The sequence below is a fragment of the Brachyhypopomus gauderio genome, chromosome 6 (assembly GCF_052324685.1).
Source record: "Brachyhypopomus gauderio isolate BG-103 chromosome 6, BGAUD_0.2, whole genome shotgun sequence".
NCBI classification, from domain to species: Eukaryota; Metazoa; Chordata; class Actinopteri; order Gymnotiformes; family Hypopomidae; genus Brachyhypopomus; species Brachyhypopomus gauderio.
This window is the reverse complement of record NC_135216.1, coordinates 27373740-27445828: the sequence shown is the minus strand read 5'-3', so window position 1 is coordinate 27445828 and position 72089 is coordinate 27373740. Positions and strand designations below refer to the sequence as shown.

Sequence of the window (72089 nt, the reverse complement as noted above, 5' to 3'; positions counted from 1 at the left end):
CCTCAGAATGGCATCTTTTATTTTATCATAGTCACCTATGTCATCACTGTCCATGGCTACGTACGCTGCTCTTGCCTTACCTTCTAAAAGAGAGCCTAGGTGTATGGCCCACTCTTCTCTAGGCCAGTTGACGACTTGTGCCATTCTTTCGAACATGGTGAAATGCTCGATATCATCGGCTTCTTTAAGTTGGGGCAACTTGGGTACCGGGTCTGATACAAACTGTGATGTATGTGTGCGTTGGCTATCCCGCCTCTGTGTAGGTCTCAATATCTGAGCTTGTGGCCTCTCCAGCTCCTCATTTTCCCACTGCGATCGTTCTCCTCGTTTGTTCTGCATTTCTTCTTGGAGGAGTCCGAATTGGTGCTGTAAAACTCTCCACCTTTGTTCCTGTTTAGACGCATCTTTCTGCAATCGTTCGTCTTTCTCATGCTGCGACTTTATAAAACTCTGGAACATTTCGTTCAGATTCTCAATACTCACTGCGCTGCTTATCGGAGCCGGCGCACTTGCTTGGTTTTGCAGATCCTCGCCCTCGTTTTCTCGCTCTTCAGCTAGTTGTGTACATTGTGGTGCTGGAGGTTTTTTTGGAGCCATCTCTTTTCCTCCGAATTTACTTTTCACTCACCTTCGTGTTTGAGTGATTTTATTCCGTATGTGTTTGCCGCTGCCACCATTTGTGGTAGAGTGAGCCAATAGTGGTATGGAGGCACTTGGGAATAAAGTTTCAGAGGTCTCAGGACTCCGTTTCTTTCTTTTCTCACACTTTGTTTTCTTTATAAACAACTGCAAAGTCAACAGCGTCAGGCCCGACGCAACGCCATAGCCAGGGTGCTCCCCCCTTGCGGGTTCTCTTGCACGCCTTTTAAATCATAGGCCCCTCCCCCAGCAGGTGCGGGTCACGCCTCCTCTCTCCAGACTCCGGTAATCTAAAATCACAGCACCTTCACACAACAATCAAACATACGCTCCACACATTAGACGGCCGTCATCATACATTCAATACCCATGCATATCAAAATGTAGTCCATAATAATATAAAAGATTATCATTACTTGTCTCTGGGTTGGTACCCTGCGGTTGGTGATGAGTCGGATCTTCCGACCGCATCACAAACAGAACTTAAAATTGCTCACCTTACTATGATTTTTAGTTTAGCTGAGCCAAAAATAATTAATTGCACCATAAACTATAACAAAGTAATTGGATCAGCTTACTTTATTGAGTTTCTTGTTAAAAGTTGATCTGACTTTACAACCTGCATTGTCAAAACATACAAATTGTAGTTGAACCCTAGTTAAGGCCAGGCCAACTCCTCTGCGCATGCTCAATTTGACTCCTTAGTTGAGAACTTAGTTGAGAACCGATTTGCATAATCGGTTATTTGCATCAATATAGCTGCAATCGAGGCTGTAGGAGAGACGAAAACATTTTTGGAGTGGCAAAAAGTGAAGAAAAAACACCCCAAATATGTTTTGAACTACAAATGTGACTAAACCCGCGAGTTTTCAATTGTTAATTTTTTAAAAGCATTCATGTGCCGCGCCAAACAGAATTCTGTCACTAGCCTCGCGAGAACTGCTATCTGCAGTAGTCTGGGTAGCAGTTCTCGCAAGGCTAGTGACAGAATTCTGTTTGGAGCAGCACATGAATGCTTTAAAAAAAATTACAATTGAAAACTGAAAATACGGGAAAATACTGGAAAATAAAAATACGGGATGACGCCGGGACAGAGCGGTAAAATACGGGACTTTCCTGGCCAAAACGGGACACTTGACAGGTATGGAAGTATACATTATCTGAACAAGATATTGTAGCGTCGGGATGACGTCATTACCCATGAGCCCTTGCGGCTCCGGCCCTGTTATGCGTATTATGTGGTGTTTATGTCTGTATAGTGTTATTAATGATTATTAATTGTGTGTTATTAGGTAAGTCACCCCGGTCCATTTTTTAATGTACATGTGTATTATCCAAGTTTCCCCTCCATGTATGTGTAACGTTGTCATCTTCATGACCACCCCCTGTGTTTCATGTTTAAGGCCAAGTTAGTTAAGGCCTCGAGTTTGACCTAATTGTGCCTGTGAGTGCTAAATTTCTTGCGAGGTGAGAATAAAACCTTTGTTCTTGATAAAAAATGGGCTTGTCTGTGGCCTTTTTCTCCCACACCACGCCACAATATAAAAAGTTGGCACAACTTTAAAAAACTTGGAAAAAACTTTTAAAAAGTTGGCTCAACTGAGTTAATTTCTTAAAAACTTAAGAGTTTGAGTTGGGATCAAACTCAAAAATCGAGTGCAGTAAGTTGCCTTGAAATTTTGAGTTTTCTCAACTTTTTCTTTTTTACAGTGTAGTGGTAATTATAGCACACTGTTTTAGATTTGTTTATATTTTTCTTGATATCATTAATTAATACATGTGAAAATTTGTAATATCACAAATTCAGTTTTTACTAGTAAAAACATTTTTGTGATTTAGAACATTTCATTGTTAATAGCGGAAACAGCTATTAATATAAAAATGATAAGAATAAAAATTGTACTATTAATATTATATTTTCTATTAGTAAATATTACTGTCACGGTACGGCGGCCCCCTACTGGTCGCCCCCGTCTACAGCAGCAGCTGGTCCTGTGGGTGTGGTGTTGTGTTCGTCCCTCAGGTGGGCGGAGCCCGCGATTCGTCTCACCTGAGGGTCGTTTGTTCGTCTATATATGTCTTGTCTTTGTACCAGTTGACTGCTGGTTATTATATCCTTAATTCGGATCAGTTCACGGGTTTTGGTTTGCGCACTTTTCATATTAAACCATCCTATTTCCCTGAGACTTGGCGTGATCGCTTCCATTTATTTTCGCTCACCCTGCCCGTCACAAAATAACCAGCCACTTTCGGAAGCCGCCAGTCTCCTTTACTTTTTCCTTCGTTCGTGGTCATGTCTCGTGGTAAATGTTTGTCTGCGTGGTGTTGTATGTTTCGTATGAGAGTGAGCTGGGTTGGTCTCCACTTGTCCCGCCATGTTTAAATGTTCGTTTGTCTAGTGTATTGTTTGAAACACGGCGAGTACTCGAGTCCGTTACCCCTGTAAAGCTCCTCATTTATGGATGTGCGTTTCGTTTTTTTTGTCGTAATGTGTGTGTGGACAGCGGGACCGAAGCGTGCTGCACGCACACGTTTGAATGTTGTGCGTGTGAGACGCGAGTGCCTCTCGGCATTGTCGCCTCGCTCTCTGTGTTGTGTTTGTATGTTGTGAGCGGCTGCGAGCTGGGGAGGCGCATCCCTGTGAACCGTGACGCGAGTATCACTCGCTTTTGTCGCCTTGCTCCCCATGTGTTCCGTGTGGGAATTGGGGAGCGACTGCGAGCCGGAGTGGTTGGTCCTGTCCATTTGTCTTTTGTCTTTTCGTGTTTGTTTTGTTTTAGCGTGCTTGTGAACTGTTGTGTGTAATTCCACACATGCTCCTCCCCTTGAATGTGTGTTGGGGGTGGACCAGTGGTGGTCCCGTGCCACAGAATATGGCACGGAGGGCGTAGCTCCTAAGGGAGGCCCTGACCAGGGATTCGAGGGTGTTCTCCGGAGCCGGTAGGGGCCCCTCTCCTGATGCATCAGGTGAGTTGTTTGGTGTTCCCTCCTGCTGAGATGGAGACCCCTCCCCCCGGATGCGGGGTGCCGAGATGGTCAGGGTAAGTGCGCGTCTGTTTTGTGTTGGTGTGTGTGGGTGTGTGTGTGTGCTTTTTGTGTTTTATGTGCAGGTGCTTCTCCCTGGCGGTGGATCGTGGCAGTCCTGGACCTTGTGGGGGTCTCCAGCTGGCAGGAGCCCCCTTATGTTGTGGGGTGACCGGAGCCCGGTCGGAAAGAGCCCCTCCCTAGAGGGCTGGGGCCCCCGGATGTTTGGGGACGATAGGGCTCTGGTCCGAAGAGCTCCTGCTGAAGATGGAGATCCTCCCTCCTGCTCGGGGTGACCAGGAGGCCCTTGGGGGCTGTTCCCCAGCCCGCGAAAAGGGTGCTCTGGGCCTCAGTCTCTGGCGCTCCTGGGTTTGGTGGAGGAGTCCACCTCGTAAAGTCAGGCTCCGGCTGGGGCTGACTCCCCAGGAGGCTGGGGTGGCCCCTAGCAGAAGGCAGGGGCCAGCTCCGGGAGGAGGTAGGTCCAGGAGGTGACTTAGCCACGCCCCAGGGAGGTAACCTGCACACATACACCCCGGACGGACACGGAGCCGTGGCCCGCCGTCCTCGCACCTGTGGGGCTATGCGGCTTAAGGCCGGTTAGGGCGTGAGGGCCCTGTGACCGACTGGGGCGTGGTTTTGTCTTGTTGACGGCCCAGTCGGTCCAGGGTCCCGCCCAGGTAGGTGAGCTAACCTGTGTTTTGTGTTTCAGCTCCGGGACTACAGGGGGTGTGTCCCTTGTCCCTGCCTGCCTGCCCCTTTGTTTTGTGTGCTGCTGCTGTAGGCCGCACAGCCGGTGGAGGGGAGTGCGGCTTGGAGGGGGGATCTGTCACGGTACGGCGGCCCCCTACTGGTCGCCCCCGTCTACAGCAGCAGCTGGTCCTGTGGGTGTGGTGTTGTGTTCGTCCCTCAGGTGGGCGGAGCCCGCGATCCGTCTCACCTGAGGGTCGTTTGTTCGTCTATATATGTCTTGTCTTTGTACCAGTTGACTGCTGGTTATTATATCCTTAATTCTGATCAGTTCACGGGTTTTGGTTTGCGCACTTTTCATATTAAACCATCCTATTTCCCTGAGACTTGGCGTGATCGCTTCCATTTATTTTCGCTCACCCTGCCCGTCACAATTACATTTACTATCATCTTTATAGTATAATATTTTATATTTATTATATTTCTATAAGCGGGATACCGCTCACACCACTTAACCTATTATATGAGTGAGCAGGAATTATGGGGTGGACACAACCCCCCTGAACACCCCCCCCCACACACACACACCCTCCCCCCATCTGCGCCTATATGGTTCATAAAGTTATTTGAGAATCTGACTGCTTTTCAGTCCTCCATATCTGCTGATGTGCTAACTGCTTCATCCTCGGTTCAGCGTAGAAGCAGTGTAACTTTAGGCACCATTTAGGACTTCCATATAAATTTTGGGCATTGTGCTGTTTGCACTGACTACTGCATAATTCTCTCAGTTGTCACGTAGGGCAACGCCCCTCTCGTAGCTGCCACTCTGGGTTCCCTTATGTCCGTGTTCCCTGCCTGTTCATCCCGCCCAGCTCGTTTGTCTTCGTGATTCCTCGTGTGTTACCACGCCCCTGTATAATCGTTCACACCTGTCCCTCGTTTTCTGTCCCATGTATATAAGCCCCTGAGTCTCCCTTGTCCCTTGTCGAGTATTTTGATTCTTTGTTTGATTGGTTTGACTAGTTCTTGTTCAGCGTCGTACCCGACCGTTTTTGTGTTCCTGTCTTTTGATTCCTCGCCTGTTACTCGTGTTCCCCTGTGTTGTGATGCCCGTGTTTGCATGTTTTTCGGACTGCCCTCCTGTGATCGACCCTGCCTGGCTTTCTGACGATGAGTATGGTATTCCCCTTAATAAATCTCGCTCTTCTCAGCGATTGTGTCCGTCTCCTCGCTCCGTGGCGCGAGCCACGTTACATAATACTCGACCTTTCAAGGACACAGCGAGAGAGCGAGACTCTGGTGAGTTCAAACACTGTGAATGGATGTCGGCTGGTTTAATCCAGTTCGACTCTCCGGTATTTCAGTGCGAACAAACCAGAGACAGGAATACCCCTGACGCTGCGGGTACAAGGAAGTCTCGTCGCCGACCAAAGAAAGCGCAGTCTCTTTCTACTGGCTTTCGCGACGAGACTCCATCTGAGCGCTGTGTGTCTGCCCGGTTTTGCGAACACGACAGGGAAAAACCTCCTGTAGTGCGAGCAGCGGGCAGACGGTCTGAGCGCACAGACAAGTTTTCGCTTAACCCTCGGTTGACTCTCTCTGACCACCGTGAGCTCCCGGCGCCTCAAGGGAGGCGGAGCCGCAGCAGAGAGAGCAACCGAGGAGCTTGTGTGTCTGTGTGTTCTGCCAGGCTCACCCAGGACCCTGAGGAGGAGGACCCACCGCCTCTGATCCTGCCGGCTACTCCACATGACAACCCCAAGTATTTTTTGGGGGGGAGTACGAGCGACGTCAGTATGGCGGTCCCGCCCCCCGATGACGTCAGTAGGGCGGTCACGCCCCCTGAGGACGTCAGTATGGCGGTCACGCCCCCTGAGGACGTCAGTATGGCGGTCACGCCCCCTGAGGACGTCAGTATGGCGGTCACGCCCCCTGAGGACATCAGCCCGGTGGTTCCGCCCCCTGAGGACGTCAGTATGGCGGTCACGCCCCCTGAGGACGTCAGCCCGGTGGTTCCGCCCCCTGAGGACGTCAGCCCGGTGGTTCCGCCCCCTGAGGACGTCAGTCCGGTGGTTCCGCCCCCCGAGGGTGTCTCATCCACGCCGGTTCCTGTCCCCGCGACCCTGGAGAGGTCGTCCACGCGGGTTCCTGTCCCCGCGACCCTGGAGGGGTCGTCCACGCCAGTTCCTGTCCCCGCTGCCCGTCAGCAGTCCACGCCGGTTCCTGTCCCCGCGACCCTGGAGAGGTCGTCCACGCCGGTTCCTGTCCCCGCGACCCTGGAGAGGTCGTCCACGCCGGCTCCCGTTCCCGCTGCCCGCCAGCGGACCCTGCCTGTCCCCGCTGCCCGCCAGCGGACCCTGCCTGTCCCCGCTGCCCGCCAGCGGACCCTGCCTGTCCCCGCTGCCCGCCAGCGGACCCTGCCTGTCCCCGCTGCCTGTCTGCCGGCTCCAATTCCCGCTGCCTGTCTGCCGGCTCCTGTTCCCGCTGCCTGCCGCCCGGCCGCACCTGTCGCCCCAGAGACTGTGCTGCCCCCTGTTGGGCATGGACTTGGTGTTCCCCCTGCTCCGCCCTTTGCCTCCTATGTTCCGTTGCCCGTGTTCCCCTTGCTCCCTGGTCCCATCCCTGGTTTTGTTTTGGTCCCTGTCCCCGTGGTTGTGTCTGTCAAGGTCTGTGTTCCTGTTCCCGTGTCTGTTTCCTGTGGTGTCGTCTCTGTCCCCGTCCCCATGTCTGTTCCCCAAGTTGTCACCCACCTTGTGCCTGTGCCCGTCTCTGTTGTTCATGCTGCCTTTGCCTCCGTGTTCTCCTCTGCCCTGTCCCCTGGCCCGACTCCCGTGTCTGTGTCCAGTCCTGCTCCTGTGCCTCGCCCTGGCCCTGTCCTGCCCCCCTGCGTCCCGTGTCATGCCGTGTCCCGGCCCAGCTCCTGGCCAGTCTCCATGTCCCCTGTCTTTGTCCCTGCCATGCCCCAGGTCCCATGTCCTGTTCTGCCCGGTCCTGTCCCTCTGGTCTGTCCTGTGTCTTCTGTTCCTGTCCCTCGCCGTGTGCCATAGTTCCCTGTCCTGTCCTAGTCGGTGTCCCTGTCCTGTCTACCCTTGCGTGCCCCGGAGTGGCACGCTTTGAGGGGGGGTTATGTCACGTAGGGCAACGCCCCTCTCGTAGCTGCCACTCTGGGTTCCCTTATGTCCGTGTTCCCTGCCTGTTCATCCCGCCCAGCTCGTTTGTCTTCGTGATTCCTCGTGTGTTACCACGCCCCTGTATAATCGTTCACACCTGTCCCTCGTTTTCTGTCCCATGTATATAAGCCCCTGAGTCTCCCTTGTCCCTTGTCGAGTATTTTGATTCTTTGTTTGATTGGTTTGACTAGTTCTTGTTCAGCGTCGTACCCGACCGTTTTTGTGTTCCTGTCTTTTGATTCCTCGCCTGTTACTCGTGTTCCCCTGTGTTGTGATGCCCGTGTTTGCATGTTTTTCGGACTGCCCTCCTGTGATCGACCCTGCCTGGCTTTCTGACGATGAGTATGGTATTCCCCTTAATAAATCTCGCTCTTCTCAGCGATTGTGTCCGTCTCCTCGCTCCGTGGCGCGAGCCACGTTACATCAGTGGTTCAAAGGTCTGTATTTTACATTTAAAAAAATTATTTTTCTTAAAGTTGCACAACTCCTTCTGCAACGTGCTGCTAGAATCTGTGACGGGTGAGGAAAGTGTGGGAAAAAATATGAACAACCATGCCAGTCTCGATGGGAAGTAAACAATAAAAAGGTGCACTTAACACAAAAATGCAGTCAAAATGCGAAACAATAACCAGTGGTCAACTGGTACAAAGACAAGACGCTCCCTAATGACTACAGCTCCCCATGAGGGACGTACACGTAACACCACAACACAGGACAACATTTACATTTACGGCATTAAGCAGATGCTCTTATCCAGAGCGACTTACAAAGTGCTTTGCATCTGATCACAGAATTCATCCTAGGTTATAGTACGGATAGGCCAGAATTCAAGATACCATTGAGTCAGACTACTACTAAACTACAGGAGTCAATGTCATTACCTAGTGTTTTGCAAGTGTTGTATGTAGCTTCATTTATTCTACGCAGCCTGTTTATTTGAGTTCGTTTGTCACGTAGGGCTACGCCCCCTCTCCTCGCTGTCACTCCGGTGTCTCTGTTCCTCGTGTCTCTGTTGTTCCTTGCCTGTTAGCCCCGCCTTGCTTGTCTGTTGCCCTGGTTTCCCTATCTGCCACGCCCTTGTCATTTATTGTCCTCACCTGTGTCTTGTTTAAGTGCCATGTATATATAGACCCGGTGTGTTCCTAACCCTTTGTCGGTTATTCGTTCTCTGGTCGTTTTGAGATTCTGCTTCTCCGTTGTTCTACCGTGTTTGGTTCATTGTGATTCGGTGTTCTGTTGTGTTCTTTTGATTCTCCGTGATCTGCTCTTTGTTCTGTGTGCCCTGCTCTATTTCGTGTCTGTCTTTATCATGCCCCTGTACGTGTCTAACCTGGATGGCTCTCCCATTTTGACCCCTGCCTGTGACTACGACTTCGAATATGGAATGCCCTATAATAAATCTCGCACTTCTCAGCATTTGTGCTCCCTGCTCCGCAGCGCGAGCTCCATTACACCTTTGTCTTATTAGTTTCATAATTTTCATAATTAAGTGATCAATTCCATTCTTATATTTGTAATTTCATAATTACTGAGAAGTTACTACTTATATACACAGTATATACACAAGCACGTTGCTTGCACAGCTGGTGAAGGACCTCTGCCCAAAACGTACTCCTGTTTTTTTAAGAACCTGCTCTGTGTGTGGTGGGGGTGAGTGTGAGTGTGTGTGTGGTGGGAGTGAGTGTGTATGTGAGTGTGTGTGTGGTGGGGGTGAGTGTGAGTGTGAGTGCGTGTGTGGTGGGGGTGAGTGTGAGTGTGTGTGTGGTGGGGGTGAGTGTGAGTGTGTGTGTGTGGTGGGGGTGAGTCTGAATGTGTGTGTGTGGTGGGGGTGAGTGTGAGTGTGTGTGTGTGCGTGTGTGTCTTCCTTTGTCATTTTGACACTACACAACTAGTAAACTAAAACCCTGTGCTTTAATTTACAGATGTCTGCCTCTGAGGTCATGGAATTGGTTGGTCTCGGAAGGCCGTTCCAGTTGGGAATGTTGTATGATTGTCGTAGAGATGCACTTATCCCAGGTACAGAAACATTTCATAACAAATATCTTTGAAAAGTTTTTGTTCTTTTGCAACAAAAACAATAGAAAATGCAAAACAGACTATCATTAAAACTAATCTTTTTGTTCCTTAAAATCAAACAGAAAGTTTAAGTAAAATCAAATGCCTAAAATTCTGTAATTTTATATAATTGGTGCATGTTATGAATATAGATTACATACAAAGAAATAATATGTAAAAGTTTATAACTGTATAATATCATTTTACTATACTTTAATAGTGTATTAGCATAATTGTAATGTCCGTACTTGTCTTACGAGACATAAGAAGACGACGACTCCGTATTGGCTTTTACACCGCGCATTTCTAACACGCAAGATTATAGATTAAGTTTAGCAACTGGCTTGCTCACTCTGCCAGAACGAGTGACCTTAGACCCCGGCGCAAGAGTCTCATGTGTGATATAAAGCGGTGTCGCAGTTTCCTTGGTCAACTCAATGTCCATGTCCAATACTGGAGTGGCTGCCTCCGAACCTCCCCTGCCTGGGGAGAGATGGCTGGGATTCACCAGCAGGTGGCGCCTGTTTCTTCTAAAGCGGTCTCCTCGTGCTGTCTCCACTATGTAAGATCTAGGAGTGGAGCATGTGCCTTGGACAACAGCAGGAGTTTTCCATTGTTTCTGTCCATCCAGTTTCATAAGCACTGAGTCCCCCGAGTTCAGTAATGGCAAGCTTCTTACTCCATTGCGCCGGTTGTAGTAGTATGCTTGCCTTTGTTTGGCCGAGTCATCGGCTTGTTGGATTTTGTCCATGTTGGGCCAGTCCGGTTTCAGATTATCCTGCAGGGTGGGCAAAGTCGTCCTGATCTTCCTGCCCATTAACAGTTCGGCTGGACTAACTCCCGTAGAAGAGTTGGGTGTGGCCCTGTATGTCATCAGAGCAAGGAGGGGATCGTCCTGACGTAGGATGGGCTTTGCGATCTGAACAGCTCTCTCTGCATGGCCATTGCTTTGAGGGAAATAGGGACTTGAAGTGATGTGAGCAAAGTCATAGTCCTTACAAAACTTCCTCATCTCAGCAGAGACCAGCTGTGGACCATTATCACTCACTAACACCTCTGGAATTCCATAGCGTGCGAAGGTTGTCTTTAACCTGGAGACAACCTGGCTGCTAGTAACAGTGGGTAAATGTCAGACCTCTAAGAATCTAGAAAAGTAATCAGAAATAACCAGGTAATTCTGCTTCTTAAACTCACATAGGTCTACTGCTACTTTTTGCCATGGCCTCGATGGTAGCTCAGTTGGAAGTAAAGGCTCCTTCTTGTGCATGTTCCTATTTTCTACACAAAACGAGGACTGCTGCACTTTGTTAATGATGTCCTGTCTCATGTTTGGCCACCAAACTGACTGTAGTGCTCTCTCTCTACATTTGGTTAGACCTTGGTGCCCATCATGGATTCTCTCCAGTATCTCTTTTCTCATTCCTTCAGGAATAACTATACGGCACCCTCTTACCACTAAGCCATAGTTCTCCTCTGACCTGGTAAAAATCCCTTGCCGACTCTGGGACTTTGTCTATGTACTCAGGCCACCCTGACCTAATAAAGCTGCAAACGATCTGGAGCTGTGGATCAGTAGCTGTGCTGAGCTTTATCTCTCTGATCCTCTGTGGTGTGGCCGGCACCTGACTTAGAACAGTATCTATGTGTGCAGCTACCTCATCTTGAAAAGTTCTGTCGTCATAAGCCTGTTCTGGGCCTCTGGACAGAGCATCTGCCACTGCTAGGGTTTTGCCTGGTGCAAACTCAGCTACTCCACTAAACCGCATGAGCCTCATTAACAGTCTCTGACACCTAACAGGAACGTCGTCCAAGTCTTTACTGTTAATAAGAGGAACTAGGGGCTTGTGGTCGGTTATCAGTCTGAAGTTGTCAAGTCCAAACAGGTATTTTTCAAATCTTTCGCACGCCCAGACGCTGGCCAGGCACTCTTTTTCGATTTGAGCATACCTGGTTTCTGCGTCGTTCAGTCGCCTCGACGCGTAGCCTACAGGTTTCCACGGTTCCCCGTGCTGCTGGAGAAGGACAGCTCCCAACCCGTAGCTGCTGGCATCGGCTGACACGGCAGTGGGTTTTTCCACGTCGTAGAACGCCAGAATCGGGGCTGTGGCCATCAGGGTTTTGAGCTGTTGAAAAGCCATCTGTTGTGCGGGTTCCCACAGCCACTCCACCCTGCCTTTTAGAAGTGCATAGAGTGGCTCACCCACCGTGGACAGCTCAGGGACATACTTAGCCAGATAGTTCACCATCCCCAAGAACCTTTTCAGTTCAGTGACGTTTTGTGGCTGCGGAAAGTTCTCTATCCCTGCTACCTTGTCTGGGTCAGGCCGGACGCCTTCCTTGTCGATGATGTGGCCCAGGAACCGGACCTGGTTCTGCCTAAATTTGCACTTGTTTTCGTTCAACTTGAGCCCTGCTGCCTCGATGACTTTCAGGGCCTTTGTTAGGCGCTCGTCGTGAATTCCCTCGTTTCATCCATGAACAGCTCTACCCCTTCCAATCCCGCTAGAGTCTCAACCATTTTTCTTTGGAAAATCTCAGGCGCACTTGTGATCCCGAATGGAAGGCGTACCTTCCAAACGGGGTGATAAAGGTGGTGAGCTTTTTACTGTCCTCATGTAAGGGTATCTGGTAAAAACCACTAGCTGCATCCAGTGTAGTGAATACAGTTGACCCTGTGAGTCTAGGCAGTATTTCCTCAACAGTAGGCAGCACATACTTTTCACGTTTCACTGCTCGATTAAGCCTTCGGAGATCTGCACAGCAGCGAACCTCCTGTCTGTTGGGTTTCAGCACCGGCACCATGGCTGCGCACCATTCCGCAGTCACCTTTTCGATGATGCCTTCGCTTTCCATTCGGTGTAGCTCTTTCTTTACGAGTGGGACCAGTGGCAGAGGTATTCTCCTCGCTGTATGTACAGAATATGGCTTGGCGTCTTCCCGTAGGACAATTTCCACTGGCTCTGTATTCAGCAGTCCGCCTGACTTGAAAACGGCACTGACCTCATTTACCCTTTTCACGAGGCCCATGTCTACGGCTTCGGGAAGGCCTAGGAGACAGCTGACTCTTCCTCTCATGACATAAGCTTTGAAGGAGTATTGCTTCTCTTTGTACTTAGTAAAAGCTCGGAACAGCCCCATACAGCTGAGATGACCTCCTGGGCTAATAAAGCTGGTGTCGGGCGGGCTAAGATTTATTTTAGGCGTCAGCCTTTTAAAAGTGTTAAGGTTGATGACTGTGGCATCTGCCCCTGTGTCTATTTTAAAGGTGATTGGAACCTTGTTCACCACTAGGTTAACTGTCCAGTCCTCCCGACTGCAGGTCTTTCTACTTATTTCCCCTAGGAAGTATGGCTGTTCCACCTCCTCCGTGACTTCTCTCACTTGTTTTGAGCGACATGCACGCTCCCAATGTCCTTGCTTGTGACACTTATTACACTTGCTCTTGAGTGCAGGACATCTTTTCATATCCGTGTGTCCAGGCTTACCACATCTCCCACAGGCTTCAGCTTTATAGCTCCCCTGGCGGCTGCTACCAACCTGCCGCTGCCCTTGCCTCTCTCTTCTGTCTGATGGCGGGCTTCTGCGATGACGCATGTTGAGGCTCTGGCGGGTTAGACTGAAGACTAACCTGATTAGTAATCTCCTCCACCTGTCGCACTTGATCGATAACTTCGGCCAATGTCAAGTCTGCTTTGAGTTGAAACTTACGAGACAGGTCTTTATCCAGGATGCCCACGACCAGGCGGTCTCTGATATGCTCGTCGCGCTTGTCCCCAAACTCGCAGTGTTCAGCCAGCTCGTACAGCGCGCGTATATACTGCTCCGCGGTCTCCCCGAGCAGTTGGCCGCGTTGGTAAAAACATGCTCAATCGTGTATAACATTACGGCGGGGAATAAAGTAATCGTCAAACTTTTTGAGAACTTACTTTTTTGAGTTAAAGTTCTTCTCTTCCTCTTCACTAGCAAAATCGAACGAGCTGAATATCTTTTCGGCTTCGCTCCCCATGGAGTAAATGAGAGAACTTACTTGTATTTCTCCATTGTCCTTATTTAGCTTAGTTGCTAACCGATAGCGCGAAAATCTCTGTTTCCACTCCGGCCAATCCGCAGGCCGATCAAACTTGAATTCGCTCGGTGGATTAAACTTCGCCATGACGTAACTTTCCTTTATACTCGAACAACTTTAACTTCTGACACCATGTAATGTCCGTACTTGTCTTACGAGACATAAGAAGACGACGACTCCGTATTGGCTTTTACACCGCGCGCTTTATTACTACAGACTCCCTTACAGTACAGCGTTTTCCCCAGAACCCCTTGCAGCGCTCCCATCTCTTAAAGTAACAGTATTCCAGTCTACTGTATGCCATACATTACAATAATCATTAAAATTATATTAACATAATTAATATCATGAATTTCATAGAAATGTATTAGTACCACAAATTAAATACATTGATTGGGATTGTCATGGTTATTTTATCAATTTCAAATGCTTAATAGACTATAATATATAGGATCAGGGACGTAGCAGCAAATTCTGGGCCCTGTACACTTTCAATGTCAGTGGGCCCCTATAAATGCCAGTAAACGAGATACATGAGCAAAATGTATCTATTCCCTACTCGGGCCCTGGGGAGTCAGGTCCACTTTTCCCCCCACTTCCACGCCCATGGCCAGGATGAGCGTAGATATATTGCGATTTTATTAATAATAAAATGTTTTTATGTTTTATAGTTATATTAATTTATATTATATCTCATTCATCACATACATGATGTCAGTAAACATATGTAGATAGGTAATTGGTAATAACACCTGTGACAATGAGCTGCATATAAATTCAAGTTGCTTAGTCAGTATGAAAGGGTCAGCAGAGTTCTTAAATAACAAGAAAAAATCTACGCACCATTTTCAAGTCACCTTGCAGTACAAAACCATCACACGTTTCGAGCAGCTAACGATGGACCATCTCGGAACTGGGAACATTAAACACTGTAATGTGTTTGAGGAGGGCTCTGCCACTCATGTGGTTACTTTCAATTCTGTATGGTGCTCAGGCATTTTTTGTTTTTGAGAAGGAGGTTTCCTCAAATGAAAACAGGATATACAAGGAAATCTACATGCATGCATCAAAAATATTCCTCAAATATCAATTGAAGGAGATGCATCTTTGAAAATGACTGAGGCTGAAAAGCAAGAGAGCAACAAATTCAACTGTACCTTCCATGGAGACTTTGCTCTGGACAACAACCCGGTGTCCTTCCTTGAAGCCATGAAGGTTTACTCAGAACTTCCAAAGCTTCTTGGGGTAAATGGAGAACGGGCTATACCTATGAGTGTGTGGCTCTATCCCCTGAAAAAGCTGGACTCAGCAGCTGCTACACTGGTTAGGGAAATTAGTGTCAATCTGGTGCAACGTGCCCGCCATGTCATTGATTCTCTGGATGATACTGACATGCAGTGCCAGGAACTGATGAAAGATGGTATGGCTGATGAGTTCACTGAAATCAAAGCCAAGCTCAGAAAATTCAAAGACATGTGTTCAGAGTATAAACTGGTGTTCCAAAAACAGCTCTGTAAGCTTCTTCCGTCTATAAGAGGAGGAGGAACAGAAGAACAAGAACTTGTGACTCTACTGACCAGTGTGGAAAGGTCTCCTTTTCAGGGGGCTCTCATATCTGCCTATTTGAAGGACAGAGAAAATGAGATGAATGTCCTCAGGTCATACCTGAACAGAATGAAAGACGTCCCTGTGTTTTCCTCCAGTAATGACTTGATCAAAGAGGTTCTTAACTCAGCTAATGAGTATTTGGTAGTTTTTGTGTTTACATCTCTAAAAGAGCAAGAGTCAAATATTTCTGACATGGAGAAATATCTTAAAGAAACATCAGAAAACCGTGACAGAATAATCTCATATGAGCCCAGTTCTCCAAAGGCACAGCAGTGGTTCTGTAGTGATATGACTACAAAAACCTTGCAGAGTGTACGACTGTTCGTAGAGTTCAGGGAGGCCAACCGTGGAAGAGAAAATGTTGCATTCGGAATTGCATCAATCCCAAACAAAGACAGCGTAGCCTCGTCAATCCATGTTTATGAGAAGGGTGCACTGCTGAGTTCGCAGTATGAACTTCCTTCAAAGCCACCTGTGCCAACCATCATGAATGCAGAATATGACCGTATTCATCTGGAAATCAACAAACCAGCACATGGTATCAATAATGTGGAGTCCTACATAATCTTGTATCAAACAGTCCAAAGTTCAGAATGGGTTAAAGTGAACACTGAGAGTAATTCCACTCAGGTCACTATCAAGAACTTAGAACCAAATAAAGAATATCGCTTTAGTTGCCAGGCTGTGTGCTGCCCAGGGGTCAGTCTCACTAGTGAAGCAACAACATTTTTCAAGACCCGCCCATGTAGCCCTCCTGGACCTCCCAAAATGAAATGTGCAGATTCAGGTGCAGAAACAATAATTTGGGACATTCCCACATCCATCGGGGAGCAAACTGAAGTAATTGATTATCTCATAGAGTACACACAGGATAAGAAAGGTAAACCATGGGTATCTGTGAACTCCCCAAAGAGAGAATGCACAGTGAAGAGCCTAAAAAATGACACTCTTTATATAATAAGAGTTTCACCTAACTGTGGTAATGCAGGAATGAGTCTCCCTGGTGTGGAGACTACTTTAATTCCTTCTGAAATGCCTAAGACATCATTCTTGGAGCAATCTTCTGTTATTGAAGAAGGCAATCCAACTGTTCGTGCTCTACACCTCCAAAGCAGGTATAGTCAGAATGAAGGTGTCAACTACTGTGTCTTTGGACAAAAGGTGGAAACAGCAAAAAACAAAGTGGTTCTTTTACTTGGTGCTACTGGTTCAGGAAAAACAACCCTCATCAATGCAATGGTCAATTACATTCTAGGTGTGAAGTGGGGAGAAAATTATCGTTTCAGACTGATCAATGAAGTAGCCCATCGATCACAGGCAGAAAGTCAAACAAGTGAAGTCACATCTTATGAGCTGTATAATCAACCAGGTTTTCAGGTCCCCTACTCACTGACCATTGTGGACACTCCAGGGTTTGGAGATACCCGTGGGATTGAACATGACAAACAGATCACAGAGCAGATTAAGAACTTCCTTTGTAATCCTTTGGGGATTGAGCATATTGATGCTGTCTGCTTTGTTATTCAAGCTTCTCTTGCCCGCCTCAGTCCCACTCAGAAATACATATTTGACTCAAGCCTTTCAATCTTTGGAAAAGATATAGCGGAGAATATAATGATTATGGTGACATTTGCACATGGCGCAGACATCCCAGCTCTAGAGGCCATCAGAGCAGCTGAGGTTCCCTGTCAAACAAATAAAAATGGTCTCCCCACTTACTTCAGTTTCAACAACTCGGCTTTGTATGCTCAGAATGTGGCAGAAGATGATTCTGATGATGAAGATAACTACAGTGATACTACCAAACAGAATGAGATGACCTGGGGCTCTAACTTTAGAAAAATGTGGGCATTTTTTAGAGCACTTGAGGACATAGAAAGCAGAGATCTCAAAATGACTATACAAGTCTTGGAAGAGCGTGAACGACTTGCAAAAGTCATGGAGGCCCTGGCACCTCAGGTCAAGCCTGTTCTCTCAAAGTGTGCAGAGATTGAAAGCAAAAAATGCTTGTTGAAAAATGAGCATGAGAAGATGAAGGAAAATGAGAACTTTGAACAAGAGTTTGAAGATGTCATCCTAATTAGAACAGCAGTTAAGTGCTGTGTCGTGAACTGCAACACATGTTTTTTCACTTGCCTCATCCCCTGCTTAGTTCCTGAAGATGCCATCAGCACTTGTGCTGTGTTTGATGATGGGGGCAAATGTTTAAATTGCCCTGGAAACTGCCATTATTCCAACCATTTGCAGGAGAAAGCTATTTGGACATATGAAACAGAAAAAAAAAAGAATCATCAAGGAGTTAATGGATAACTTCAAGAAGGCACAAAGCGAATTTATGTCCACCCATGACATGTTGGATAAACTAGAGGAAGATTACAAAAATATTTATTCCAAGTTGAAGGACTTGGTTAAATTGTATTTTGGGTGTCTTAAGAGGCTGGATGAGATTGCCCTGAAACCCAGGTCCCTGTCTGCAAAAGAGTACTTTGAGCTACTGATTATGACAGAGGAGGATGAGAAGAAGCCTGGCTTTGAGGAACGCATTGTTAAACTGAAACAAATGAAAGAAGACTTTGAAAACCTGGATAAAATAGCAGAAGGAGAGCACGTCTTACACTGAGAGCGTACTGACGAAAACTGTCAAGAAGATGTAACCACTATGGCAGGCATTGTTGATTTATATCAAAACTCCAATGAAACAGAATTATAAAATCAATAGGTTCATAAAACCTACTATGAAAAAGAAACTACTATGACATTACCCTGGTCCCTCCTCCCAGATCCTTCAGCCTCCAACTTCCAGTCTTTTCCTCCATTACAACTGGACTAATTTTATAATGTCCAATTATTCATATTTCCAACATGAACTTTTAAACCTAATGTTACAATGAATCATATATAAAAAATATAAAAAAAATAAGTGGGAAAGGATTTTATAGACCTACAGATCAATGGTTTTGTTTTAATTTTTTTAAATGGATTATAGCGTATATATGGTTATAGAGTGTGTTTAGGAGTCCATGTTGTTTGACAGCATGACAGATACTGTTATACTGTCTATGTATCATTTATTGCTGTCTGTGCACGGTAACAGCACTGAGTTTTCTCCTGTAACTCTTCTTAAGAATAAGGGATCTATACAGGATCCCTCTGGATTATGCAGATCTAAGTCAGCACTTGTGAATTCTCTGGAACACATTTACAGAAAAGTAATAAACTTCATACAGCATTTCTGCAGTTACACTTTGCTGAATCAGAAATCTACTGTGTTGTGGTATAGTAGTGTGTTTTGAGTTCATACAGAAATGACAAATTCAGTAATTACAAGCTATGAAAACCTTTGTGTAAACAGATCATGAATAAACCTGAATTGTTCATTTGCAGAATTGGTGTTTTCATTTTGTTAACACAAGTCCAACTTAATTTTAAACACAAATAAAATTTCACCTTCTCTTGCTATTCCCCGTCACTAACCTACACTACTGCAACAATCTAGCACACTGTACAACACATTGCATCAGGTGCAGTGTCTAAAAGTTAGCTAAGTACAACCTCAGGATTTCCCACAGGAAATACAGGAAGAGCGTAGATCTGCGTAACAAAGTCATGACCTAACATGCATGTTGCACGAACTGCACTGTAGACTACAATTGAAGGAGTCTGTGGAACTGTCCAGCATATTATTTCCGAAAGAGCTGAACACCTTCTACGCCCTATTTGAACCTATATGAATACCACCTACGATGGGATGATTCACAGTGTGGTATAGCAACTGCACCACTCAGAGCCGGAAATCACTAGAGGGGGTGGTACAAATGGCAGAGGACATCACAGGTGGCAGTGTGACTTGACCGGTATCAATGTGACATCATCCTATTTTGTTTTTGCAATACTTTTCCTCTTTTGTTTGCACGTCACACTTCTTTTCTTTGCGTCTTGCATTTTACGTTCATAATTTTTTTTGCGCTTCTCTCTTTTCTTTGCTCTGGTTTTAGAGCTGCCACAACTATTTTTGTAGTCGTCTAATCACCGATTAATTTGACCATTAGTCGACTAATCAGATCATGTGTTAATTGAATATAAAACACAGCTTATCGCACTAGAATGCCGCTGCTATTATATAACCATCATTAGATTTCAGCTATATGCTAACTAAAAATAAAAACCTGCTTCAGGTGGTCGTACACAGGACTGGCCCTTCCATTAGGCAATATAGACAAATGCTAGGGGCACCGTCTGTCCAGGGGGGCGCTTGCGTGCATGCTTTTTTTTTTCCCCACAAATGAACAATTAAATAAATGTGAAAACAAGCAATGTCCATGTTATCATAATTTCATTGTTTAATAATATTAGTCAAATTAATAATTATTATAATAACAACACACGACACCTATCACCCATGTGCTCCCCCCCCGCCCCCGCGTGCTCTGCGCACCTCGTTACTGTTTCTCTGTGGGGCAAAAAGATAATGCCACAGAGTGAGTGACATCTCCTCGTAAAGATGTTAAAAAGACAGAAGTCTTCTGGTGCCAAGGGTGGAATGGGATAAGACAAATGAGAAAAGTGGAGGAAGAAATGCGGAAAAAAACAGAGGTAATATAATGGTAATATGTGGTGAATTAACACTATACCAGTGGCAAACCGTCAGGGCCTTCAAGGCCTTCTCCTTCTCAAGGCCTCTCTTTATCTATTATATGTAATATATGTCTGTGAGGCTCGTGGGTCGGCGAAGGATGAGACACAGAATCCTCCTTTTCCACGTCACTTTTATTTTACAAAGATTGCGCAATAGCGCACGAGCAACATATACTGCACACGGAACATGTAAACATTAGACAACGACGAGCACAGGACACTGCGCGAGCGCACATTAAATAGACAAACCACATTAGCCCCACGTGATTACGAGACGAGTCACAGTTGAGACGAATTATCACAAGACATAACCACAACCACGTAGTTCCACAGACGCAAACGATGCACGTGGACAACGTAAACACACGCCAAAAAGGGAGGGGCCAGGGTCCTCAACGTGACAATGTCGGCTTATAAATCGGCTTATAAATGGGCTTTCAAATCCACTTTTCGTGCTTGTGCTGAAAAAAAAAACTTAGTGCTGAAATAAAAAATCAACCAATCAGAATATTTCACATCGTTGTTTCCAGTGTAATGAATTACATGTAACGACGTTACGTAATTTAATTAAGTGTAACTGTAATACGTTACAGTTACAATGAGAAAATATGTAATTGAGTTACTGTCACGGTGAGGTCCCCGGCCCCTCCCTTTTGGGCGTGTGTTAACGTTGTCTGCGTCTACTCGTCTGCATCTGTGTATCTCCGTGGGTGCGGTTACGTCTTGTGATAATCCGTCTCACCTGTGGCTCGTCTTGTCATCACGTGGGGATTATGTGGTTTGTCTATTTAATGTGCGTTCGCGCAGTGTCCTGTACTCATCGTTGTTTGAGTCTGCACGTTTTGTGTACAAGTGTCAGTGTTTGTCCGTGGGCATGCTGCGCATTTTTGTTACGTAAATAAAAGTGATTGTGAGTAACCAGCGGACTCGTGTCTCTTCCGTCAGCCGCCTCCAGCGTCACAGTTACAGTTACTTCTGGAAATATTAAGAATTACAATTTTACTTACATTCAAAAAATATAAACAAAAACCTTTGCAAAATATTTAATGATATTTTTTTATGCTTTGTGCCCTATATCGCTGTTTCCCAATTGTTTCTGTGCTGGAGCAACAAGTGCACAGTTCAGTTTCAGCTCAAGCAACAATAATGACAGATGCCTTCAAGCACTGGATATTTAAGGAGTGTTAAGTCATGAATTGTGTTGAGTGTTGTAACGATCTCTTACAGGAGCACCTGTGGGTGATTATGGCGTCATGTGTCCTGGGTGGTGTCGGACTGAAGTTCACGGCTACAAAAGGCTACCTGAAAGTGTGAACGGGAGGAGAGAGTGGCAGGCTCTCCTTGTTTGTTCTTCCATTTGGGTGATTTCATTGTGTATCAGCAATCCATTAGAACGCATGGTTAAACTGCTCTTGCTCCCGGGTGTGGTGATTGTTTATTTTTGCTTGGTTATATGTTGGTTCATTAGTATTTTGATTATCATGGATTTGTTGTTAAAGTTATAATTTTATTAAGTTGGTTAGCACCTGGTAGGGTAGGCTGCTGATTATTTTGTCGTTTTAGTTTTCTTTTCCCTTTTTCAGTGTGGAACTGTACGTTCTTCCCAACCGTCAAAGCAGTACGTTATTTAAGTACGCGATTGGTCAGTATGCATCCAACTTCGGACATACTACGTCCTCCATCTTACCTGTCACATGACCTATGACGTTACGCTACTAAATTAAAAGCCCCATTTGACAGTTTTCTACCCAGATAGCAGAATAGTCTGGGCCGGATCCGGGTTTTCGCTGCCAAATCTGGGCAAAAGTCACATCTGTTTAGCAGATTTGGCCCAGCTCCACACCGGATTTTGGTTATGGTTCTGACTAACATTTCTGCTGCTGATCCTCTATACGGCTCCGGGACAGAGTCAGATACCGCATGTGGGTTAGTGCTGTTAGACGGGTCTGGCACGGAGCTGCGGAGCAGCACAGGACCAGCAGGAGTTCAAATTCAAACGGAGGACTGACCAACCGACATTCACCAACCGACATTAGCCTGGTGAGTACACTGCTAGATTTATGGACTTTCCGTATAAAAAGCATTTTACTCAGGTTGTAGCACACACTCAATAGATGGACCAAAACAGAACCAAACATAATAACTAAATAGATATGTACTGGTTTGGTAGCTGTTCTGTGATAAAGATAACTCTTGGAAAAACGTAACGATAAGCTAACTAGCCGCTAGCTAGCCTTAGCTAGCACAGGTTAAAATTGTAACCTATAAGTTAGCTAGACCTAGGCTAGCTTATCCCGCTAGCTAGCGTAAACTAGCTTATATCGGACAGAAAAGGTGGTGGGACTTCGTGTACAAATGTATAATATTATAACGTTTGATAAATACTACTTCAGGACAGTTTGCTGTTGACAACTCTTCTCTTTTATTTTAACGTTAATACAAGTGTACTCACTCAAAGAATAGCTGAATCCTCTCTCTCTCACTCCTCCCCCGCTCCCCACTCACACAACTTAACTTAAAGAATCAGTAACCCAATAATCCCTTAAGGATCATTACAATATACATAAATAAATATTAGTACACGGATGTGTATTGACTTTGTTGACTTTGTATTAGTTTCTTTCACAGTACAGGATGTTTTCGTTGGTTCTGCATAACTTATGACTCTTTTCCCGCTCATTCTTTTCAGACTATCTCTCTGAATCTTGGTGTTGAGAAGTGACTATGTAGCTATAGCTAACGTAGCTAACTAACCTAGCTAGCTAGCTAACGTGGCTAATATTACTGTTATCTGTGCTGCTTTTCACTAATTATGTAATCTGCAATACCCTTATATTTATGTCTCCTATATACTTTTTTCGTATGGGATGTTGTTTGCCGTGAGGTAGCACCACTGCTTAAATATTATGAGGTAGCATCACTGCTTAAATATTATGTCAAAAGAAGGGCCCTTCAAATTGTGGTAGTTATGTTTTTTGTTTTTCTTAGTTTGTAACTCCATTTTATCAAGCCAACAGGTTAAACATTGCTTCATTTGTTTTTCAGGTGCTGTACATATGATGACGTATTTTCCGGTTAAGGTAATAAAACTTTTTCCTAAATTTGGTTAAGAACATTTTAAATGAAGAGATCCAAATTACCCGTGTCTGATTCTGCTCTAAGGAGGAGAGCTAGAGTAGATTACCAAATGACAGTTCAAAATCTTGAAGAAGGGATGTGTGTAAATAGACAGACACCTGAAGCCACTGGTGAAAGGGATAGGACCAGTAGGGAAGAGTTCAGACTTCAGGGTATGGCTGAGGAAATCCATGTGCATGCATGTTCACACAGCACAGGTGAATATTCATCTGACAGCATTAGAGATTCTGCAGTCAAAGGTGATGTACACAGCGTCTCAGTAGGTAGTACGTGTTGTAATTACTATGATATGACTGAGTCTGATGACAGCCAGAAAGAAATGTCAGAGACTGAGGAGACTGAAAGTCTAAGACATCGCCTATCAAATTGGGCCTTAACCTATGGTGTGTCTCATATTGCGCTTACTGCCCTTCTGGCCATATTGTGTTTCTACCATCCTGAGCTGCCTAAAGATGCTAGAACCATTCTACGCACCAAGACAAATTACTCTGTAAAGGAGATGTGTAGTGGTCTTTATCATTACTTTGGCATTGTGGCAGCTTTACAAAAGACATTGTCTAAGTGGAAGAGCACATTGGCCAATGGTACTTGCTTGAGACTTCAGGTGAACATTGATGGGTTACCCCTGTTTAAGAGCTCAAAAATGCAACTATGGCCAATTTTGGGTCTGTTGGTCACTGTACCTATGAAAGAGCCAGCTGTGATTGGGCTTTTTTCGGGCATTAAGAAACCCAATAGCGTTACATTTTTGGAGGATTTTGTCACTGAACTTGCTGACCTAGAGAAAGGATTTGACTTTGAGGAAAAAAGGTTCACACTAACTCTTGATTCAGTCATATGTGATACACCTGCACGTTCATTCGTAAAAAGCACAAAGTCCTTTAATGGGTATCACGGCTGTGACAAGTGCACACAGAATGGTGTGTACATAAATAATCGCATGACGTACCCACTTGTGAATTGTGTAAACAGAACAGACGAGTCATTTTCAATCAGAGCTGATGAAGAGCACCATCAGGGTCCACATCCCTTTACTGGTGTAAATATTGGCATGGTCTCTCAGTTCCCACTAGATTATATGCACCTTGTGTGCTTGGGTGTGGTGAGACGATTGATAAATCTCTGGCTCAAGGGACCACTTTGTGTGCGTCTACCATCCAGACTTGTGGACAGGATCTCTGACAGTCTTCTAAGCTTTCGTGCACACATTCCTGATGAATTTGCTCGCAAACCACGGTCACTGAAGGAGGTTGATAGGTGGAAAGCTACAGAATTTAGGCAGTTTTTGCTCTATACTGGACCTGTAGTATTAAGGGACACTTTGGACCCGGAAGTTTATTCAAATTTTTTGTTGTTATCCACTGCCATTGCCATACTAGTCAGTCCTAAACTGTCGGAGAGTCACAACAATTATGCAAGCAGCCTTCTAAATGCATTCGTTACTCATTTTGGTGCTCTGTATGGGAAGGATCAAATTGTTTACAATGTACACGGTTTAGTTCATCTAGCACAGGATGCCAAAAAGTTTGGTAATCTTAACTAAATCTCCTCCTTTCCATTTGAGAATCATTTGCGCAAGATCAAAAGCTTTGTCCGTAAACCCTCATGTCCCCTTGCTCAAATTATTCGAAGACTTTCTGAAGAAGACCAGTGTGATGACAGTGTTGTGAATGTGCCACAGTTTCGAAAGGAACATTATCGAGGACCCGTACCTGTCGGCCCTGTCGTCGTTGCACAGTATGATGAATTTAAATCAGAAAAATTCACAATTAAGACAAAGGCAAACAACAATACGTTTGTGGTAGCAGGTAATGTGTGCAGCATTTCCAACATCATTGAGTGTAGAGATGATATTTATGTGGCCTACAGAAAATATACTGACTCGTCTTCATTTTTCAGTTACCCTTTTGATTCAGGCTTTTTAAATGTTGTCTGTGTATCTCAGTTACAGCCTGATGTTGAATTTTCTCAAGTGTCGGAGATCTCTCAGAAGTTTGTAGCTGTACCCCACAAGGACAGATTTGTCATCATCCCACTGTTTCACACAAAGGATTAGGGGCAGGCCACTTTAATCATCTTTTTTTTTTTTTTGTCTTTTTCTATTTTTAATTTAAATTTATTTATTTTAGAAGTACTGTGGTGTGTTGTTCATCGAGGAGAATACTGTAAATGTGATTCCAAGCAAATGGTTTCAAGATGGAGAGTCCTGGTGGCCAAATTATCCAACAGACCAGAGAATTAACAAGGCCATCAAAAACTGTGAAGAGCCTGGTCCTGGATGGAAAAAGTTCAGTGCCCGCATCATATGTGAGAAAGGCAAGTTAGTTCTCTCTTTGTGGTCCATGTGTAACCGGTGGATGTCTGTCGTGCTACCACAATCACCAATCAGTCTGCGTTGTGTTTCGTTATTCTTTAATTCTGGCAAAAGAACAATCCAACCTTTAATGCTGGATAGGTGCTCCTGCCTCTTCTCTGCTCTCTCCTCATACAATGCAGAATTACAATGCCCCACAGAGGGGATAAACAGGACTAAACTACATGCAACTATAACAATAAAACATTGACTCTTCATTACGAACTGTACAGACACATACAACAGCAATATGACCGCTATACTCTGCTACCTTAGCATAGCCCACACATTACAGAATTATACATGTCTACATACAAAATCATGCATACCTGGCAAAAGAACAATCCAACCTTTAATGCTGGATAGGTGCTCCTGCCTCTTCTCTGCTCTCTCCTCATATAAAAAGGGATAAAAGTAATAACTCACTCCGCTGCTTTAGCGGACAGACACGCTGTGTAATGTTAGCTATCTGTATAGAACTGTAACTAAACTTAAATTAGTCAATGAGAAAATAATACGTAACAAAACAGCTAATTAAGAATTCAATAATTTATTCAAGGGCCCAGTGATGTGTCTGTGTTAACTAAATTGAAGGATTATAATGGATATGATATGGAGTAATTTACAATACCTACCTCCTCATACAATGCAGAATTACAATGGAGGAGGTAAAGTGAGGGGAGGAGACTTTAAGGCAGAGCGAAAGGGCGGGGCTTCCCAAGATAACTGGCCAGCACATATAAAGGTTGAATTAAAAGGAGAATTTTGTGTAATTATAACTTTATTACAATGTTACATTCACCCCCCAAGAATTACACAAACATTCTAACCCAACACGAGCCCGCTTGTCAAGTGCCCAAAATAAAAATACAAAATCCAGCCAGCATCATACCCACGGCAACTGGTATGCTTGTCAACTTAGTAGCTACCTAATCAAAGGTTACGGACATACAGAGAGTGATCAGGTCTCCAAACATCCCATAGACATTCAAGGTGCCTTTTACACCCGTTCAACATTTGACTATACCTGAGGCAAAATCAAAACAGCTCATCACCTCACACCCATATGACACATGACTATACACAGGGCTCGGAATGAAAAACAAACACTGTAAATGGAAAACATTCACTCACTTAGTTAATCTAGACCTGAACAAACCAGACACGGGTGTATCGTCCTTAAGAACAGATTCTAACTGAACCATCGATTCTATAAATCTACGAACTGGCTTCAAAACTCTCCCAACCCTAGAAGTTAGACGAATTTGACCACCCCTGGAACAATATTACGTGGGAATTTCCAGGACTCTGACTGGATAAGGGGGGAGTGCCATGAGGGAGCTCCTCAGAATCAGTGACTGTACTTGAATCATCTGAGTCCTGATGTTCAGCCACATTCCCTGGCAAGTCAGCAGCTCTGTCTGGCTCTGTAAAGTGCTCCCCAACCCATGAGCACGTCCGGTCGTCATTTTCACTGTCAACTGTAGACATGACCCTGGCCACTGAAGATGTTGTAGCGGGGAGAACTGAATCACAATCGTGGTCTGAATCAACTTCACTCAGGGATAGACTGTCCACACCATCACCAACAGTGGATACTCCACACTGCGGGTTGTCCAAGGGTAGGAAGTTGACCGGTAGGAGGAGATTCCTATGCAACATCCGTGCATTCCCGTCTCTATCCTGAACTTTGTAGATATGAAGTGATGGCTTAGAAGACACAACGGTGTAGATACGCGACTCCCATTTGTCAGCGAGTTTGCGCTTCCCTTTGCACCCTCTGTTGGCCACAAGAACTTGATCACCGACTGAGAGAGAAAGACCTTTGACTTTTTTGTTATATTGCTGAGCCTGATGTGTCTGTTCTACAACTGAATTTCTCTGTGCTAGCAGCATGGCTGACTGAAGATCACTCACCAGTGATTTAACATACGCATGGTAGTCACAGACCCTCTCATCCAGGAGCACATTTTTAAACATCAGGTCAACTGGGAGTCTCGGCACTCTGCCAAACATTAGGTAAAAAGGCGCAAAGCCTGTGGTCTCATGTACAGTACAATTGTACACGAAAGTCAGCGTCTGAATAATCTGTGGCCACTTCTGCTTTGATTGCAGGGGTAAGGATCTCAGCATGTTGCCCAGTGTCCTATTGAACCTCTCTGTGCCTCCATTCCCCATCGGGTGGTATGGTGAGGTCCTGGACTTCTTGACACCAGCCAACTCGAGAAGCTCGGCGATCAGTTCGCTTTCAAAATTTGCACCCTGGTCTGAATGGATGCGCACTGGGAATCCATATATACAAAAGAAGTTGTCCCAAAGCTTTTTCGCCACAGTCTTAGCTTTCTGGTCTCGACAGGGGAATGCGTGCGCCAGCTTTGTGAAGTGGTCCGTAAGCACCAACACATCAACCGTTTTGTTACTGTTGTCTTCAGCTGACCAAAAATCTATGCAGACAAGTTCTAGTGGGGCAGTAGTTTTAATGCTCTCCAATGGGGCTCTTGCTGCAGGCTCTGGAGTCTTGCTGACAACACATCTCTGACAGGTCTTGACATAATTTCTCACATCATTCTCCATGCTACACCAGAAAAAGCGCTGACGGGCACGGGAAAGTGTCCGCGGCTGACCCTGATGTCCCGCCAGATCATGGATACCTTCCATGGCATATTTCTTTAAGGACTCAGGCAAAACAAACTGAAACCTCTTGTGTTTGGTCCTGTGATCCTTAGAAACTCTGTACAGAACACCATTTAACAATGTCAGCTTGTCCCAGTGTCTCAGTAGTCTCAATGCATCAGGAAGCTCTCCAAAGCGTTCACGTCTGTTCGGCCTACGCTTCTTTTCAACATAAAACATCGCTCTAGCAATTGATGTGTCTTGCCTTTGATGTGACTTTAATTCTTCCAAAGACCAGGCTGGAAAAGGGTCCAGGCCACCAGGTATCAATTCCTCCACGTAGTCCACAATGGAAGCAGCCCTCTGGCTAGGCACAGCATCCCAAGACTCATGAGCTGTGAGGACGCACGAGACCTCGTCCTCAGACATGGATGCTGACTCTGGATTGCCTGCAAGAAGATTGGCCACTAGTTGCGGCTGACACGACAGACGGAAGATATCCTGAACACATTCACCCTCCAGCTCGCATGCCTGTTCAACTAGCCTATTGTAAGGTTCCGCCAAAAGACGCTCACTCACTGGCTTAACAAATGGGTCTCGACTCAGAGCATCTGCTACTGTGTTTTGCGTTCCGGGAACATGTCTTATTTCAAAATTGTATGGGGCAAGTTTCGAAATCCAACGCTGTTCACACGCGTCTAGTTTTGGCTTGGTCATAATGTACGTGAGGAGATTATTGTCTGTCCAAACCGTGAATTTGTGACCTTTGAGCCAGTGGCTGAACTTATCACACACAGACCACTTAAGTGCCAAGAACTCAAGCCTGTGTGCTGGATAATTGGCTTGACTCCGACTCAGCGATTTGCTGGCAAACGCTATAGGTCTAGCCCTGTCTTCTCCATCTGGGACTTGCGACAGAACAGCGCCAAGGCCATCAAGAGATGCATCTGTGGAAAGGATAAAAGGCTTTTCAAAATTGGGGTGGGCCAGTGTTACGCTGTCTATGAGCATCCTCTTCAGAGTCTCAAATGCAGCGACACAGTTCGGTGTCCAGTCGTCAGGACTGAGCTCCCGGAAGGTGCCCAACCTCTTACTTCCCCTGTGACCTACACCCTTGCGCTTCTGACCGGCCGTCAGGGCAAACAAGGGCTTTGCTATTGAAGAACAGCCAGGAATGAAATTCTGATAATACAGTACCATTCCCAAAAAAGATCTGATTCGTTTCTGGGATGGGGTACAGCCATCGTCCATCATGAGGCTTTTAACTGTGAAATCGGTGATGACACTCACTTTCTCAGGGTCAACAGATACCCCTTGTCTGTCAATGACATGGCCAAGGAATCGCACAGACTGGTGTAGAAAATAGCACTTTTTCTGGGAAAGCTTCAGATTGTTTGCTCTAAGACGACTGAAGACTACTTCAAGACGTTTCAGGGCCTCCTCCTCTGATGGTGCCATCAAAAGCAAGTCATCCAAGTAGCACAACAGAGTAGAAAAATTCAGGTCTCCAAATATGGATAGCATCATCCTCATGAAGGAACCCGGACTGTTGGAGAGTCCTTGCGGTAGCCGGTTGTACTCGTACAAGCCTAAGGGTGTGGTAAACGCAGTGTATTTCCTATCAGCCTCATGAAGGGGGATGTTATAAAATCCAGATGTTAAGTCCATGGTGCTGAAATAAGCGTTTCCTCCCAACGCAGCGAGACAGTCTCCCTGATGTGGCAAGGGGTGAGCATCCTTAATGGTTTTGGCGTTGAGCCAACGGAAATCTGTACAGATTCTCAGGTCCCCAGTCTTTTTCCAGACCATGACGAGAGGAGAAGCATATTCACTCACAGACTTGCTAATGATGTCTTTCTCCTCCATCTCACTCAATACCTCCCTCAACTTGTGATAGTGAGCAGGTGGAACCCTTCGGTATGGGAGCCTGAAAGGGCGATCATCCGTCAAGTGAATCCGATGCACAAAATCCTTTGCCTCCCCACAGTCCAATTTGCTTTTAGAGAAGATATCCTGGAATCTCACAAGCAATTCAGCCAACCTAGCCTTCCACTCTTCCGAAACCTCACATGCATCTATATCTATATCACCCAACCCACAGGCCTTAAGCAGCTGCTTGGCATCAAATGATGACAGTACTTTTGTGGATACGTCTGGGGAGTCAGAACAACTTCGAGACAGACCTTGTGTGATTGGTAGATCTTCAACAGCAAGACAGTGAGACACATCGGCTAGCTTGGTGTTGCGTCGCAGTGTGACAGGGCACAGGGAGGCATTCATAACTCTCAGTGGGACCCAGCGATCTCCCCACATCGGAGTTATGACCCTACCCACTAAAATGTTCCTAGGGCCTGCCCTAGAAGAAGTAGGTTCAACTATGACAGTGGCTCCAGGTGAAATAGTGGCATCATTTGGAAGTTTCCCCCAGATCAGATATTCCTTCTGAGGGAGAAGGGTAACTGCATGTTGCAGCTTCACTGTGCCGACTTTACTGGCCATCTCCAAGCCTGCTCCTTTTGAGACACAACTCAGTAGCTCGAGCAGCTGCTCACATTCAGGATCATTGGTTCTGGACGAGACGAGTTTCCAGTACTTCTCATCTGTTTTCATCATTTGTAAAATGGGTTTGATTACATTAGTGCCGATGATGAACTCATCACGCTGGCCAGGAACAACAAGAACTGGAACAGTGAACCTGGACTGACATACTTCAATAGTTAGTTCATGTATGCACTTAGGATGAGTAGTCAACCCACCACAGCCAATGAGCACAATGTTACTGGGTGCCGGTTGTGGGCAGGACAGAACTCCAGCATCTTTCATCTTCAGTTCACCCTCTTCACTAAGTGTGCATGACATAGAACCCGAGTCCAATAATCCTTTCAATGTAACTTGGTCATTAACTACTACTGGGGTATAAAACAGCTCGTTGGCTCCTTCAACCTTCTGTGAGCCTAGAACGATCACTCTCTTCTCTGCAGGTAACAGTGCACAGCTATTAACATATATTTTTTCATAGTCTGAACCAGTGAGGGTATCAGCAACACCGCCCACGTTTCCCCTCTCACTACATGGGCTAGCTAGTTTAAAGGACTTCCAGGCAACTGTGCCATGCCCACCTCTGGCTTAGCTGTGTCAGGGCAATCTTTCTTGAAATGGCCAGGTTTCAGGCAGCTACGACACAGTCGATGAAGTTTACAGTTATCATATGAAGAGTGATCACAACCCCCACATACTCTGCAGGGCTGGCGGGCTAGTCCTTGAGGATTGCTGGGTTGCTTGTGATGGTCTTGACGTGGGGGGAGAGAAGTACTGCACAGTGAAAGAACTTTGTCAAGCATACTGACCACCTCTTTCAAGCTGGGCTCAGGTGCTGTGGGGCTAGAGGGTGGGTTTAACTGCATCGGCAGAGTGTTGCTGGGTTGGAAATGTCCACGGGTCTGCACAGGTTGTTGAGGACAATCTTGTTTAATAACTGTCTGAGCGATTTCTGCAAAGCCCGTTCTTCGTGTAGAAACATGTACTGCTCTTCTTTTCATATCTCTCTGGTGGGCATCCAGTTTCTCTTGGACCTCAGCTGCAGTCCACTTGTCAGCCGACTTGAAAGAAAAAGACAGAGCGAGACTAGGATCTGGGCAGTGAGAGACAAACATCACAACAGCTTCAGCACTCGGGTCTTCCACGTTTTTACCTCGTCTCCTCAAACACTCATCCGCTACATCGATGGCTTTATTGAGACGAACCCAATATTCCATGACGCCCTCACCAGCCATAGGAATAGTGTTATAGAAATCTCTCATTGGCATATTGGAGTATGTCAGTTCACTGAAGTGCCTCTTCAAGATATCAAATATAGCGACGGGGGTGCTAGAACTTAACTGTGAGTTACTGCGTAGAGAAACTTTCACCATATCTCTCGCTTTGCCTGTTAGTCTGCTGATAATGAATTTACCCTTCTCTTCCTCCGCATGGTTTACACGTTCAAGGTAGTCCATCATCGCGTCTTCCCATTCATGGACTGTAATAGTGTCTGTACCATCACCTCGAAAAAAGGGCGGAGGTTTAATGTCCGACTGGACAGTTATATTCAGTTTTGAAGCATCAATGGCTGACTGTGACTGCTGGCTGTGACACTGGGCTTGAGAACTGTTTTGTTGGTGTATGGTGTGGATACTGGTAGTAATGCTCTCACAAATCTGTTTAGCTAGGTCAGCCATGACACCAGACAGGACATCTGTGCTTATTACTTGAGAAGGGGTTTGAGGAACTTCATGGGGGATAGGGGTGGAAACGGCCGTTGGGCCTCTATTACCATCCAATGAGAATTGATTAACTGTATCATCACGATTCACTGTGAAAACAGATGAAACTGCCCTGCCCCTCCCATATCCCACAATAGGCTGACCCCTCCCAAAGTTTACGCCTACATTACGCGAGACAGGAGTGAATACATCATTGTCAGCACCATCAAAATCAGACATTTTCAACTCGCACCCAATGAATTTGCAGTAGAAATAGAAAAAAATGAGGAGAAAAAAATATATATATAATAATAATAAAAAGACTATTACTGTCAGCAGCCTTCTTAGACAGTTAATCTATACACCTCAATATACTCAATAATATACTCTACTATATTCATTGAATAACCAATAAACACTTTAAGAAAACACTGTAACCGTTATAGAATAAACATGAATCAGAGCATTACGTATATAAGTACAAAATTTCCGGGAATCGCTGCCGTTAAATTAATATACGAACATGGTAGAGAATGTCTGTCAGGCATAGACTCACGTGCCCGCGCGCATACACACACACTGTGCGCGAGGGGGAGGGGGACTCGTCGCGGTAACAGTCAGCGCGAGATCAGCGCGAGGCTAACGGAATAGCCTAGCATATAGCAAGTGGTTTGAAGCAAGTGGTAGCAGCAGCCCGCGGCGATCAAACAAGCGATGATCTGATGAATCCAGGACGGTCACGGCACCACATGTAACCGGTGGATGTCTGTCGTGCTACCACAATCACCAATCAGTCTGCGTTGTGTTTCGTTATTCTTTAATTCTGGCAAAAGAACAATCCAACCTTTAATGCTGGATAGGTGCTCCTGCCTCTTCTCTGCTCTCTCCTCATACAATACAGAATTACAATGCCCCACAGAGGGGATAAACAGGACTAAACTACATGCAACTATAACAATAAAACATTGACTCTTCATTACGAACTGTACAGACACATACAACAGCAATATGACCGCTATACTCTGCTACCTTAGCATAGCCCACACATTACAGAATTATACATGTCTACATACAAAATCATGCATACCTGGCAAAAGAACAATCCAACCTTTAATGCTGGATAGGTGCTCCTGCCTCTTCTCTGCTCTCTCCTCATATAAAAAGGGATAAAAGTAATAACTCACTCCGCTGCTTTAGCGGACAGACACGCTGTGTAATGTTAGCTATCTGTATAGAACTGTAACTAAACTTAAATTAGTCAATGAGAAAATAATACGTAACAAAACAGCTAATTAAGAATTCAATAATTTATTCAAGGGCCCAGTGATGTGTCTGTGTTAACTAAATTGAAGGATTATAATGGATATGATATGGAGTAATTTACAATACCTACCTCCTCATACAATGCAGAATTACAATGGAGGAGGTAAAGTGAGGGGAGGAGACTTTAAGGCAGAGCGAAAGGGCGGGGCTTCCCAAGATAACTGGCCAGCACATATAAAGGTTGAATTAAAAGGAGAATTTTGTGTAATTATAACTTTATTACAATGTTACACATGTGCACCTTTTAGGACAGACTTTGTGGATCACTGATCAACTGATCAAATTCATAATATTTTTTTATTCCACTGTAATGTCATTGAAGTGTTTTTGTGTGTTTGTTTGTTCGTGTGTGTTTGCTTGATTGTGCATTTATTTAATTAAAGCAGATGATCTAACTGATGCAAAAAGAAAAATCAAGCAGTATCTTGACACTGACACTGCTGGTTTACAATCAGAGGATGAGGGCTCACAGAAAAGGAGGAAAATTAAAAAAAAGAAGTATGTACTGTAACTTACTGCAAGTTTAACAGAGGTCTTTGTTTTTTTCCTGTTCACTGATCGTCTTTTTCTGGTTTAGATACTTAAATGAAAGTGACAGTGACAGTGATATGTCTGGTAATGAAGGAAGGACATCTGTCCGAAAGGTTAATTTCAGGCTACCGCATATACCTCAACCTTTCCCACCAACTATTACAGATATTTGTAAGACTTGTTTTTATTCTTTTTATAATGCATCCCTATATAAAATGTTTACTGCTGTGTAATTGCATGCATTTGTATCTGTTTGGTTTTAGCTGCTAAACCCCAGGGACCGATCAATGAAGTAAGCAGGTCTGTTGCTTCCAAGCCCTTTCTATCTCGCATCCCGAATCAGGATCCAGGTAAAATTGCACATAGTTTGATATGCGAGGGCCAACGCTTGTTAGTTTTACAAAAGGGGGAGTGGAGAGTATCTGGATTATTATCATACAGATTCACACTGTATTTCCTCTGATTTCTGTCTTTCTGGTTAATGTCAGGCATTATTTATTTACTACATTTTCCCTTATTTCTGTTTTCAGGAAATAGTTCACAGATCTGCAGCCAAGGCTATAATACTGAACACTCAAACCCAGAAATGTTTTCTGGTAAGTGTCGTGTCACTCAAAAGGGTTGGGGCCTCATTTAGTAGTTGTAGTATTCCAGGTTATGAGCAATGCACACTCATTTAAAATTGCGTTTTATAAAATATGGACTGTACTGACACTGGTACTAATGGTCATACCCCAAACACTTTAGCTTTCCTCTTTTCTGTTTGAGGCAGTTAAACATGATGAGTTTTCTATGTTAATTTTAGGTGCAAATCTGTGCATATTAGTGTCTCTAAATGTATGTCTCCACTTTTAGCTGCCAACCCCCAGGGACAAAACCAAGACAAAAGATTTGCTGATCTTAGCTGGTCTGTTCCTTCCAGGCCCTTTGATCCTTTTGTCCTCAATCATAAGCCAGGTAAAACTGCACATGGTAAAAAATCACTCACATGATGATGTGCTGTCCAGGAAGAGCATTTCTAACAACTAAAAATGTCAACTTGGCAACCTGTATTCAGAGACTTGTCTCTTTTGTATTTCATCTCGGGCTTCTCTCTTTTCTAATATTAGGCATTACTTCTTTTCCTCATTCTCCATATGATGGGAACAATTCACAGATCTGCAACAATGAACATGAAGGAACACAAGTTATTCCAGGTAAGAGCTGGTATACAGCTAGTATACAGCTAAATGTTCTTGGGATCTTTCTGTTCGGCATAGGAATCACCAAACACATAGCAACAACTTTGTAACGTCCCACCAGATACCTGAACCATTATAGCAATCAACTAATAATTTTCACATTGGGCACCATAGCAACTACTTGCTAAAATCTTATGAACCACCTTAAGTAAACCCCTCTTCAGCTTGCTACATAGTCACTGGTCAAAATTCTTATAACAAAGGACAACTTTATGTGGCAGGAATATTATACTTCTGAAACCTACTACTATATCGATTTTCACAAACACAGTATACATATAAAGATTTCACATGTATAGATTGGTATCAGACAGTGATTCTAGATGATTCTAGATTCTTCTGTGTGTTATTTTTCCTGTATGCATTTTTTGTTTAGGTGCCAATTCTCAGGACCTTTTTGATGGCAGAAATGCGTCTGCATCCTCCTTGCTTACTTGTCCCAGAGGGATGGGAACAGAAGAGAAATGTGTTTTCAGGCCACAATTCAGAGTTGGACAGCATAGTGGCCCAATCTCTTGCTCAGGTGAACTATTCGTGTTCTCTGGTCATGCTTCACCAAGCCTAAAATGCAGCCATATTCAACTTTAGCTTGTTTTGGGCCCTAAAGCTGAAAGGCATGAACTTTATTTAAACATTGTGGAAATTAGTGTGAAGACTTTTTTCTGGATTTGTATTGTCTTTCAGCTGCAGAATTACACATCCTGCTTCTGCTTGAAAACATAAAGCAGCAAGTGTCACAGCTGTCAGCCACTGTTGGATTTCTGATGACTAGAGTAGGTTCCACTCCACAACTCCAGTGTGAAATGCCTGAAGAATTCCAGTTTCCGTTGGACAGCATAGATGAGGTTGATCAGTTTGAAGCGTGGATACAGTGTCCAGAAAATGTAGAAAGAAAAAACAATCTTGTAAGTATGTATGTTAGCTTTCAGTCCATTGATGTACAGTACAGACCAAAAGTTTGGACACATTTTCTCATTCAAAGAGTTTTCTTTATTTTCATGACTATGAAAACTGTAGATTCACACTGAAGGCATCAAAACTATGAATTAACTATGAATTAATTATATACTTAACAAAAAAGTGTGAAACAATTGAAAATATGTCTTATACTCTAGGTTCTTTAAAGTAGCCACAGTAGGTGGCTCAGTAGGTGTTTTCTACCAGTTCTGGCTTTTTATTGACTCTTGACAGTGTATATATAGATGCAAGCTGTCGGTGGTTCATTTATTTTGCATTTATGTATTTGTTCTCACACACAGGTCTCTGCATTGTCATCTGTTGGGGGACTAGATACAAAGAAAGTAACCTGGAATATCCTGGCACGCCTCTTCTCTTGCAGTGTTTCAAAGAAAATAAACTGGAATGGGGTCAATGGGAAAAAAGCATTCCACAAAATGGGGAGCAAAACGATACTCATACGTAAGTATTAATACAAGTATTTATTAATTTAGGATTTGAGAAAAAAGAAAACAAAAGATGTACTGTTCAGTCATTATTTCAGTACTTTATTCCCCATATGTCAGTACGTGTTGCAAGGGTACAGAGTAAGAGTTTGTTTGAGACCAACAGAAGATAAGTACTAAAAGACTGCAAACAGTTTAGTTGTTTTGTGTGTGGATAAATTTAGGCATATAATTATGGTTATTATATAGTGTATTTGTATATAGTTAGACCATTTGTTAGAGCATGAGTTTTTGTTCAGTGTACTGCTGTAAGTTGCAGATTATTCTGTGCATCGTTTAACAGGGTTTGCCATTTGATCTATAGAAAATGTTGTTTTGTAGGGATTCCACGTTGAAAACAGATGTACCAAATCACATGTTAAATGTTAAAATGTGTTACCAAATTATTAATTGCATGTAAACGTGAATATTCTAGTAATATGTGCTGGCCTGTCTACTCTCACTTTTTTTTCAACAATTTATTTTTAACTCCTTCCTTTTTCTTTTTGTTGTATTAGCTGTGGTTAATATTCTGTTGTCCAGCACTGCTTTCTCATTAATTTGTGTTTTTGTTTAGGTTCTGTTCGGAAATGTCCAACTTCTGCAGGAGCAACAGACACTGAAATAACTCGGCATGCCATCAGATGGTTCAACTTGTCCTGTGACCGAGGGGGTGGACGGCAAGAACGCAACAAGCAGTGAGAATGTCCTGTGGTGGTGTTTATACACAGTCATACCAGAATATTACACAGATATGTATGTGAGTTTTACAAAAAATAAATTTGGTAAAAAAAAGAATTTGTTTTATTTATTGTTTATTTGTTTTTATTCAAATTGTGGAAGTGAAAGGACAGAACTATGAATAATACAAATAAAAAATGATTGACTGATTACATTTATTCAGAATTTTTAATGTTTTAAAACTAATTAAATAAATATTGCATTGCATTTCAATTTGGTTGAAAAATATTTAACATTGATATAGTTCATATTTTAAAACATACTAAAATAAACATTACTTTCTATAGTAAGTTTAGTTAAAGTATTGTGTTTGTATTTTAGAATCTAGTATGGAAATTATTTTCTACATATTTTAAAATGTAATTGTGTAAAGTATTGCATTACCCAGTCAACATGTCCATGCGGGCCCCACATGGGTTTGAAATGGGCTGGCACATGGGCCCTTTTTGGGCAACCCAGCTGGGGCCCACAAAGATTTGTCCATCGGCTCCACATGGGCCCCATGTGTGTTAGCCCATGTGGGCCAATATTGGGGTCAATGTGGGCCTCAGGTGGGCCCCGTATGAGCATTGATTCACTGGCCCTACATGGGCCCCATGTGTGTTAGCCCATGTGGGCCAATATTGGGGTCAATGTGGGCCTCAGGTGGGCCCCGTATGAGCAATGATTCGCTGGCCCTACATGGGCCCCTTGTTTGTGTGGGATAATGATGGGGCCAGTGTGGGCAACAAGTAGGGCCCTTATGGTTAACTGCAGACACCCGCTTCAGCCCCATTAGGGGCCCATGGGCAAATCTTTATAGGCCCCATATGGGTTATGCAAAGGGGGCCCAAATATCAGCCCATCACTCACTAGAATGTCAGCTTGCATCACACATTTGGAGCACAATTACTATAATGCTAACTTGTGTCATCCAATGTGGGTCCCTATGGAGTCATGGAGGGCTTCAGGTGAGGTCTCTGCTGTACATACCTAATGCAATATTCAGTTGCTTTTCTTACTTTGCAAAACTGTTGTATAAGAGCACAGCACTAAAGACTGTATTATCATAAGTAATTTAAATCAGAGATGAGCTGTTTATAATAATACTTACATTTAAATGACGACAAATGCTTGATCAATCCTAATAAAAATGTTTTATTGAAAACGACAACTCATTAACAATTTTAACCATAAATGTCCATAAAACATATGTTAAGAGTCTTTAGAATCCTTTACTGTGTGTTGCTGAGTTGTGTAGTTTCACATCTTGTAGAGAGAGAGAGAGAAGAGGGGAGGGAGAGACAGACAACAGTATTAATTAAAGCACACAACAGTAACACTGCAGATTATCTAAACCACTTTTAGCAATGATAAACATCCTTCTCTGTGAATCTAAAACATGGTAAAGCATAAAAATCCTGTTTGTACAATTGAATTAGCACACTAGGCCTGTTTAATGGGCATGCATTTTCTGCACCACCTGGGTCCTGACCATAATACACTGTACAGAACTCTATGAAGGCTCTTGCCAGCTTCTAGTTTGCACAGTATAATAAAATCCTGACCAGTACTCCTTCAAATATACTATACAATTCACTAATTTGAGCTGCTGCAGTTACTCAAAATTTCCAAAGACACTGATGTCTAACACTTCAATCACCTCTTGGGGGAGATTTTACAAAGGCCAAGTGATGTGTTTACAAGTTAGGTGTACATAAAACATTTAAAAACTCCAATATAGGAGCTGTCAGGGTTTTGGAAAGTAAAAATGACTGATTTTCACATGCCTTCATAGTCACATTATCACAAACGTGTAACTCACTATTGATTACTTACATCTGTTCTGCGTTCCTTTTTTGAAAGTCTCTCTGCGCTCTCAATGCACGGTTTCCATCATGGTCACGAGCATTGGTAAACCACTTTGAGACAGCTCTCTCAACATCTTTAGTTAATTCTGAAGATAAGCATTTTGTTTTAGGGCACCTACAAAACAAAATTTAAAATTCAGATAGAATAAACTGAGGCAAAAACAACCACCACATTTACTTGTAAAACGAGAAAACCGCTATCTAACTTGGACCCATTACAAGAATGATTAGTAGCTGTTTATCCGTAAGACAATACTCTTTTCTGCTATACACAAGATTGTCTATGGTAGGTTAGGACTACGATCATTTGTTTTTCCCCCTCATACTGGGATTAATACTACACAGCTCTACCTTAGAAATGCAGTCATTTGTACAGTGGTACCTCGAGATACGAGTTTAATCCGTTCCAGACCCGTGCTCGTATCTCGAACTGCTCGGTTCTGGAAGCAATTTAACAATGTAAAATATTGTAATTGGTTCCGGTCCTTAAAAAAGTCACAAAACTAGCGTAAATGTGGAAAAAAAGACATGTACTCCGGCCGAACAGACGAGCGAGTTCGGCTACACGAGTGCCTTTCTCATGCAGGTGAATAATCTCCTGCTTAGTTTCTATAGTTATCATTCTCTTCTCACTGGACTTTCCACTACTAGAGCCTTTTTTGGAGCCATAATGCAAAACAAACGTTTGTAGTATTGAAATACTGTACTGTATACACCGTACGTAGTGTTACTCGTTGCAAAGCACACGTGCGAATGGCTGTGATGACCGGTTCATGCTCGTATCTCGAACGTGCACTCGGGTGTCGAACAGAAATTTTGCTCGTCTCGGTGCTCGTATCTTGGATCGCTCGTATATAGAGCAGCTCGTATCTCGAGGTACCACTGTATTTGGTATATTTAATGCCAGGACACGACTTACTATTAACTGTAAAGGTTTATCACTTAATTAATAACTAACAGGACAATTATCTTTTCTACCAAAACGTTAAGCAAACATTCTCTAAACATAACTAGCTAGCTAGTTAACCAAGGTGACCACTTAGTTCTAGTGTTTGCTAAGATAGGTTAACTCACTATCTTAGGTTAGCTAGCCTAGCAACATCGAAATTTGCACTTATGTCTTAGCTGATCTAGGAAAATTAATTAACTAAATCTAGGTGGGTTACGTCGAAAATGTGTAAACATAGACATTTAAACACTATATTTCCCCCCACAGATTATTCCTCTTAGCCATAACAAATGAACGGCTTGCGTTCTACCTTTCAACGCTAACGGTTGTTTTAGCTATCAAGCTAGCAAATTAACATAGCTAGGTTTGAATTAAATATAACGTCAGGCATTATATCCTCAGATATTTTTCTTTCTTTCATTGTATATTTGTTCTTTTACACATTGATAACCAAATTAGAGAAACCGGATAAAAAGTTAATTTCTTACCTCAGTGAATGATATCTCCAACGGATATAAAAATTCACTTTCAGTCAGGCCAGGCGAGACCGTTTAGTCTTTCGTTGGGGGCGGGTGCGCACGAGAGGAGGCGAGGCAATGGTTTATTCCATACATCTGAAGCAGGTTCATTAACTTTGTTAATATTTTGAATGAATTTAGTTATTATAACTGCTTCACAAATTAAACTATATCAACATGCAATTTATTTGTTTGTGTGCCAGAGAAATATCCAGTTCTACCATCATTTGCTTGAGCTGAGGTATAAAATCATGTACTATGTAAAAATGTCTGTTTTGTAAATGGTATTTAAAAGTCCGTTTTTAAAATATTAGGCTGTTTTAAAAATCAGGCCCACGTGGGTCCCAACTATAACCCAACTGGGGCCGGGATTTATAACCCCAATGGGGCCCACAAATGTAACTCAACTGGGGCCCGAATAGAACCCTTAAAAAAGCCCACTCTAAGCCCATGCCCAGATAAAACCCATACTGCCCAGTTAAATCCCATGTGGGGCCCATGTGGACATGTTGGCTGGGTAATAAGTGTAAACTAGTAGGGAAAGCATTATATTATATTTTACTAGAACTAGAAAGGTAAGATAGCTTGATAGCTTTTTCCTGTCTTTTGCCCTTCATGTATTGCTGTTTCTTCTGTCAGCAAACCTGATTCAAGTAATTAGCCGTTTCAGCCATTTACATGCGTGTATTAAAGCAGTGGAACCTCAATAGACTGCAGAGCAGGGCGTCGCCAGGACTGCATTATAGTTGTAAGCACACCGTTATAAACGCGCAGCTGATCCGGAGCCGGTCGGCGGATAGTAAGTGGATAGTAAGCGGTAAGTGGATCTGAGCCGCATTTGGGCCGAAGGAACACAAAAACTACAAAGATCTGGCGTGGTGCCGGTCCGGTGTCATTCTGAGTCCGTACGCCAGATCCATACTGAGACTGGACCGTTGTGCGTTTTACGGACCTGGCCCGGATTTTATGACAGTTCCTGCCCAGATCCAGGCCGAATGCATTTTGCTATCTGGGTAGTTTATGGTCTGTTCGCGATTTACATTAGATTTGCTTCATTTACATTTACACTTGCTTCATTTACATTTACTTCATTTACATTTCATTTTACATTTACCTCGTCAAGACAGTTCTTGCGATGGTATTCTCTGCAAGACGGCGTCGAGTAGTAGCTCGGAGAAGATTCCTCAGGAATTTGATCATTTACCTCAGGAGAAATGTAAGTACCGCTATCGTCTTTAGCAATCGTAGCCGGCACTTACTACATACATATTTGTGCTATATTACTGATTGGACAGCACAAATCAATGACATCTTAATAATAAGATGATTAAAAATACAGCTTCAAGTTATATTTCTAGACCAGAGGTCACTAACAGGCGGACCGCGGTCCGGATCATACCTGTCAAGTGTCCCGTTTTGGCCGGGACAGTCCCGTATTTTACCGCTCTGTCCCGGCATCATCCCGTATTTTTATTTGTCCCGTATTTCCGATATCTCACGCCGAAAAAAATATCCAGTTTATTTACCTCTCATATATGATTCAATACGTTACTAGTTCGCTAGCTCTGGCGCCATCCACCGGCGATATAACACTTAATCTGTGTCCATTTTACGCCCCCCCTAACTCTGCAAATTCCGCAACCAACGGACCCAAATGCCATCCCATCCGGACCCAGAATAAATTGTTAAAAATATTTTTTAATTTTGACGGGAGAATTAATTTTAAACCGGAGCATTTATTTCAGCGCTATTGAAAAAAACACTCCGTTACAAGTGTTACGTTCGCCACCTAAACCCCCCCCCCCCCCCCGGTCGCCGCCGCCGCGATTAGCCCTGTAGTGGAGCTAGAGTTAGTGGAGCTTCGAGCGTAGTGGTAAATATCTGGTTTGAATACCGCGGGGCAAAAAACATTCTTTGTGCTCATGATTATGAAATAATGTATAGTCAAACCACTTTCACAAAAATATTTATTCAATTAATTTATTTTACAGTAAATAAAAAACCAAATTCTAATTGGATCAAATAAATAAAGTATTATTATATTAATAATTAATTAAACTATGTGCATTGATTTACAGGATGGGAGCCTGACGTATTGTCACCTCAATACAGCTGTGCCCGTCTTGCAGCTGTATTTCGGTGGTGGAGACCTCAGGGCAGATTTCAGACTCTCCCGTGAGACCATCACCTCACTCAGTAATGCACTGAGGCAGGAGACTGATCATGGGTGGAGCAGGGACATCGAGCTGTTGGTGTTCCTTTACTGGCTGGCACACGCAGCATCCTATCGTGTGGTCTCCCGAGCGTTCGCCATCCCAAGATCTACTGTGTGTGACATTGTGCACAGAATGAGCAAGGCAGTCAGTGGCATTTTGAAGAGGGTCATCATGTTACCTGCTGGTGATTAACTGGATGTGGTAGGAGCAGGATTTGCCCAGTTGGCTGGATCGGCGTCCTTCAAAGTGGCAGTTGGTGCCATCGACGGGTGCCACATCAGAATAAAACCCCCATCTGCCAATGCACAGTGCTACCTGAACAGGAAGCTTTTTTATTCTGTGCAGCTGCAAGCGATCTGTGACCATCAGGGAAGGTTTATTGACTTTTTTGTGGGTTACCCTGGGTCTGTACATGACGCACGGGTGCTGAAGAACAGCCCTATAATATACAAAGAGGGCCTATACCCACCTAGAGGAAGGTGCATCCTTGGTGATGGGGGTTATCCGTGCATCAGCGCACCAATCCAGCTCCTGACCCCTTATCGAGAGCCTGTGCAGAACCCTGTACAGGCTCGTTTCAACAGCAGACTCTCTCGGGCCAGGAACATAATTGAAAGAACATTTGGAATGCTGAAGACCCGCTGGGGATCCATTTTCTTTAAAGCCCTTGAGGTGAGCCCTGTCTTCGCACCCGAGGTTGTGGCATGCTGCGCTGTGCTCCACAACCTCTGCATTGCTCACGGCGACATCATAGACCCAGATGTTCCAGAGGCTGATGACACTGACCCACCAGAGCCTGTCGGCACAGAACAAACATCAGGGGAAGATGCACGAGAGATTCTGGCTGCAGCTGTCTCAGCACCACAACATTGTGTTTTAGCTCTGCACGAGCATGATTATATTTAGGCCTTTCTCTTTGAGTGTTTAAAACATCGCTTTAAAACCCAACGGCTCTTTTAAGAGCCACCCACACTTTCGCCAAAAGAGTTTCCATATTCTAATTGTACATGCGGCACGACGACCAATACAGTTTGTAATTTCCATTTGGCGCCTGCATTCAGTAGGCCAGCATTTCTGAATTAATCATTATTTTTAGTTGGTCTAATCAAGTTTTCAATGAATTTTTTAGATATTCATTGGCTGTAATCATCAACATTAACAAAAATAAACACTTGAAATAGATCACCTTGTTTGTGATGAATCTATATAATATATGCGTTTAGTTTTTTTGTATTTAATTACTGAAATTGATTAACTTTTTGATATAATTTACTGAGATGCACCTGTATTAGTTTCTCTATCTCCCTGCTGTAGGCTGACTCATCCCCACCAGAGATTAGACTAGTGATGGTGGTATCAGCAAACCTCAAGAGTTTGGCTGCTTCACGGAGGCACAGCTGTTTGTGTAGAAGGAGAAGAGCAGGGGAGAAAGGACAGGGCTTTGTGTGGAGTGAGCCCTGATGGTCCGGGAGTCAGACACGTTTTCCAACTTTCAAACGCTGATTTATGTTGATTTGATGCCAAATTAAAATCATTCCAAATTGTACTTGTTGGGTGTAAATGATGTATTACCTTTAGGTTATGAATATCATTTAGCATTAAAGTTTAAACAGAAAGCTTGCTCCATCAATACATTCAAAAGATCTGTGAGATTTTCTACTCAGTGTGGCTACTGATCAGAAGACTAAAACTTGTTTAATTAATGAAGTTGTTTGGGACAAAAATATCACACACATACTTTATGCATAAGCTTGAAAACTATGCCCTACCTATAGTATACCTATAGTATAAGACTTGTATATGTCACGGTGAAGGCTCCGGACCCTTCCCTGTGGGCGTGTCATGACGTTGTCTGCGTGCTGTTATGTCCATGTTTGTACTTCCGTGGGTGTGGGTTGTTTGTGAGCGTGTTCGTTTGTTACACCTGTGCCTTGTCTCGAGGTCACGTGGGTCTGTGTAACTCACCTATTTAATGTGCGTTCGCGCAGTGTCGTGTGCTCGTCTTTGTCTAAAGTTCATGCCTGTGCAAACATCGCGTCAGCGTGCTTGCTCCGCTAGTGCTGGACTTTACGTGTTGTTATTCATTAAATGTTAAGTGTGCATCGCAAAGACGCTAGTTGTGTCTCATTCTTCCTCTCACACACCAGCGTCACAGAAAGACGAGCCGTTACAGATGCCCGGATACGCCAAGCGTGCAAAGGGGAAGAAAAACCGACATCACCACGGTACTTCCCCAGTGCGGCGGCGCGAAGTCCCCATCGCCGTGCAGACGATGGAGCAGGACCCGTTCTGCGCGTACATGCTCCGCGCTGCGCAGGACGCAGAGGACGCAGAGACGGCAGAACACTTCCGCCAGACCGCGGTCCGCGTGTGGAGGGAGAGAAAGAACCCCGCGTCCGTGGACCTGCCACCCCGTGCAACGGGCACCTGCGAAAGCGAGGAAGACAGCGCACTTCTCCCGGTCTTCCCCGAGGAGGAGGAGACCGGTGAGCCATTTCTGGTGGGTACGGGCGCCTTGTCCCTCACCCCTCCCGAGGATGAGTTCGGGGAAACGGACTCTCCAGGCGAGGAGGAGGACGAGACCTACCCCCCGTCGGAGTGTTCAGAAGCCACCCTGGACTACGGCCAGGCGGAGGGAGACGACTACGGAGAGGGGGAGGACGCCAGCCGCTCTCCGTCTGTGTGTTCATCACCCTTCGGGAGTGAGGACGAGAGCGAGGGGGTGGAGAGCGTCTCGGGACGTTCGGGGAGTACGGTGCACCTCAAGAAGGAGGTACCCCGGTCCTCCTCAGCGGCAAGCAGCATGGCCTGGTCCCGCTGCCCGACCCCGGAGGAATCCATGTCGCTGGGTCGGAGCGTCTCCGAGAGCGAGGAGGAGATGGAGACGTCAGGGGGCGAGGCGAAGGCATCTCCAAGAGAGCAGGGGGGTCCTGGTGTAGCCAGCGCTCCAAGGTGGGTGCGTCACGTGCCCTTGGAGCCGCCGTGGACACCAGCCGGCGGGCGGCGTAAAGCCAGGACTCCAGCTGCGCCCAGAGGGAGGACTAAAGCTCCCCGAGGGAAGCCCCCTGCAGCAAGGCCAGCGGGAGCCCCGAGCGGCACAACGCGCGCGCGGAGTCGGAACCCTAGGACCGGAGAGGCTCCGCAGCCTGTACCGCCTGCGGCGTCTAAGCCTCCAGGAGGGACTCCGCTGCCTGTTCCGCCTGCCGCGCCCGCCCAGCCTGCTTTCCCTGGAGGGATAGCGCCACCGTGTGCGCTTTGGCAGGCAGCCGGAGCGATGCCATGGCTGCCTGTCCCTATATGTTTGTCTATTCCCCTGTGTCTCCCTAATTTCCTTTTCCCGTTCGTTCCTCTTGTGTTTCATGTGCCTGTGTGTGTGTTTGTCAGCGTGCCATTGTTTAATGTTTTCTCCCCTGTCTTCCCAGGGAGGGTGTGCTAGAGCTGTTCGCGGCGGTTCCCGCCGTCGGGGGTGACGGCTCTCGGAGGCTCGTGATCCCGGCGGCTCCGGACCTGCACCGTCGGTGTTGGTTCGGGGCTTCCCAGCTGCGCGGGACGCTCCGGGAGTAGCGAGCCCCTGGCGGAGGGTTCTGTCACGGTGAAGGCTCCGGACCCTTCCCTGTGGGCGTGTCATGACGTTGTCTGCGTGCTGTTATGTCCATGTTTGTACTTCCGTGGGTGTGGGTTGTTTGTGAGCGTGTTCGTTTGTTACACCTGTGCCTTGTCTCGAGGTCACGTGGGTCTGTGTAACTCACCTATTTAATGTGCGTTCGCGCAGTGTCGTGTGCTCGTCTTTGTCTAAAGTTCATGCCTGTGCAAACATCGCGTCAGCGTGCTTGCTCCGCTAGTGCTGGACTTTACGTGTTGTTATTCATTAAATGTTAAGTGTGCATCGCAAAGACGCTAGTTGTGTCTCATTCTTCCTCTCACACACCAGCGTCACAGTATAAGACACAAAATCTAAACATATTTAAATTAAATCTACAACCTATCTATTTCTAGTTGCAAATGTATTACTGTCATCATTCTCACAATATATAATAACACCAAAAGACTTGAAAGCTGATATACAACTATTTATTTTTTAGCTAAAATCTCCAATACATTTAAAAATCTTTCCTCTCTCTCTCTTGCCTCCCTATCCCTCCTTTCCTCTCTTATTCTAGCTTCTGCATCTCTCTTCTCTTCTCGTGCTATTGTTTCCCTCTCTCTTCTTTCCTCTCTCTTTTCAGCCTCTCTCCATCTTCTTTCCTCCCTCTCCTCAGCCTCTCTCCATCTTCTTTCCTCCCTCTCCTCAGCATCTCTCTGTCTTCTCTCGTCTCTTTCCTCAGCCTCTCTCTCCCTCTCATTTTCCCTCTCTTCCAACTCCCTCAAATAGTCAATTAAATTCCCCCGCCTCTTCTTGGCAAGGGGTTCCTTTACAGAGGGCAGTGGCTCAACAGCAGCACCCTGGCCAGATGAGGCAATAAGGGTGGGTGGACTAATTGATGGCCTCCCACCTATTGCCTCATCCATGGCAGCATACCATTTCCAGGATGCTGCTGTTGCTACACCACCCTCTGTACTCACCCCAGTGGGGGGGCACTTCAGTTCCTACAAAATTCATAAAAACACGGAAAAGGGAACGGGGGACAACACCTTGTATTATAACTAAACCTTCACTGAATTATTTTAATCTGATAAACTATCAGGAAGAGACTTACCTTATATTTTTGCTTAAGGTTCTCCCACTTTTTTTTACATAAAGTGGAGAGATTGCCTTTGGCAATTTTTTCTCCAAGACGAAGGCTCTGCAAGATAATAGACATAACTGTTAACTACAGTAAAATGCATACACTGTCTTTTAAAACTGTTAATACTATATCTCTATTACATACAGCCTTTTGTAATTAATAGTGTACATGACCTGTAATGCAGATGTATTAATTTAACCAAAGTTACTTACTCAAAACCTCGTACTGCTGCATTTCTTTTACCGGTGAAGAGATGCGCATTGGCCACCCTCCACCGGATAAGGTCCTTGGTGTCTTCATCGGTCCCTGCAATAATAAACTTTAGCTTTAAAATTGATGGTTACTGTATCAGTGTAGCAAAGTTACAAAAATCAATAATCACAAAGCTAGATATATTTTTATAGTATAGAATATGGTAAGAATAGGTTAGCCTTTCAATAGTATTACTAAAAAGGTGAGGTGAATGCACGAACGTCGTTATATCAGTATGACAAACAACCAAGGTTTAAAATAAAAGAAAATGAACATAAAGGAATTCGACCTGCAAACCACTTGTAAACCAGATTAAGCTAGTCATGTCTTAAAATCATTGCGAGCAAAATGGTCTAAAATTGACGGATGCGCTTCAGATTTGTTGCGAGTTAATCGGTACAATTAGTATTAGCTTGACGGGTCAACTAGCGAGCTAACAACAGGCATGAAAATGTACGATCTGGTAAATGTAGAGGTAAATGTATGATCTGGTAAATGTAGAGGTAAATGTACGATCTGGTAAATGTAGTGGTAAATGTTCGCTCTTCTGCCGTGTCCCCGGTGTAGACAGCACTAGGTCCTGCGCCACAACACGAATGAAGAACGTTCGTATTTGGCCTCTATGATGATGTATCCGGGCAGAAATGGCCGATTTCGGAAGTGCTGTTTACTTAACCCTTATATGGTCCAAGGGTCTGTGGGACCCATTTTGAAAAAATCAGCTTAAAAAAATTCTACAATTTTTTTTTTTTCAAACTGAGATTCATTGGTCCTTGGCTCATTTTCCGTGAGCAACATAAGTCAGAAAATATTTTCAATGACCACCCCCCCGTACCCCCCCCTTCACATTTGTATTACATACAGGGTCCAGGGTCCAGTGGGCAATCAACATTGGGTTGGGTAGTTGATAGTCGTCTGTATGACTTTAAAGGATATACAAACAAAGGACAGAGGTGTTTGGCATGCAAGGGTGGGCAACCATCAACACTTTTGATGGTTGTCACATCAGGGGTTGATTGCATATTGTCAGACAGTGGACGAAGAATCTCTATAGAGACAAAGGGGTGAGATCTGAAAGAAGCATCTTTTCTCTCAGCCCTCATTATCCCTCCCTCCTCTCTGGACCTGTATGTTTGTGTATGTATGTGTGTGTATGTGTGTGTGTGTGTGTGTATGTGTGTGTTTGTGTGTGTTTCACCCAATCATGGGGACATGATGCTAAAAATGCTAAAAATGCTATAAAAGATGGCAAAGCAATTCTCAGTTCAGACTGCCTTACAGCTGATATTGGAAGAGACAGAGGATTTTGATGATGATTCAGAAGAGGAAATTTCAGGATCACATTTCTGAAATATCAGAGTCTGATACTGATAATGAAAAGGAGGATGAGCAGCAGCCAGCTCCGTTAGCACCAGCCCGTGAGCAGCTAGCCATAGGACCAGCCTGTCAGCCAGCATGATTTATGATTGATTTCCTTATTGTGTTACATTTTAATAAAAAAGTAACTAATAAATAAATAAGAGAGCAAACTAATTTAACATATGTATTGTTTATTTTACTTGCAATTGGGCTGAATCTGCTGATTATTTTAACAAAAATTGCAATGGGTCCCCCACACCCAGCTGGACCCCAAGAATGTAGACCACGCCTGGATCTCATCAGGGTTAAGTCAATATGATTTTATATAAAAATATCTCCCCACCCCAAAAAAACTCCTCGGATCTACACGATTCACGTAGGTCACCCTTTTCAACTTTAAAACGGCGAATGTCACCGAAAGGTGACAGATTTTCATGCCTCTAACAATATTACATCAGCTTGGACTCGCTGATGGTCATAAACACTAAAAAAATACAGAAATCCACAGCTCCATTCGGATATTCGCATATGCATATAAATCTAACAAAACCGACATTAATACCGCACATTTTTCGCGTTATCGGATATATGAGTTAATCGGTATTAGCTGACGGGTTAACTAGCGAGCTAACAAGATTACCTCAGCTTGGACTCGCTAGCTGTGTTAATAAAAAATTTAAAAACTATATATATGTAATCTAACAAATTGTATTTTTCATTCTCAGTGACACTACTTGTAACGTCACTTGGGTTGCACTTGGTTTGCACATCGTCATATTTTTTAAATGTTTTATTTTGTGTTTGTATCTACTTACACTTGTAAATTGCTGGCTCGCCGCTTTCCGCCATTTTATTTTTCTAACTTCGAACACCTCCGCTGCTCCAGTTGCATCATGGGATAGGACAGTGTGCTGCAATCACATACTTAAAAATGGCTGCCGATGCAGTACGTCATCCGGGTACGTTTCGCGTACTGGTTTAATGCATACTGTGGTTTCGGACGTACTAGGTTGCTCGCGTACTGCTTCTCGCGTACTATATAGTACTGTAGTACTCGGTTTCGGACGGACCTGCGTCTGTGGATCTCTGTGGGTGCGGTTATGTCTTGTGATCATCCATCTCACCTGTGGCTCGTCTCGTAATCACGTGGGGCTTATGTGGTTTGTCTACTTAATGTGCGTTCGCGCAGTGTCCTGTGCTCATCGTTGTCTGAGTCATACATGTTCTGTGTGTAACTTTCATGTTATACGTGCGCTCTTTGTGCTCTATGTGTATATATATTAAAAGTGATGTGTGCTCTGGAGAGGATTCGTGTCTCGTCCTTCACGCCGCACCCGACGTCACACTGGGCTAGCTACTACCATTCACTTGAATGTGTTTGTCCTTTAGCATGCTAGATTGATTTACAGGCTAACCAAATTAACTGTTTAAGCAACACAAGCAGCTATTTAGGATGTATTTAGTATGTAAAAGCTACATTTGAGCGCTGTATTGTACATTTGAGCGCTGTATTGTATTGTTCTTACTGGTTCAAAGATAATTCCAGGGCCACACAACATTTTCAGTCAAGAAAAGCTCATCAACAGCAGGCAGAATGATGTCTGTCTGTTCACATAGCTTTTCAACAGCAGAAGATAAAGCTGCCTTTTCCTCTGCAATTTTCTGGCACAACTTATGTCATCTCTTATTGCTAACTGCGAAAGAAATTATCAGTCTACTTATTGATGACTTATTGAAGATTATTTAACCATTATTTACTTTCACTTCACTGAAGAAATACGCTGACAGTATAATGACAAAGTTGACCTGAACTGAATTTAACTGGATATAAAGACCTGAATAACATGCACAACAATATTAACATAATTTACATGATATGTTTAGTACATTACAAAAGAAAGTGTAAGGAATGCCACCTGATCTCCACCTAACCAGCCTCACCTGACGCTCATCACCACACCCCCTATATCTCTACTTAAACACCCACATTCCACTTCCTAGTCGCGAAGTATTGCCGACTCATGCCGCGTACCAAGCCTTTCTATTACCTGTCTGCTTTCCTGTGTTCCGACCCTCGCTTACGTCCCCGACCTTGTCTCCTGCCTAGTCCCTCTGTACCTCCTGACTTCTGCTCCCCCGGTATGACCCTGGACCGTCCTGACCACGCCAAGACAACGCAGTTGCTACTAGTCATAGTGCTCATGATACACCTGCCTGTGTTTGTACCAGCGTCTCATTTCAATAAAAGCGGTGTTCTTCCGCATTTGGATCCCTCTCTGCCTGTTCAATACGTTACAGAAAGAAACAATCAGTTGGCTGAAAGAAAAATTGCTAAATAATGAGGAATCATACCTGTCTGACGGTAAAGGCGATGTTTCCTCTGCATGACACTAAGGTACAGGCCCTCAATTTTCTTCTTCAGAATGACCTCCCTTGAGGCTTCACTCTAGAATTTGCTATTAGGAAAAAGTGACTTTAGAATAAAATATTACTAAATAAGGACACAAAATCAATATTTACTTCAGTATATTACCTTCAGGCCAGTGTTGAACCTCAGTGACCCACTGTTGGAGAACAGCATCAATCCTTAACTCAGTTTTGAGCTCCTCCAGCTTAAGCTGATCATCTGCCACTCTCTGAACGGCCTTTAATATTACCAAATCATATCACCAAACATTTTCCAGTATTCAGTAACATTTTTAAAGCGTTAACAGTTTGTCACTTAAATGGGGACCTTAGCATATCTTTGGGCCAATATTTTGGCCATGTTGCTAATTTTCTTTTTGTTCCGTCCCATTGCCAGAACTGTGAGCATGTCTGTTCTTCCTGTAAACAAAACATTTGAAACATTTGACTTCATTGTAATTTCAATGGCTGTGTATCACAAATACATGTGATTGGTTTACTGTATACCAAAAAGTATCAATACTTACCACCTTTAGACATGTATTTTGTGGAGATAGCAGCCCTGGACAGAAACTATTTACATAATGTCAGTAATTTTTCATTATCATGCTCGAACTATCAAGTCTCATTACAACCTCTACACTTCAACAGCTGCATAGTGCTTTAAATTGTCAGGGCTGGCTCGCATGCTACACCCTCTACTTCCACAAGAGGCACCCGAGTCAGTCCCAGACTTAATCTGCACAATCAGCAGGGATTTGTCTCAGCTGTTTTATAGGCTTATAGAAGTTTGTGGAGACGAATCACTGCTGAATCGTTGTGGTTATGCCATTGCGCTTTCAGCTTTTTCCTGCCTTCTCTAGTGGTTTCTTTCGCTCGCAAGGTGTCCAGCCACCTTTCTCTCTCTCGCTTTACTTTCACTTATTCAAGTCTCTATCTCCTGCGCTGCTCTCTAGCCATTCTCAAGTTTTCCCCTACTGTTTTCTTCCTATCCATTTTACCTTTATTTTGGGAAGGTTTTTATTTTTCTGCAGCGTGTTTTGCCTGTGGCCAGCTACTTCCCCTGGTGTCCTCTGTTTCGTTATACATGTTGAGTTTTTTTTCCGCGTCCTTTTGTGTTGCCTTCATAATTTTTTCTTTCCCGTTTCGCTAAGGTTAAGTTTCGTTTTGCATGCGTTGACTTATCCGCGTTGCTTTGTGTTTATTTTCCCTCTGTGTGCTCGCGTTGATTTATCTGCGTTGTTTTGTTTGTGTTTTTTTTTTTTACTGTATGCTCATGACTCTCTCTCACACTGACAATAGGCGTTGCCTAGCTTTTCGTCAGCGTGAGCCAGCACTTGGGTCCATCCCTCACTCTGGTTTTTACATGCAGTGTGTACTCGTTGGTACCACCGCGTTACAGAACGATTCAGCCAAAACATGGACCCAGCCGCGAACTGCGAAGCAGCAGAACTATATATCAGCCACGCCTCTTTCCCCGCCCCCACACAGAGGGTAAAACCGAGCAAAGAGAAGAGCGAAAAAAATTATGAACGTAAAATGAGACGCAAAGAAAAGCAGGGTGACACGCAAACAAAAAAAGAAATGCAAAAGGGAGAAAGTATTGCAAAAAAAAGCAGCAACATAAAATGTGAAATGCAAAGTAGGGTGATGTGCAAACAGAAGAAAGAAATGCAAGAGGGAAAGTATTGCAGAAACAAAATAGGAACGTAAAATGCAAAATGCTAATCTTATATTTGCGATTTTTTTTTCTCGTCACAATTAAAGAGCCTAATTTGACTCCATACCCCCCTTCCCGAAAATGAACTGCAATAAAGAAAAAACTGAGATGACAGTAAAGCTTTAGAAACGCAATAAACAATAACATTTGTACTAGATAACTTAAGCAAAATAAGGTTCCACACAAAATAAGGTTCACAGCTCCGTGTTCCTCGGGAGCGGAATATGTAAACGACGCGCACGAGGGCATCAAAGGAATGAATCGAAACTAGCTAGCAGTGGTATGCTAATGACAGCTAGCGTCGCCACAGTGGGCGGAAATTATCATACAGTTAAGCTCGCCCACTAAGAGGGAAGATATGATTGGTCAATTTTACTGTCATTTGAAACTGGTATTGCGCTGAATTATAACTGCCTGGCTCTCTGTAAATGAACAGCGGGACCACCAATCACCAACATTCTGCGGAGGCATCACAGTCCTGATAGGTGGAGACACAGGCTCACAGGCTTCCACTTAACTTAACTTAACCCCTCACTTTCCAACACAGATTGAATAGACACGGTTGAATAAATTATTTGCTTATATTTTTGTAATTGATTATATGTCGATTGTTTTTTGAAGTTTGTTTTTTTTTTGAAGTTTGAAAAGTTTTTATTTCGGTTATGTGCTCCACAATCAAAAAGAATATATATACCAACAAAACAAACAAAACAACAACACAACCTCAGTTATAAATAAACCTGTCAGCAAAATACATATAACCGAAAAAGGTATAGGTTGAAGCTTGTAGCTTATTTTACCTACCCTTTTTACATTAAGCCATTCTCACAATTTGTATATCAAAGCCAAGTCACAAAATAAGATTAAATATATAATAAATAAATGAATCAGTATATAATCACTGTACAAGTTTATAAGAATGTACTATTTTACTCTTGTACATTTTTTTGAATTTACTTACTGAACTACACATTTTCATTTCCTTACTGCAACTATTCCATAAAGTTAACCCCCTGACCGATACACATCTATTTTTTATATTAGTCCTTGCTCTTATTTTTTTAAATCTACTTGTTTCCCTAAGTTCATATGTGTTGTCTCTGATTTCAAATAACTTTTGTATACTGTTAGGAAGAGAATTTTTTTCCGCCTTATACATTATCTGTGCAATATGTAAATCAACTATATCATGAAATTTTAGAGCATGTTTTTTAAGAAACAGTTTATTGGTTGATTCATAATATCCTGCTTGGTTGATAATTCGTATTGCTTTTTTCTGCAGCATGAAAATTGGATGTGTGTTCGTTTTATATGCATTTCCCCATATCTCCACACAATAGGTCATGTATGGAACTATTAGAGAACAGTACAGTATATATAGTGAATTTTGATTTAAAATATGTTTGGTTTTATACAGTATTGCAATAGTTCTGGCCATTTTAGTTTTTACATTATTTATGTGTGGTTTCCAACATAATTTATTATCTATTATCACCCCCAAAAATTTATTTTCGTACACTCTTTCAATTTCAACATCATCTATACTAAGTTTTACCTCAGTTCTAATTTCTCGGTTACCAAATATCATAAACTTTGTTTTAGTTAGATTCAATGATAGCTTATTAATGTCAAACCATCTCTTTATAGTACTTAATTCTCTTCCTACTGTATTCAGAAGCCATTCCAGTTTTTCCCCAGAACAATATAAATGTGTATCATCAGCAAATAATACAGTTTTTAGTAGATTTGAGACTTTACAAATGTCATTTACATATAATATGAACAGTTTAGGCCCCAACACTGAACCTTGAGGAATACCACAAGTAACATTCAATAAGTCAGATTTACTATTCCCTATTTGCACATATTGATATCTATTGCCTAAATAACTTTTGAGCCATGAGTATGCTACCCCTCTCATTCCATATCTTTCCAGTTTTTTTAACAATATATCATGATCAATTGTGTCAAATGCTTTTTTTAGGTCTATAAAAACTGTATATTCCTTATTATCTATTGCTGTAGCTATGTCTTCTACTTGTTGCATTACTGCCATTGAAGTGGACCTATTTTCTCTAAAACCATATTGATGATCACTCAATAGGTTGTGCTTTTCTAGAAATTCATCGAGTCTATGAACAAATAGTTTTTCTAAAATTTTTGAAAACTGAGGTAGAAGAGAAACTGGTCTATAATTAGAAAATTGATGTCTATCACCACTTTTGTAGATAGGAATAATTTTGGCTATTTTCATTTTATTAGGAAAAATGCCTGTCTGCAGTGACTGATTACAAATATGTGTAAAAGGTTTCACTATGCATTTTATAATGTTTTTCACCAATGTCATATCCATATCGTTGTAATCAGCAGACTTTTTATTTTTACATTTATTTATGATTTCAAGTATTTCATTTTCTTCTGTTCCCCTGATAAAAATGGAGTGAGGGTTTTTAGTAATTATGTCATATGCTATTCCATCCTTTATTTTAGGTTCCACAATCTCCCTTGCTAAATTATATCCTACATTAGCAAAATAATCATTAAATTCATTTGAAATTTCTTTTGCTTTATTTACAATTGTTTGGTTGTCTTTCACAAAATACTTAGGGTTACTTGTTTTTCCATCATTTTTTCTAATTATGCTATTTAGTACTTTCCAATGTGACGCTGTGGTGCAGGAGGAAGGAGGAGACACGACCAGCGTCTTACGGTGCACACAGAACATTTAATGAAGTACAAAACGCAACGCAAAGCTCAGCACGGACGGTGCAAGCACGCAAATGCGGAGGCTTGCACAGGCATGAACTTTAGACAAAGACGAGCACAAGACACCGCGTTAACGCACATTAAATAGGTGAAGTACACAGACCCACGTGACCTCGAGACAAGGCACAGGTGTAACCACGAACACGCTCACAAACAACCCACACCCACGGAAGTACAAACATGGACATAACGACACGCAGACAACATTGCGGCACGCCCACAGGGAAGGGTCCGGAGCTGTTCCGTAACAGAACCCCCCACCAGGGGCTCGCTACTCCCGGAGCGTCCCGCGTAGCGGGAGAGCCCCGAACAAACACCAACGGGCAGGTCCGGAGCCCCCGGGATCACGAGCCTCCGAGAGCAGTCACCCCCGACGGCGGGAACCGCCGCGGACAGCTCTAGCACACCCTCCCTGGGAAGACAGGGGAGAAAACATTAAGCAATGGCACAGTCACAAACACGCACACGGGAACATGAAACACAAGAGGAACGAACGGGAAAAGGAGATTAGGGAGACATAGGGGAATGGACAAACATATAGGAACAGGCAGCCATGGCACTGGTTGAACCGCCTGCCCAAGCGCTAGTGGCGGCGCTATCCCTTCAGGGAATGCAGGAGGAACGGGCGCAGCGGACCGAACCGGCGGCGGAGTTCCCCCAGTCCTCGGCGCCGCGCCTCCGGAGCGCGTTGCACCCCTCGGTGCGCTCTTGGTCTTTGCGCCCGGGGCTTTCTCCCGTGGAGCGGCGACTCTCTCCTTGGGCTTCGCAGGGACCGGGACTCGGCGCCGCGCGCCGGCGGGCTTCCCCGGCGGGCTTCCCCGGCTTCTCCCTGGGCACACCGAAGCCCCACCTTGGCCCACTGACCGCGCCGTGTCCCTTTGGCGGTACCGGGATCGCCGACGCGTCAACCCTCGACGTCTCCATCGGCTCCCCCTCCTCCTCCGAGACACTCCGGTCCAGGGACATGGGCTCCTCCGAAGCGGGGTAGCACGACCAGCTCATGCTGCTTCTCACCGACGGGGAACGTGAGCCCTCACCGTCTGGCGAACACCCCTTCTCCTTCAACACAGTGTCCGCCGAGCTCATCGAGGCGCTGTCCTCTCCCTCGCTCCTGCTGTTGAACCCGGAAAGGGTCGAGCGAACGGACGGAGGTGGGCTGGCGCTCCCTCCCTCCCCGTAGTACACCGTCGTCTCGGAGTACAGGGACGGAGGGGGACTGACATTCTCCCCCTCTCCGTAGTACACCGTAGACTCGGAGTGTACGGACGGGGGAGGGCTGACGTCATCCTCTGCCTTCTCGGGGCGCTCGTCGGCGTCGGAGCAGCCCGGTGCAGTGGGGCTGGTCTCTTGCTCCTCGTCCGACGTCTGGGGAGCCGCTGACGTGAGGGAAGGGCAGCAGGCTTCGCCCTCACTCTCCTCGTCGGAAAACACGGAGGGGGGGGGACTCTCCTCCTCTCCGGAGTCCTCACTCCCGAACTCTTCTTCAGGAGGGGTGAGGGCAAGGGCGCCTACGCTCACCACCAGAGGCTCACTGGTCTCCTCCTCCTCGGAGAAGACCAGGAGCGACGCGCTGTTTTCCTCCTCTTTACTGCTACCCACAGCCATGGGTGGCAGTTCCAGGGACGCGTGGGGGTGTCTCTCCTCCCACATGCGTACCGCGGATTGGCGGAAATGTTCCGCCGCCTCTGCGTCCTCCGTCTCGCGAGCGACGCAGAGCAGGTAGGAGCAGACGGGGTCCTGCTTCATCTCCTGCTCGGTGACGGAGACCTCGCGGCGCCGGACTGGGGAAGAGCCGTGGTGACGCCGGCTCTTTCTTTTCCCCTTCGGTGCCCAGGTGGCGTATCCTGGCATACGTCCTTTGTACGTGGCTCGTCTTTCTGTGACGCTGTGGTGCAGGAGGAAGGAGGAGACACGACCAGCGTCTTACGGTGCACACAGAACATTTAATGAAATACAAAACGCAAAGCTCAGCACGGACGGTGCAAGCACGCAAATGCGGAGGCTTGCACAGGCATGAACTTTAGACAAAGACGAGCACAAGACACCGCGTTAACGCACATTAAATAGGTGAAGTACACAGACCCACGTGACCTCGAGACAAGGCACAGGTGTAACCACGAACACGCTCACAAACAACCCACACCCACGGAAGTACAAACATGGACATAACGACACGCAGACAACATTGCGGCACGCCCACAGGGAAGGGTCCGGAGCTGTTCCGTAACATCCAAATTCCTTGCATATTATTCCTACACTGCTCTAGTACTTTCTGATAGTAATCCTTCTTGCTAACTAATAATACTTACTAATTTATTTTTGTACCTCTTATATTTATATTCGGCTTCTTTTGTTCTTTGCTTTAAGAATCTATTATATAATAAGTTTTTCTTTTTACATGCATTTGCAATTCCCTTTGTTATCCATGGCTTGCCTTCAAATTTGTTCCTTACTTTGATTTTTTTTAAAGGACAATTTTTTTCATAAAACCCTGTTAGTATGGACAGAAAAACCCCATATGCCTTATCTGGATCATTATTTTTATATACTTCTGTCCAATCTTGTTTCATTAAGTCCTCCTTGAGAGCTGTAATAGTTTCTGGAGTTCTATGTCTAACTAATTTATAAGTTTTTGTCCTGTGTTCTTTTTTAACTATAAACATGTTCTGAAAGACTGCAAAGACGGGAAGGTGATCACTAATATCTATTATGAACAGCCCGCCAATTATTCTATCCTCAATTTTGTTTGTCCATATGTTATCAATTAGTGTTGCAGTGTCTGTAGTTATTCTGGTTGGTTTTATAATTACAGGGAATAAACTATTACTATATAGTGTATTTATGAAGTCAGTTGTTTTTTTATATCCCTTTGGATTTAATAAATCAATATTAAAATCCCCACATATAATTTGTATTTTTTTTAACTGTTCCAGTATACTCTCTAATCTAGCACTGAATGTATCAAGGCAGGTTCCTGGTGTTCTATATACGGAACTAATTAATATATTTTTTGTTTTTTCTATATTAATTTCTACAGTTACACACTCCATTATATTATCTATTGCATATGACATATCTGTGACCATATTACATTGTAAATCTGAATCAACATAGAGAGCAACTCCCCCTCCTACTTTATTAACCCTGTTAACCGTGAACAGTTCATATCCTTCCAACCCTACTGCATAGTCTTTATCATGTTCAAGCCACGTTTCAGTTACTGCAATGACACTAAACTTTTTGAATTTATTCAAATACTCCTTAATTTTAGAAAAATTTTTGTTAAGGCTTCTGCTATTGAAGTGTATTATAGAAAATGCTCCTTCCATGTTGACCTTACTATTGAACTGTTCAGTAGTGTAATACTCACACGAGTTATTGTTGTTATTGTAGAAGTTGTTTTCTGGATCAATGTCATTTCCAAACTCATATATTTTATGTTCTATCTGGTCAGTAGTACTAAAATTCAAAATTTCACCTTTACCATACTGTCTATTTACATACTCAACCACACAGTCCTTGTTAATGTGCTCAAAGTCTTCCTCATCAATTTCATTGAATGGAAATGAATAAACCTCATTTAGGTTATTCAATGGAAATGAATAATCCTCATTTAGGTCTGTCATTTGTTGTGAATCCAATCTAGTATTTGTCACGTTGAGGACCCCGGCCCCTCCCTTTTGGGCGTGTGTCAACGTTGTCTACGTGCTTTGTCTGCGTCAGTGGATATTCGTGGTTCGGGTTAAGTCGTGTGATTAATAAGTCTCACCTGTGAATCGTCTCGTGATCACGTGGGGCTAATGTGGTTTGTCTATTTAATGTGCGCTCGCGCAGTGTCCTGTGCTCGTCGTTGTCTAAGTCTGCACGTGGCTGTGTATGTTGTTGTTTAAATGTGCGCTATTGCGCAACAGTCCACAATAAATTGTGACGTTAAGAAAAAGGAACGGATTCTGTGTCTCGTCCGTCTGTCGTCGCCCAGCGTCACAGAACGACGAGCCTCTTTGAGACACTAAAATGCCGGGCTACAAGGGCAAGCCTAAGAAGGGCAAGAAGCCCAGTAAGCGGCACCACCATCCGTCCTCCTCTCCCCCGCGCCGCAGAGACCCGCCGACGCTGTCGCAAATGGAGGAGGACCCGGTATGCGCCCTTCAGCTGGCCTCAGCCCGGAAGGTCGAGGAAAGGGACCCCGAGCTGGCGGAGCTCTTCCGCCAGGGCGCGGTCAGGATTTGGAGGGAGCGCCACTCCACTCCTTCCCGAGACCTCTCGCCTCTGAGGGTGGGTGTCTGCGCGTTCGATACCACGGCATCCACCCCAGAGAACGAGTTCGATGAGGGGGAGTCCGAGGAGGAGGATTACCTTCCTCCGGCCATGGGCCCCTCCACAGCCGTGGACCACGGTGAGGAGGAGGCGGAGGACCCGGCTCCCTCGGTCTGTCACGCCCCCACGGTGGATTATGGAGGGGGCGACGAGGGAGCTTGCCCACCGTCTGAAGACGACGCATCCACCGTATACTACGGCGAGGAGGAGCAGGCAGACTATCCCTCGTCTGAGTATGACACGTCCACCGTATACTACGGTGAAGAGGAGCAGGCGGACTATCCCCCGTCCGTGTATGACGCGCCCACCGTATACTACGGTGAAGAGGAGCAGGAGGACTATGCCCCGTCTGTGTATGACGCGCCCACCGTAGACTACGGTGAAGAGGAGCAGGAGGACTATGCCCCGTCCGTGTATGACGCGCCCACCGTAGACTACGGTGAGGAGGAGCAGGAGGACTATGCCCCGTCCGTGTGCTCGGGAGTGTCCGAGCAAACGGACTGCGATCCCTACACGGAGGACGAAGAGGAGAGCCTTCCTTCCTCCGTGGGAACCATAAAGGGGCGACGGACACCTGGTGAGAACGCGTCCTCCACACCCTCCAGGGCAAGCCCCATGGACTATTCCCGGGGTGAGAGTCCGGTGGAGTCCATGGAGGGGATCCTAGAGGGTGAGGAACCCATGGAGACCGACGGGGGACTCCCAGGCGAGGCACCAGGCGCGTCCGCCCCACGTGCGGCACCAGGCGCGTCCGCCCCACGTGCGGCACCAGGCGCGTCCGCCCCACGTGCGGCACCAGGCGCGTCCGCCCCACGTGCGGCACCAGGCGCGTCCGCCCCACGTGCGGCACCAGGCGCGTCCGCCCGACGTGCGGCACCAGGCGCGTCCGCCCGACGTGCGGCACCAGGCGCGTCCGCCCGACGTGCGGCACCAGGCGCGTCCGCCCGACGTGCGGCACCAGGCGCGTCCGCCCGACGTGCGGCACCTGACGGAGGGTCTGCAGCGAAGGCAGGCGGGGAGCTGCCCACTGCAGCACCCGCTGCTCTCGATCCCTCTCCGCTCCTCGCACTCCTCCTGGCGCGAAGCATGGCGCCTGTTATGTGTTTGTCTGTGCCAGTGTTCGTCAGTCTTCCCGTATGTCTGCCAAACCCCCTGTTCCCGTTTGTGCCTCTGTGTGTGAGTATGCCAGTCTGTGTGTTTGTTTCTGTTCCGTTTAATGTGTCTCCCGTCTTTTCCCCCGTCTTCCCAGGGAGGGTGTTCTAGGCGGTCCGTGGCGGACGCTTCACCAAGGGCGGTCACCTCCCAGACGCAGGACTGAGCGCGTCGGATCCGCCCATCGTCGTGGGTTCGGGGCACTCGGTCCTGTTGGCACCCCGGGACGGGTAGTGCCCTTGGAGGGGGCGTCTGTCACGTTGAGGACCCCGGCCCCTCCCTTTTGGGCGTGTGTCAACGTTGTCTACGTGCTTTGTCTGCGTCAGTGGATATTCGTGGTTCGGGTTAAGTCGTGTGATTAATAAGTCTCACCTGTGAATCGTCTCGTGATCACGTGGGGCTAATGTGGTTTGTCTATTTAATGTGCGCTCGCGCAGTGTCCTGTGCTCGTCGTTGTCTAAGTCTGCACGTGGCTGTGTATGTTGTTGTTTAAATGTGCGCTATTGCGCAACAGTCCACAATAAATTGTGACGTTAAGAAAAAGGAACGGATTCTGTGTCTCGTCCGTCTGTCGTCGCCCAGCGTCACAGTATTAGTCTCCATGTCAAAGTAACTATGTTTATTTTATCATGACAAGTGACTTATACTTATATGTACTGATTTAAATCTTCTATTTAATCTTTTCTATTTAATTTAATCTTCTATTGTCAAACTAAGTAGATGAAATAAAACTGGATAATTATGTATGTATATATATTTTATGTTTTAAGAATATTTCAGGCCCTCTAAGAGGGCGTAGAGGGCCCTGATGGTTCCCCACTGCTAAATACATACATATGTTGGGATGCTTCCATACGTGGTCTATTATGAGTGAATTCCTGTTACAAGAGAGGTAAAAAAAATGAACAAGAATGACTAAAAATAAATTGCTTTGTTAAATTGGCAACCCTGCACATCACTTCTGAAGCTGTGTAATTCATTATTTAAGCTTGGATACTAATTAGTTCATTTAGGCGTATCAGAACCTAAGAACCAGAAACGGAGAATAAAAGAAGGAATATATTTAAATGAAAATTATGTTTGTCTCCACACAGAAAAAAGTAGCCAAAGACAAACCCAACAATCCCTAAACTATGAAATATATCTCTCTCTCAATTCACTTCAAGATTGCTTTATTGGCATGACCAATTTTAACAATTGTTTTGACCAAGCAGCAGTTTTTTTTTAAAGAACAAACCTAAACATAAAAAGCACTAATAGAAAATAATAAGAAAATAGTTTTCCAATTGCTAAAACACAATTTTGAAAACTATCAATTTATCAAAATACTTAACACAGAAGATCACGTGACCTCTGACAGAAATGGCCGCCTAGCTCAGTAGCTCCCGCCTGGCTTGATATAATTCATCCTTTAATGTAGACCTAACCTCAAGTTGAGAATTCTGTAACAACTACGGCGTCCCATTTATGGCTAAGCGACAACTGATGTCGTCGTCTCCAGACAAAAAGCGCTCCAAAGATGTCTCTGCCGACGAAATGAAACTCCGTGCGGTAGTAGCTGAGGAGCTGCGGCTACACCTTGATAGCGTCCGAGACATGTTCAAGGAGCAGTTTAGTCTCGTATCCGCAAAAATAGATACGTTCGAAAAGGAGATTAAAACTATGAACAATAACTTCGAAAACATGCAGCTAGCGATCAGAAAGGCTAAGAAAGAATCTATGGATCTGCGGTGCGAGATGGAGGCCCTGCAAGCCAAGATGGCGAGTCAGGAAGATAAAAACCGCCAGTCCAATATCCGTATTATTGGTCTTAAAGAGGGCGAAGAGGGGGACGATCCAGTGGGATTTATCGAAAAACAACTATCCAAATGGATACCCTCTCTGGATGGGTCAGTGGTGGAGGTGGAAAGAGCTCACCGCATTTATAACGCGGACCGGGCGAAAACAGGACCGCGGACTTTCATTTTCAAGGTGCTTCGATACCGAGACCGCAATGCCATACTCAAGGGCGCTCGCACCGCAGGGCCGATACGACACGCGGGTAAACAGATCCAGTTCTTTCCAGACTACAGCACTTTTACGGCCAACAAGAGAAAAACAATGGCCCTGGCTAGGAAAAAGCTCACGGAGATCGGCATATCCTCGTTTATGCTTTATCCGGCTGTGGTGAAAGTTCTCTATAAAGGGAAAACCTCCTTCTTCAAGGACCCCACGGATATCGAGCGGTTTGCAGCGGAAAATTCATCCTCTCCCCCCAACGCCAACACGACGGTTGAAGACAGAATGGATGCATAACTGCTTTTAGGTTTGATCATCCTTAAGAAGGTTTACATGCCTAACATGGTAACCGGGCGGGGTGGCTGACAGGGGCGATCTACTGTTGTGCCGGCCACGTATCCACACGCTTTTGTTTTCAAGGCAGAAAGGAGAGCTTGTTCTAACTCCCTGCATACTGCCTTAATGTTCACGTTATTTTTTTCTATTTATGTATTTCATCTTACTATCTTTGTGTTGTATGCCCAGGATTGCCTACATAAGCTGATTGATGCTACCTTTCCATATTCTTTTCTTATAATTATTCTAGTAAGTCGATGGAGAACTTTTACCGTGTTTACTTTCTGTGGAGTTAATAGGGTTGCACTATGGCGATTAAGATCATAACGTGGAACGTTAATGGACTAAACGGTCCCATCAAACGTGTTAAATGCCTGGATTATCTTAGACATATTGGGGCATCAGTTGCTCTTATACAGGAAACTCACTTAAAATCCATAGATATACACCGTTTTCAAAACAAGAATTTTAAGGTTGTAGCATCATCTTCAGCAGCTAACAAAACTAAAGGGGTCTTAATAGTTTTTGCGAGGAAATTACAATTCTCTATAGACTTTACTGGGGGTGATAACGAAGGTCGTATTACGTATGTTCTAGGTACTTGGAACAGTACAAAATATGCTCTAATGTCAGTTTACGCCCCAAATGAACACGACCCCACATTTCTGCCTAATTTAACTCAAATCATCTTAGGTTTTGGGGATCGCCACCTTATAATAGGGGGAGACTTCAACGCTGTTTGTAACCCGGTGTGGGATAAGTCGCAGTTATCGCCAGCGGATACTTTACCTTCAAACGCTTTAAATCACTTTCTAAAAGAGGTCAATATATCTGATATCTGGCGTTTAAATAATAACGGAGTTAAAAATTATACCTTCTTTTCCAATCGTCACAGAAGTTACTCCCGAATAGATTACTTTTTTATTTCACCCCTACTTATTCCGTTCTTTGAAGAGACAAATATCTTACCTATCCTTTTGTCAGATCACTCTCCTTTATCTTCAATGCTTCTTCCTACACCAGCACTGAGCAAACCTAACCGATGGAGGTTTAACACCTCCCTACTACAAGACCCAAATTTTCTACCTCTCCTACGTAACTCACTTGTGGAGTTTTTGCAGTTCAATAATGATTCGGCGCGTGATCCTCAATCATTATGGGAAGCAACCAAATGCCACATTAGGGGAAAATGCATAGCCTTCTCCTCCGCGCAGAACAAAAATAGAAAGGGTCGTACAAAGGAACTGGAGAGCTTGATTGGTGTGCTGGAACAGGAACAAAAGGATCAATACAATTCAGAGAAAGCTAAAGAATTAAATGCCCTAAAATCAGAATTAAAAAGTATATTCTCAAAAAGAGCAGAATTTATCATGCATCGTACTAAACAAACATATTACTTTAATGGAGAGCGACCAAGTAAACTGCTGGCCTTACGACTAAAACATAATGAACAGAGATCCTATATACACGCTATCAGAGATAATGGAATAATTTATACCCACCCCAATAAGATAAATGAAATATTTGAATCATTCTATCAACAACTATACACCTCAGAAGTTCAAGCGAACTATGCGAAATCTCAAAGCTTCCTAGATAAACTGCAACTTCCTAAACTTAGTACCGATCAGCGTGATCTCTTGGACCGTGCCATATCAATGAACGAATTAAAATCAGCATTAGACCTGCTGAATTCCAACAAAGCTCCTGGTCTGGATGGCATTCCCCCTGAACTACTACGGGCCTTGTGGGACATCATTGGTCATCTCGTTCTAAACTCCCTCAACTTTGCTATAGAACAAGGCTCTCTCCATAGAGATCAAAATACATCCTTAATAACTCTGATACTGAAGAAAGGAAGGGATCCTTTGGACTGTTCCAGCTATAGACCAATCAGCCTTATTTCCACCGACTCCAAACTGTTTGCCAAAGTTCTGTCTTCCAGGCTCGATAATTGTATAGGAGATCTGATCAGCTATGACCAAACTGGTTTCCTTAAGGGCAGATTTGCTTCAGATAATATGAGACGGTTGCTTCATATCATTGAACAGTCTGACTCATACATGCCTTCGACATCAATTCTCTCTCTCGACGCAGAGAAAGCATTTGACAGAGTCGAATGGGACTATCTTTGGGCAGTGCTGGAAAATTTTGGTTTCGGGCCTTACTCTCTGAAAATGATTAAGACAATATACAGTAATTCCTCTGCACGTATCTTAACTGGCCTTCTGCAATCAGCATCCTTTAACCTCGGCAGAGGCACTCGTCAAGGATGTCCATTATCTCCATACCTATTTAATTTATCTCTGGAACCACTGGCTCAAGCAGTCAGATTAAATTCTTCGATTTATCCCATAATATGTAGGAATACTTCCCATAAAATTTCATTATACGCAGATGACATCCTACTCTATATTTCAAACACTACAGTCTCTGCCCAAGAGTGTCTAAAACTTTTTGAAAAATTTGGTTCTCTCTCAGGTTACAAAATTAATTGGAATAAATCTCTACTATTACCCCTTAAAGAAAGTGAGGTACCAACCCCAGATTATATCTCCTTTCAAATTCCGGTAGTCACACAGTTTACATATCTGGGTATTTCAATATTTCCCACATTGGATCAAATATCCCGATATAACTACTCCTCTCTTTTAAAGAATATTAAAAATGATCTCAGCAGATGGTCCCCCCTATGTTTGGCTATGCACGGCAGAATAGCAACCATTAAAATGAATGTCCTTCCCAGGCTAAATTTTCTCTTCTCTATATTGCCAATAGCCCCCCCTACTGGCTATTTTAAGGAACTTAATTCGGCAGTGAGTAAATTTATTTGGAATACAAAAACACCTAGAATTCGGCTCAGAAACTTACACCGTCTTAAACGTGATGGAGGACTGTCCCTTCCAGATTTTAGGCTATACTATTTGGCGTTTCAAGTCAGACCATTGAAGATATGGGCCAATGCAGATTCCCCAGTATCCTGGCGTGACTTGGAAGTTAATATTACCCAACCGCTCAGACTGCAGGACCTACCCTATGCCAAGATTCCGAAACAAACAATTAGGACATTTGGTGCCATAGTTACCCACTCCATTCAAATTTGGAAGGAAGCAGAATCAATTATGGGTGGTCCCTTTACCTACACTGAGAATACACCTCTTTGGCATAATAGCAACCTTAACACTGATAATAAACCCTTTGTATACAAAATTTGGTCTGAACAAGGTATACATACTCTGAAGGATATTTTTAATGAGAAAGGTTTAAAATCATTTCAGGATCTTCAAAAAGAGTTTAACTTGCCTGGGTTTTCCTTCTTCCTATACTTAAGATTAAGATCGGCCCTAAGAACCTACGGCGTCCCATGGTCCGTCCAGTTATGCCCACATCCTTTACAGAAATGGATAGATGATACTGTCACATCGAAAGGCATGGTGGCTACGATATATACAACACTTCTTAAGCAAACGTACTTAAATCCAACAACACCTACATTTTGGGAAGGGGCGCTTGGTGTCCAACCCAATTGGGACACAGTATGGAAGAACTGCTTTAACACCTCCAAGAATCCAGGTCACCAATTGATCCATTTTAGGTCTATCCACAGAGCTTATTTTACTCCCAGTCTACTGTACAAATTTAAGATCAGACAGAGTCCATACTGTCACCTATGCGATTCAATGGAACTTGGCACCTATGTACATATGTTTTGGACATGCCCGACTGTGGATGCTTTCTGGTCTTATATTCAGGATACCCTCTCCAAAATTTTAGGACAGCCCATTCAAAAGGATCCAAAGATATTTCTGCTATTAGATGACTCTACGGACATGCTATCTCCCCACCAGAAAAGGATTCTCCTGGCTGCTCTCACAGCAGCTAAAAAGACAATACTCAAAATGTGGATTGAACCCTCCACTCCTCCACACACTCTCTGGATCACGTATCTACACGATATCACTCTCTTGGAGTGCACCACAGCCAAAGTCAACGGGGCTAAAGCAAAAACAATTGCATCCTGGACTAAAACTGAAAAAGACTTGTTAAAACTGATGAGAACCTAGCGAGCTTAATTCCGCTCGTTTTCTGCTCCTTTATTTTATTTCCTTTTTATATACATTACTCCATTGATTACTGAATTATAAATGTGTATATTATTTATATGGTAACATCACTTTTGTCAATAAGGTAGTATCACTTAGTTGTCACTACTTCCGTGATATACTGTGAAGAACAACTATAGGGCTTATCTTGGGCAATGTTCCATTTGTTGTTGTACCCTTTGTTGAAATAAACTAAAATTTGAATCACAAAAAAAAAATACTTAACACAATTCACAAAATCACACACCCAAACAGAAGACATATCATATCCTGCAAAATCAAGCACTGCAACCAAAACTACACAGAACATTATAAAAATCTAACTTTTACACCAAACAGCACACACTTCATTCATATAACTAGATTTGTGTCTCATCAACTACCCACTGCTGGGCAGAATACAAAACACTAATGTCCAGTGAGCTTTGTCGTAATATTAAAATAGTTCAAATTGTTGATTATACTTCAGATTGTTCACATGCAGAAAAAGATTTGCAGATACACACGCTGCTGTGATTTATATTTTCACCAAACAAGTCAATATATGCACAACATATATACACTGCTCAAAAAAATAAAGGGAACACTTAAACAACACAATATAACTCCAAGTCAACCACACTTCTGTGAAACCAACCTGTTCAGTTAGGAAGCAACACTGATTGTGAATCAATTTCACCTTCTGTTGTGCAAATGGAATAGACAACAGGTAGAAATGAGAGGCAATTAGCAAGACCCCCCCTATAAAGTAGTGGTTCTGCAGGTGGGGACCACAGACCACTTCTCAGTACCTATGCTTTCTGGCTGATGTTTTGGTCACTTTTGAATGTTGGTGGTCCTTTCACACTCGTGGTAGCATGAGATGGACTCTACAACCCACACAAGTGGCTCAGGTAGTGCAGCTCATCCAGGATGGCACATCAATGTGAGCTGTGGCAAGAAGGTTTGCTGTGTCTGTCAGCGTAGTGTCCAGAGGCTGGAGGCACTACCAGGAGACAGGCCAGTACACCAGGAGATGTGGAGGAGGCCGTAGGAGGGCAACAACCCAGCAGCAGGACCGCTACCTCCGCCTTTGTGCAAGAAGGAACAGGAGGAGCACTGCCAGAGCCCTGCAAAATGACCTCCAGCAGGCCACAAATGTGCATGTGTCTGCACAAACGGTTAGAAACCGACTTCATGAGGATGGTATGAGGGCCGGACGTCCACACTGATAAAAATACTGTGCTTTATCTACTTTAAAAAATCAAGGCAACTTTTTGCATCAGATTATTATGTAGATCAAATACAACTAGTCTTTGTATGAACTACTTAATTTTCTTTGTGCAAAAAATAGCTTAACTTTGCAAGTCCAGTCAACTTAACTTTGCAAGTCCAGTCAACTTAACTTTGCAAGTCCAGTCAACTTAACTTTGCAAGTCCAGTCAACTTACAAAGTTAAGTTGACTAGACTTACAAAGTTATTTTTTTTTTTTAAGCAGTGTATATTGATAATGAGTTATTGTCCAGCCCCAAATGCCCTTTTGTATGTGTATGTACAGTGATCTTAGAGTACAATCAAATCCCTAACCGTTGTTTATTAATCAGGTGTAAGCTGACATCTGACCTGTGAGGGGAAAAAGTATGAAGACCAGCTACACAGAATACTTCAAGCCTAAAAATGCAATAAAGATTGAAAATAATCTAATTTCTCAAAAGAAATATGTTGGAATGTTATTATTCAGTTGTCTGTTGACACTTTTGGTTGTAACCCAAACCACTTGGGTAGTTTGTCAATCTACCTCACTTCCTTCAGAATGTTCTTGTCCTGTTCTGTTCTGTTGGAGCCACTCCCCCTGTTCGGGACTCACGTCCCACATTGATCACTAATGCCCTTTCTGCTGTTTGTCAATCACCACGATGTCTGGTTGCTCACATTTAGGGATTTATTTACATTTTAAGACAAAACATGATATTTGAACAATTATTTGAACCACTCATGAGTCAGTTTTTCTTTTCAACCATTTTAGTGTTTTAAGTATCCCCAAAAATGCCTGTCCTCGCTGTCATGCTGGGAAACTAAGGGCTTTTATTTTTGAATGGAAAACATATACTTCATTAAATCAACTGCAGTTATGTGTCCATAAAGGTCCAATATGTCACACAAAATATTTAAAAATACAATATTGCAAATAAATATAATTAAATACATAATAAATGTGTACGTCCCCTATATTCATGTCACTGGTGTTACCGTATGACAAAAGACTATTATTTTAATATACAAAGCCATGCTGATGACATCACAGGAAGTCATTTTGTTTCCTCTCTGAAGATTATTGAAAACAGACACATTGTAAGTTCAATGTCATTTTTCATTTTTTATAAATTTTATCATCTACCCTAAGATTTCCTTTCGAAGCTTCAGTCACTGGTATGCCCTACTTTAATCTTTGGAAAATGAATATAGAATAATAAAAATTGATTAATTTATACATAATTAAGTGAGTAGTTCATGACTGTCAGCATGTGGTTTGATTCCCTGTGGCAGCTATTTTGTAAAATAGGTTTGTTATGACAGTTGTCACTGGTGTTACCGGCGTCACTGGTGTTACAATCCTGATGGGTAACGGTACATGAAATCTTCAAGTATGAAGATTTCCTTCAGCCTTCAGCCGGTGAGCCCCATCGGTGTGAGGACGAGGAGCTACGGCTCCTTTCTCGTCCCTCGTGCATGTGTGTGCGTGCAGGCTACCTCTCCAAGGCGTGGCTACTTCACCTCCTGGACCTACCTCCTCCCAGAGCTGACCCCTGCCTTCTGCTAGGGGTCACCCCAGCCTCCTGGGGAGCCAACCCCTCCCGGGGCCTCTCATCGCAAGGTGGACTCCTCCACCCAACCCAGGAGCGCCAGAGACCGAGGCCCAGAGCACCCCCGACGCGGGCTATGGAACAGCCCCAAGGGCCTCCTGGTCACCCCGGGCAGGAGGGAGGATCTCCCTCCTCAGCAGGAGCTTTTCAGACCGGAGCCCTATGGTCCCCAAACATCCGGGGGCCCCAGCCCTCTAGGGAGGGGCTCTTCATGACCGGGCTCCGGTCACCCCACAACACAAGGGGGCTCCTGCCAGGTGGAGACCCCCACAAGGTCCAGGAACACTGCCAAGGAGAAGCACCTGCACAGAAAACACAACCTCACACACACACATATACATATATATACATACACACATTATATATATATATATATATATATATATATATATATATATATATATATATATATATATATATATATATATACACACACATTAGGGGTGGGACGCGATTAAAAAAATTAATCGAATTAATCGGAAGCTTTGTAATTAATTAATCGAAATTAATCGCATTTTAATCGCATTTCAGTATTTAACATGAGAAATATTAATTTAAGTTTGAATGATGAATGAATCAATGAACATAATCATAAACTTCTTGTTTATTTTTCCACCAGTCTACTACGAAGATCAATATATGTGTAGTGTGCAGATAACAGTTCAGAACATTGGAAATTCTGACCAAAAATGTTTAATTTAGGGAGTTTTGCTCAGGATATTGGAAGAATTGAAGTAAATCAGAAGATGTTTTTTAATACCATTTTAGATGGTAGACTTTCTTTAATTTCCCAGGCCTCTGCCATAGGCATCTTCATAGTGCCTAGAAGTGGTCTTCTGCATGCTCAAAGCAAATGACTGGATCTTCATCATCTTTATAGATTCATCATCTATAATATGAGCTGTCACACCAAGATCATTCTTGTTGCTAACAGAGGTCCAGTGATCCCCAGTCAGAGCCACATTTGTGGCACTCTTCACAATAACCTGTTTTAATTCTTTCCTCATCATACAGCTGCTGGATTTTCTTTGACATTGTCTTTCTGGGGTGAGTTTCCCAAAACGTTCTT

General features: G+C 44.1%; 2 protein-coding genes, 1 long non-coding RNA gene and 1 pseudogene across 8 annotated transcripts; 3 read left to right on the top strand and 1 right to left on the bottom strand.

Annotated features, from left to right (window-relative positions):
• The first annotated feature begins 14436 nt into the window (after positions 1-14436).
• LOC143516375 (verrucotoxin subunit beta-like) lies at positions 14437-17869 on the top strand (annotated as a pseudogene).
• A 3923-nt stretch (positions 17870-21792) lies between these two features.
• Positions 21793-25307, top strand: LOC143516298 (uncharacterized). Its single transcript, XR_013131644.1, has 4 exons — positions 21793-21924; positions 22574-22602; positions 22930-22964; positions 25152-25307. It is a non-coding gene; the product is annotated as an uncharacterized LOC143516298 (long non-coding RNA).
• Positions 25308-34120: 8813 nt separating this feature from the next.
• Positions 34121-35912, top strand: LOC143516297 (uncharacterized). The gene is made up of 6 exons (XM_077007858.1): positions 34121-34254; positions 34347-34433; positions 34614-34679; positions 34939-35040; positions 35193-35279; positions 35701-35912. The coding sequence occupies exons 1-6, from the start codon at positions 34161-34163 to the stop codon at positions 35910-35912; spliced, it is 648 nt and encodes a 215-aa protein (XP_076863973.1). The 5' UTR covers positions 34121-34160.
• A 6744-nt stretch (positions 35913-42656) lies between these two features.
• Positions 42657-50942, bottom strand: LOC143517558 (uncharacterized). 6 transcript variants are annotated; one of them, XM_077010219.1, is made up of 5 exons: positions 50194-50942; positions 47980-48073; positions 47738-47824; positions 43510-43836; positions 42657-43355 (listed from the first exon to the last, which is right to left on the bottom strand). In XM_077010219.1, exons 1-5 carry the CDS (start codon positions 50225-50227, stop codon positions 43352-43354), a joined length of 546 nt encoding a protein of 181 aa, XP_076866334.1. In that variant the 5' UTR covers positions 50228-50942; the 3' UTR covers positions 42657-43351. The 6 variants fall into 6 exon arrangements, 5 of the variants coding, with proteins under 5 accessions (XP_076866334.1, XP_076866333.1, XP_076866332.1 ...); XM_077010218.1 differs by having other exon boundaries at positions 42657-43396; positions 50194-50941; XM_077010217.1 differs by having other exon boundaries at positions 42657-43335; positions 50194-50941.
• Between the last annotated feature and the right edge of the window lie 21147 nt (positions 50943-72089).

What these genes read in the sequence shown, in the direction of transcription:
- LOC143516297 (XM_077007858.1), top strand. Translation starts at nt 34,161, where the DNA reads ATGTCTGGTAATGAAGGAAGGACATCTGTCCGAAAGGTTAATTTCAGG. An exon ending in CATCCCGAATCAGGATCCAG is followed by an intron (nt 34,434 to 34,613) that starts GTAAAATTGCAC and finishes TTCTGTTTTCAG; the next exon opens with GAAATAGTTCACAGATCTGC. An exon ending in TGTCCTCAATCATAAGCCAG is followed by an intron (nt 35,041 to 35,192) that starts GTAAAACTGCAC and finishes TTCTAATATTAG; the next exon opens with GCATTACTTCTTTTCCTCAT.
- LOC143517558 (XM_077010215.1), bottom strand. Translation starts at nt 50,227, where the DNA reads ATGGCGGAAAGCGGCGAGCCAGCAATTTACAAGT. An exon ending in CGAGCCAGCAATTTACAAGT is followed by an intron (nt 48,074 to 50,193) that starts GTAAGTAGATAC and finishes TTATTATTGCAG; the next exon opens with GGACCGATGAAGACACCAAG. An exon ending in GCAGCAGTACGAGGTTTTGA is followed by an intron (nt 47,825 to 47,979) that starts GTAAGTAACTTT and finishes ATTATCTTGCAG; the next exon opens with AGCCTTCGTCTTGGAGAAAA.